Source organism: Adiantum capillus-veneris, chromosome 25 (assembly GCF_014529385.1).
Source record: "Adiantum capillus-veneris isolate H3 chromosome 25, ASM1452938v2, whole genome shotgun sequence".
Classification (NCBI taxonomy): Eukaryota; Viridiplantae; Streptophyta; class Polypodiopsida; order Polypodiales; family Pteridaceae; genus Adiantum; species Adiantum capillus-veneris.
Window position 1 is genome coordinate 4,662,668 of NC_140955.1, and position 72,089 is coordinate 4,734,756.

General features: G+C 39.2%; 1 long non-coding RNA gene across 1 annotated transcript; it reads left to right on the forward strand.

Annotated features, from left to right (window-relative positions):
• The first annotated feature begins 39,714 nt into the window (after positions 1–39,714).
• On the forward strand, positions 39,715–40,675 carry LOC147424348 (uncharacterized). Its single transcript, XR_015186459.1, has 2 exons — positions 39,715–39,804; positions 39,910–40,675. It is a non-coding gene; the product is annotated as an uncharacterized LOC147424348 (long non-coding RNA).
• Positions 40,676–72,089: the final 31,414 nt, after the last annotated feature.

Consider the following 72,089-nt stretch of genomic DNA (forward strand, 5'->3'; position numbering starts at 1 on the left):
GTCTTGCTGCAACCACAGTGGGATATAGAAGGTCATCAGCATTTCTTAATAGATGGTTCTTTTTCGAGCTTGTTTGAGATGCTTCATTCAGACACATTTATACAGGTATCTGACAATGAGAAAGGAAATGACAAAGAGATATCTGAAGATGTTTTAAGCATTGTGCATCTTGAAAGTAGTGGTGACGATATAGGACAGCTCAAAACTCATTCAATCGTCATTTGGATTCAACAAAATCCAGGGGCAAAAAAGTTAAATGATCTGTTAACATTATGTGGAGATCCTTTGCAAGTTGCTGAACTTCCACAACATTATGATGGAAATTTGTGTTTTGAGTTACCTGCGACTCAGGATAAAACAAAACGAATGACAGGGATGGAACAACGCTTTGATGGTCACTTGTGGACTCGCCCATCTGTGACAACCATGGCAATAGCATGCACAATTCGTCTAAGCCACTGTTTGGGATTCATGCAGTGTAATTATTCAACGTGTCCTCATTATATTAAGGAACAAGAATTCAATAGTAGAGATTTTCATGGATATTTGGACAGACAGGTGAAAAAGGACTACCTTGCAATGGAAGAGAATACAACAATAACTTGTCATTATTGTCAGAAGGTTGTTACTTGTGTTGCTGCTTGTCCCTGCAAAATCTATTATGTTTTGCCTAGAGATGGTACAATGTCGCGACTGGAAATACATGTTGGTAAACATTGTCATAATGTTAAGGCAGGTACCTCTAGGGCTGCTATTTCAAGAGTGCAGAAACTGGTAGGTGCAGTACTAAAAATAGAAAAGGGTGGCCCAATAAAAATTCAAATGTTGGTGGCTCAACAACTTGTTCTTCACTCCTTGATTGGTGAGGAAGCTGAAGCTACATCCGATGTACAATTCAATGATTTTTTGGAAGAAATGATGCCATTGGTTCAAACCAAAGGGTAAGAAAACTCAATTTGGTTCCTTGAATTTGTTAATTTTTTAACTATTATAAATTTAGCCTTCTTGTGATGCATCGTGTAGGTTTTCTTCAATTGTTTCAAAGGAGAGAAAGAGTCAAGGTGCTGTTATTGGGCATGGATATGATAATATTTTATTGCTTCAAAAAAAGTGCATGTTTCCTTTTTTTCATGGGAGTAGATTTCCTGGACAGGGTGAAGAGGATGACAAGTGCTTCCTATTTAAAATGTCCACTAAAGGACCAGGTTCTGGGATTGATCTAGTAAATCGGATGAAAAGAACTGAAACTGGTGACTTGAGAAATGCGTGGGTACATTTTGATTTTACCCATAGAATAGATGGATGGGCAACAATGTCATGCTCAGTTTATGATCCAAGGTAATCTTTAAGTATTTAAATATCTCGTATTTTTTTATCATTAAATAAAAGAAGATGTGTGAAAATGTTTATGTTGAATATCTTGCAGCATACGATCACTACAAATAATTGCTATATGTGAAACTAAAGAGGAGGATGCAAAGACTCAAGTTATTTTTTGGGAGAGCCTTAATTCAACAATGGAAAAGTACGGACATGGTGCAACTGACTTTGCAGGTTTTATGTCTGATGAAGCTGGTGCAAATTGGAATGCTATTCGAACAGTCTTCAATGGCGGGCCAGATAATATCATGGAGGGACGTGAACGATCATGCCTATTTCATTGGGAGCAGAGTCTCCACAAATATGCTAAAAAGTGGATACCTCAACATCTAACAAATCAACAAATTGATATGTGTGAGGACTGGAGAGCTTGTAAGACCATTGTGCTTGCATCTCAAAAGGCACTTTCAATTCAAAAGTGGTGGAGACAACATCTATCTACAGAGAGCATCACAAGAGTGAGCAGATGGTTTAAATGGTGGGAGCAACGAATTTCACACTGGGGAGGAATTGGAACAGATGTAAGTACCTTTATGACAATCTATATTTTTAGAAAAAATTCTTTTCATACATGAAATTTATAAATTTTAATTCATGTTTTTTTGCATTTCATAGGGCGGTCTAAGTCTGTGGGAGCGGGCACAAATTCCCAATGTTAATTTATCAGAAAGTGTACATGCCAGTTGGTTAGCAGGTGAAGGTGGAAAGGGAAAAATATCCTTGTATGATGCATGTGTAACAGATGTTATAAACTCATGTATTCAATGTGCAAAGCGTTTGGGATATACTACTGGGCGTTATATAGGAACGGGTCCCACAATGGAGACCTTGCTTTCTCGAGTTGAATCTCAGCAAACTCCAACTCCAACCAACGTGGCCCATCTATTACACGAGGCTGTTGCAGGGACTCCCATGTATGCGCAACCAATTTTGCATGGAGACAAAGAAACAGTACAACGCAAAAAGAGGGGCAGAACAGGAACAAGTAGCTCCCATCGGCCGGAATATGTCATGGAATCTAAGCAACGAAACCATCGCGGTCGACCAAAAAAAATCAAGTTTGATACCCAAGGACCAGGTATTTCTAACATTCCGCTGCAAATTAGTGACAGTGATGATGATATTGGATCTCAAAAAGAAACAACCACACCTTTGTCATCTAAAACAAACAATGTGTTTGAGAGTGATGTGCCACGCACTCAGTGGGCCCTCAGGAGAATGCCCATTCAAAGTCAAAGAAAATGTTTTGGAACAGTAGGGAGAAAAAATTGTGACAATATCTTGCATAGTCGCTCAATTGGTCTTGTTGCTCCATGTATATGGTCCGAAAGAATGTTCAAGGGTAAAACAATCGAGCAATGGTTATGGTTTTGTAATCATGATATTTTGCATACCCAATCAATCAAAAGACAAGTCAAAGATTTACCTCCTGCTCCAAATGTTTGGCCAGTAGAAAGAGGGACAAATATCTCCACACAGGAACTTGCCACGCTGCATCAGAGTGGATTACGGACAGAGAATTCAATGGTAAATCCACAACCTCTTGCTGGCGACTGCAAAGAAGGTGGTGGCAGCTCGAGGAAGAAAAAGTGGAGGCATGGAATCTCTAAAGAGGCCATGAAGAAATTGGAAGCATGTAATAGTATGAAAATTATATTTTTGGATGAAGTGAAAAGGTCTCAAGAGCATGTAATTTTCCGAGTTCTCACTGAAAATAGTTATGAGATTCATATAAAACAGAGTCCAGCATGCACGTGTCCGGATTTTCAAAAGCGAGAGAATACCAACAAATCCTTTTTGGCATGCAAACATATGTACTATGTGTACACAAAAGTGCTCGGACTTGAACCTAAGGAGCACATGATTATTCATCAGCCAACCCTCTCACCAATGGACATCGCTTTTATTCTTGGACAACCAAGGATGATTTCTCCCTCCATTTAATTACAACTGGTTTGGTATGCTTCTTTCACTCAACTAGAATATTGATCTATGATATGAAAGTGTTTTTCTGTATTTATTTTGGTTTATTATACTTGTGATTATTTATCTTGAAAAAACATTGTTTATGCAGCAAAGGATTTCAAATTTCAAGCAAAAGATATGAAGCATCTTGCAAGCTATTTGGGAGCAAATTACTTGCCTTTTAGAGTGACCATTACATTTATGGCGACTATCCTTTTTTGTACTCTAATTTTGATCTTATCCTGTGGTAGTTTTGCGAATGTACTTACATCCTCAAACTTATGTTGTTTCAAAAAGCAATTGCTAGGGAAAAATAGTATTGTCCCTATCTGGCATTATATTTTACTTCATCACATTTATATATGCTGTGGATTATATTTAACTCTGAAATTAGTGTTGTCTCTATTCTGCATGATTTTTTACTTTATCGCATGTTTATATGCTGTGGATTATTTGACTCTGATCACATGCGTTGCGAGCATATTTGACTCTAATGGCATGAGTTGTGAAATGGTGATTTTATTTGTTTACATTTTTTCCGTCGTTATGCCCTCTCGGTCTCTCTCTCTCTCTTTCTCTGCGTAATGATATACAACTCTATGATTTTACTTTCTCTCTCTAGAAGAGAAGTCACTCTCTCTCTCTCAAGGATTTATGATCTCTTCTTCCAATGGTAACTCGCATAAATACTATCTCTCTAGAATTTATACTTTCTCTCTCCGTCAACCACACATATATGGAGTCTTATGACGATTGAAAATTACATTAAATAGATACTTTATGCTATGACACATATTTGGTTAAAAAAACTCTAAAGATTGCTAAAATTGTCAAAAAAACTTGAAATGAAAAACTCGCAAATGTTAAATCCCCATGCGAAAACACTTACAAAATCGGCCTCAAATGATGCCCATCCACCGCTCCCCAAGTGGTGCGAGCTCCCTGCCTCTACTCGCGCTCTGGCTGCATCCTTTTGTTGCTTCCACTTGTCGGAATTCTCGCGCGTTACTTTCTTCGCATTCTTCCAATCTTCTTTGGCCAGCCAATCTGGCTTGTTCCACCCATTCTTGATTGCTTTTTGCACTTCGGAACGCTTGTGTTTGCAGTATTCGCGCATTCGAATCTTCATCAGGTCTTCATTGAAGCGCTGATCCCGTGTTGGAATGGGAAACTCATCATGAAGTATGCTGATGACTCTGTTTTTTAAATCACTTGGTACTTCACTCCATTTGTTTAGTATGTAGTGTCTAAACAGCTGAGAGCAAAGACCACGCATGCGCGAGATCACCTTCTTGCCGTCATCATCCATGATGATGCCGCCGCTGAAGTCGACGGAGTAAGGCAAGCCCTCTGGCCGGTGATGCGTGAACCTGGGTGTCCCAGCAGGGGTCTCTAGCGGCGTGTCGATGGGGGTACGGACGTCAGGTGTCTCCACCGGCGTCTGGGCCCCAAAGCGAGGAGTGTCGAGTGGGGTGGCTCCTGGCGGAGTAGGTAGAGGTGTGTAGCTGCTAGGAACAGTCAGCCGCGCAAAACCTGGCGTAGATGGCGATGCTGTGGCTGGTGTGGGGGCGGGCAAAGAAGGGGAGGGTAAAGAGCCTCGTCGAACACGAGGCGGTGTGGAGGCATCGGCGGCGGAATCCCCACAACAACCGCCACCGCCACCACTAGAGCGCCGGTGTCTAGACGAGTGTGAAGGTCGTCTCGTCGACGCCGAAGCTTCGGAGCGCGCCGAATGCTCCGAAAGAGAGGGAGATGCGGATGGAGTAGGAACGCACGATGATGCGCCAAAGCGATGACGCTCCACGTACCATTGTCTCTGCTGCGGTGACAAAGAAGAAAGAAACTCCTCATCATCCATACCTGCATTAAACACACGAATATTTAAACTTAATATTGAATGAATAGAGTAGACAATGACGCAAAGACCATTAAATACAATGACGTAATGACGCATATAAATACAATGACACAATGAATTGAGTGATAGAAGAGGCAAGTCGAAAACTTAGAATTTTCAATCAAAAGATGTGAGCGCGAGTAGAAAAGAGCGTTATACACCATGGAAGGTACTTAGAGAGCCAGAGCTTTTACCACACGGAGCAAAATTGTTCAAATACAATATTTGTGGCTTTAAGAGATCTCTCTCTCATCCTTGCATAACTCAGCATAACTTCCTATATCTATATAGAGCTCTCCGTTTAAACACATATCCTCTGTTTCATTTTGTAGCTCCTCTGCATGCACCCCATATAGAGTAGTAGCATCTTGATGCTCGTCTGGCACCACCGCAGCGGCTTCTGATTGAGCATCTTCTCTGATCTCCTCCATTGATGCCGTTGTGATTGGCACATGGTAGCCTTAATACGTCCTTGCACTACGAGGGGCTACCTCTTTGACGTACCACCAGTTTGATGTAGACTTTGTAGGATGAAATATTACTTGCCAGAGCCACATAACTTACATGAGAGCTTTCAAGCACATAACTTGTGAAAGGGGGATGTTAACTATTTACATACACTTTTTCACAATGCTCTGGTAGTACGAAAGTGTCTCTTAGGTCAGTCCATTTCTTAGTAGAATCCACCTCAAGAAAACCAGACTCTCCTCTACGCACAGTAGCGTTGCGACCCTCCATGATTATCTTGAACCATTGCACGTCGAACAAGTCGACAAAAAATCCTCTGTAATCGATCCTCAAAATCTCTTGCAGCGTGCCGAAGTAAGTGAGTTCCGCCACCACAGGATCTGCATCAGAGGAACGTCGTCGACTAGACTGTTCAAATTTTGCCATGATTCCACAATCTTGAGTAAAATGCTTATTGTTGATCCGTTCCACCCTAAAATGTCGACCTTTACACCATGCTGCTGTGTATGACTTATACTACAACGAGCAAAGATATGAGTGGCCGTTCAAACGTTTAGAAATAAAGTCACTAGCATGTCGTACATTGCAAACCTACCTTGGTCGCGCAACCCCGAGAGTACTCCCACTCTTCCTCAGTCACTTCGTCACCGCATTGTTGTGCGCTTTTCAATTGGTTGTGCAACCATCTTAAGCTCATGAAGGTTCGTAGGCTCTCCAGACCCGTCGGATAGTGCATCGGTGGTCGTCTTCCCCGTCTCCACTCGATTCGTGCCCTTTGTCGCTCTTGCTTTGCATCCTCATATTGTGAAATCCACTTTTGCATCACTGGATTGTGAAGCATGCAAAATTGGTTGATTTTAGCCTCTAGATCTTCCGTCATCTTCTTCTCAACACCGAGATTGCACATGACAATCCCAGATATGCGCTCATCATCTATGGTTCGCCATAGCGTGTCCCAGGCTTTATCAAATCCATCTAGCCACTCTCCAATGTACACTAGGGACTCTGATACCAACCAACCTTCTGCCATGCTACCCTCCGGACGTGCCTTTTGATGCACATATCCCTTAAGCGTTTTCATGAAACGTTCTAAGAAAAACATCCATCTGGAATGAACTGTGCCAGCTATTTCCACCTCATCAACTATGTGAACAAGAAGATGCACCTGAATGCTTAGCATGGTAGTAGGAAAATGTTTCTCAAACATGCACAGAAGCTCCGCAGCATTTAGTTTGGCGAATGGTATGGAGTCTACGTTGATCTCCTTTTGTGAGATCCATTGCACCAGCTTTGCAAGTTTGTAGATTGTGTTACGGATGTCGAGAGACAAACATCCCTCAATGGCAACCGGTAAAATAAACTGTAAAGTATGTGCAGCAATGATATTAAAGTCCACATTTTATGCAATGATATTAAAGTCCACTATGAACGTACCTGACACATTTTATGCCAATCGTGTGACTTCAAACCGGTAAGCTTTCCGTCTTTAGTAAAACACGTTCGGAGCGAGTGCATTACGTTAGTGGGGGTCCGCAAAGATCGAATGGTCTCTTTTACTTTGCGTTCTTGGGCTCCTGTGAAAATTCATGGTGCTTTAGGGAGTTTTATCGATCCATCAGACGCTGTTTGCGGCCAATATTGCTCCATACGATCCACATTTCTAAGGTCAACTCTGGCTCCCAAAGTATCTTTCTTGCCGGTCAGATGGTCCCATAGTAGATTACCCACATTCTTGAATATGTGCATTGGATCGAGCAAGTGATTGATCATGAGTCGGGGCCAGTATGGTAACTCGTACCATAGAGATAGTCTCTTCATCCCTGGAGGCAATCCGTCATCGCACATCTCCTTCTGCTCTAACCATGCTTGTGCATACATCCTTGGTGGCTCTCTTCCCAAAAAGTCATCGTGTAACACATGATTCTCTGGAAGATACGCTTGATGACCTTCGTAGATTTGCTTCTTCAGTGAGGGCGCCCTACGTGCATTCAGTCTAGGTCCACATGTGACACATGCTCTGTATCCGCTTGTTTGAAGCCCTGCATGTATACACATGATAGTAGATCAACTATGGGAAAAAACAAGATTTACAGTGTCTGAGTGAGGAGTGTCAATAGATCACCTGAGCATTCTATTAGCCCGGGATAGTCATGCATGGTCCACATTAGAATGCCTCTGATCAAAGCATTCCGTCGTCCTGTGTGTCGGCTCATATCCACCACCTCTATGCCAATCCACAATTGTTGTAGCTCTTCCAATAGTGGACGAAGATACACATCCATATTCTCCACTTTATATCACCCTGGCACAATCAAGCTTAGCCATAGGTGCCCCTTCTTCGTAGTCAACCACGGGGGAATGTTGTAGTTGACAATGACAACGGGCCATACACTGTAAGATGTTGATCTTTGACCAAATGGATTTATGCCATCCATAGCCAGGCCTAAGCGCAAATTTTGAGCTTCCCTGGCAAAATCCGACCATGCTCCATCTATATGTTTCCAGGCTGCGCAATCTGCAGGAATTCGTAGCACACCATCCAAAGATTTATTCTCCTCATGCCATGATGCTAGGGCGGCCATGGACTTACATTCGAAGAAATGCTTGATGCGAGGAAGCAGAGGAAAATGTCGCAAAACCTTTTGTGGAATTTTTGTCCCGTGGAGATCTACTCGATATCTTTCGGAATCACATTTCGGACACTTCTCCATGTCTATGTATTCCCCTCTGAAAAGAATGCAGTCATTAGGACAAGCGTGGATAGAATTGTAATCCATCCCCAAGTTTCGCAAAATCTTTCTTGCTTCATCTCGGGAATCTGGCATCACATTGTCAGTTGGTAGTATGTGCTCTTTAAGAAATCTACACAACATAAAAATACGATACAGTCGTGTAAAAATCTATCAGATCATTATACATTTAGAGTTTTATTAATTAAGTAAACTAATTGTAATAGATCACCTGAAAAGCGTTGTGACGCTAGTGTCACTCCATGCAAACTTTCCCTGCATGTTGAGAAGAACCAAGAGTGCTTTCAATCTAGACATACGTGCTCCATTATATAATGGCGTATCGGCTTCACTTTTCATATCATCATAGATAAGCCTTTCTGAATCCATGATCATCTCGATCATTTCATCAATCTCGGGCTCAAACATTGCCTCATTGGGAATGTGCTCTGCATGATCATCCCCCGAGCTGTCAGAGGCTACATCTTGTGGCCTCACATATGCTGCTTGACCAAAGCGCCTGCGAACACGTCTATTGGGTTGCAAGATTGCTGCTTGTTGGCCAGCGTCAGAGTCGGACGAGTTATAATTGGCAACAACTCGATCTATAATAGATGGATCGAACTCGCCAAATTCGCGAATGTGCTACAAAGAAACACGTCTTGTCCGTCGCACAGCATGCTTGCATTGATTACAAGGACATAAGACCCTCGTTGAGAGATAGGTGTTTCGGTTGGACGGTCCCACATCCTCGTCACTACTCATAATGAGGATAAAAATCTTATAACCTGGACAACAAATTTAATATTCTATTGGCATTCTTCATCTTATCTCTCTCTCTCTCTCTCTCTCTCTCTCTCTCTCTCTCTCTCTCTCTCTCTCTCTCTCTCTCTCTCTCTCTCTCTCTCTCTTTACCTCACATTCTCTAGTCATGTCCAATCCCCGCACACCTCGGTCTAGAGGTGCACGGAGATCAGAACCACCGGGTTATAATCTTGTCTTTATTGGTCAATACCTATATTTGTGGGTACAAGAAATCTACAGACCCACGTCTACATGATACTGCATGTAGTGGACAAAACCCCTTTGCCTCTTCTCTAGCTGTAGCACTTCACAGCATCTTAACATCTTTTCACAGTAGATCTTTTCACTGTTCGTCTAACCCTAAACCCTAAACCGTAAGTAATTCTTGCGTGGACTCGATCTAACGTAAATAAGCGTAAATCTAAATAAACGTAAATCTAACTAAAAATAAACCTAAATCTAATTTAACGTAAGTCTACATCTAACCTAATCTTTAACGTCTTTTGGGATAGTTTCCTACGACGTTAAAACTCTCTTCTTCTTGTGTGTGTGTGTGTGTGTGTGTGTGTGGGTAAACCTAAATAAACCTAAGTCTAATCTAATATAACATAAATCTAAATCTAACGTAAATTATGTTATATTAAAAACAAAGAACTAAACTAACAGGGATTATAAGAACCTTAAAACTGATTTAACACATAATTTTTCACATAACTCGGCAAGAGTTGGCATTCTCATCACTAAAGATGTGAGAGTTAACTTCCGGCGGTGACGCTGCCTCATCTCCATCCACATCTGACGACAGCAATTGGCCCTTTAGACCGTTCTTGCTCTTGTTACTAACTTTGAAGTTGCTGTTGAATGACTAGAGGTTGTCTAGATGGTCATTGTGTCGGGGATGTAGTGACTCTTGCCACCCTGAAGATCCACCTTCTTCCCTATCTTCTGAAGACATTTCACCAGTACTTTTGGATCGACGGAGCCCACCATGAGTGAAGGCAGCAATACCCTATATTCCATTGAGGGCTTTCTTCACCCGCTTCATGCAGGCATCGCAGTCTATGGAGACCTAAATCTAATCTAATATAACGTAAATCTAAATCTAGCGTAAATAAACGTAAATCTAATTAAAAATAAACCTAAATCTAATCTAATTTAACTTAAATAAACCTAAATCTAATTTAACGTAAGTCTACATCTAACCTAATCTTTAACGTCTTTTAGGATAGTTTCCTACGACGTTATAACTCTCTTCTTCTTGTATGTGTGCGCGTGTGTGGATGTGTGTGCCAATAAAAAGAGATAAATGGTATAACCTTTCTATCACCCATGCCAAGTATGATAGATTGGTTATGCCATTTCCCTCTTGAATAATAGGTCTTGAGTTCAACTCCTCGTCGGCTAGATCTTTAGGTTTTTTAATTTTAATTAGTTTCCTACGACGTTAAATTAGTTTCTCTCTCTTTCTCTCTCAATGTGTGTGCGTTTTTTTGGATCGTATGCATGTTTTCTCTCTCTTTTCCTCTCTCAATGTGTGCGTTTTTTGTTTATGCGTGTTCTCTCTCTCTTTTCTTCTCTCAATGCGTGCTTTTTTTGTTTATGCATGCTCTCTCTCTCTTTTCCTCTCTCAATGTGTGTGTGCATTCTTTGTTTGTGTATGTGTGTGTGCGTTTTTGTTTATGTTTGTACTCTCTCTCTCTCTCTCTCTCTCTCTCTCTCTCTCTCTCTCTCTCTCTCTCAAAAACACTATGTGTGTGTATGTGTGTGTGTAAGAGAGAGAGAGAGGGAGAGAGAAAGAGGGGAAGGGAACATGAGAGTGAGGAGAGGGAAGGAGCATACCTGGCTCTCCTTCCTCTCCTCGTGTGTGTGTGTGTTTGTGTGTGTGTGTGTGTGTGGAGAAGAAAAAGAGAGAGAGAGAGAGAGAGAGAGAGAGAGAGAGAGAGGGAGGGAGAGTGTTACCTGCTCCTTGCTTGAGGGCGCCGCAAAACTCAGATCTGAGATCTGAGTTTTTGGACGCGCTCTGTTATTTTTTTAGCCCAGTTGGCGTCGCTATGAGCGTCGCAAATTTCTTTGGAAATTTGCGACGCTCATAGCGACGCCGAGATTTTTTTTTTGAGCGTCGCTGTGTGAGCGTCGCTAATATGAATAGCCTCTTGTAGTGTGGGAGGCATCAAAGAGGGAGTAGGTAATCTTGATGTACTTGTAGGCTCCATGGTCTCTTTACCCTTCTTGAGTACATTGCTTGCTAGTGGAGTACCTTGAGAGCCACTCTCAGCTATGTCTCCTTTAAGTACTCATTACTCTCTTTTTGAAACAAACATACAACACAATATCACATAGATTAGCACTAAAGTAAGACATACAATCTCAAAAGAAAAGATCGACAAGTGTATAGGTACTTACTCTCCCGTAATTCAAACTCTTGCTTTGAAATCACACCCAGTGGATAATCCAACCACCAAGGACAAACATTGGCTTCCCATGTTGTCAAATTCCTTTCAATCAGAAAGGGAGAGAACATTGTATTCTCATCACACACATTAATCCACTGTTTAGTGAATAATGGACTTCATTCAATTCATGCGTCTCAACGCATTGTATAAACCATCTACAAAATTTTAGGGTAGCAAAAACTTTGAAAAGCACATACACACAATACTATAACAAATGACACATAATCCAAAAAAAAACACATCAGTCTCTCATTTGTATGGAGTACATTTTTTTTAAAATAAACCATAAACCCTATATTGGGCTCCCACAACGGATTTAAGTGTTTTCAACATAGGATTTTTACATGCCCGTATTGTTAAAAAAAACCATCCACCCCATATTGGGCTTCCACAGGGACTTTAAGGATTTTTTGTAAACAAAAAATGATATGTCACCAATCTCAATACGACCCACTGTCACCTAACGATGGCAAATAAATGAAATGCTCTTATTTTGCAAAGAGTGCAAGTGAAAGATGCTAACCTGTAAATCACTCTCTTAGCCGACAACACAAGCTCTGGCATCTTCTCACTAGAGTCGAAAGATTTCACCGCATCATTAGAAAAATAAAACCATGCGCACATAGTAAAAATAAAAAAAATACTCATCTTGATCTTGTGTAAATTAAAACATGTCTATATTCTAATTAAAACAACGGTGAAATATCTACCTACAAAATATGATTTTTCATGCTAATCTTGTATAATAGATCAAAAGAATTTGGAAGTGGTGGACATTCTACTTGCAGCTTCCCCATGCAAGTGAGCCCAATAAGTCTCCTTTTTCGTGTAGCTTCTAAAACCTTGTAATCACCAAAATGAAGATATTGTGGATCCTTGGACTTAGTGAGGCTAATTAGGTGCAAAATTATCTTCTTTCTATGAGCAAAAAAGACAATATATCACTCAATCATATAGCAAATCAAAATGGATCAAACACAATTACAAATGAGAAACTAATAGCTACAATACCTCTCAGAAGTGATTTTAGAGCCTGTCAACCAATAGAGCTTATCTCTAGTGATCTTTAGCATTCCAGGTTCATCCCACTTAATGCTAAAAAGAAACTTGAAGAACTTATCACCATCAATAGGATTAGCGATTGATAGTCTCTTCTTCTTCTCAACATCATTTAGTCCAAGAGCATCTAGATTCGCTCTTTCTTTGGACATAAATGCAGTCAACTCATCCTAATACAAAACAATATATTGAAACCACAATAAAATTTAGTAGTAATTACCCAACATGTTTAGTAGGTATCACCTTCCACACAAGTTGTGATATCAATCCACATGGAGTGTTGTACCATGGTGCAGCACCATGGTAATACCATGCCTCAACAGTCATCTCCACTCTAGCCGATTCTCTCATATCGGGTGTCAATTTTTGAAGGATAGACACTTTATTTGCCATGCCAAATCTTTGAAACATGTACACTTCATGAGTGATGTTTGGATGACATGTGCCCCAGAAATGCTGCAGCGAAATATAAAACAAATAGTTAAACACAAACATTGTTATAAAAAAGAGATCCAACATGCAACCAACAAACTTACGCATTGGAAGTATCAAGTGCAAGAAGAAACTCTTCTTATTTTGCTCTAGACAACTCAAGGAATTGGCAACAAACACTTATATGGTATTGACCATTGTCTGAATACTCTACCACAAAAACAATAATCACAATTTATAGAAATGAAGCTTTATAACAAAAGAGTGAAAAAAGGCAAAAGGTCTCACTTTCTTTGATTCTTTTCCACCATGTTTTAAGCTTGTGGTTTCCATCGCATACCAGAAATTTCTTTCCTTTGAGCTCTTGCCACTCTCTATCAAGTGCTCTTTCAAACTCAAAATTTCTTTCCCACCGAAGTGGTCTCCATTCCTCCATATCTGCCGCAGTCACGAGAATGGTATCTCCTCTAGAATCCCCGACAAACACAAGAAAATGCCCCATACTTTCTAAACACCCAGCAATATCAAAAGAGTAAATGAGACGTTCTACATCATCTCTAGCAAACCTAACAGCCTCATGCACCATGAGACGACAAAGTGGAACAGGAGGAGGCAATGTCTTCTTCTTGACATAAAACTGACTTAGAACATCTTTCATCAAGCCAAGCAAAATTTGCTTGTCTAGGTGTCTAGAATGCTTATTCTCATCATCCCCTTCATGATCACTATCTTCTTCATTCTCATGAGTTTCTTCAATGTGAACATTGGTCTCTACATAAATAAAACACACAAACATTTAATTGTCCAAAAACATATACAATTAGGATTATATAGTCCAAGGTATTTAATTTACAAAAAATTTTCCAGAGTTTCCTTTGCACAGAGATAACTTTTTCGAAAAAATACCACACACCCTAAATAGGGCTCTCACATGAGATTTAAGGACCTTTTCTCAAACATAAACAAAAACAATACTTAATATTTTCTCAGCAACTATCAATGGTAGGTATACAAAAAATTATACACCCTTTCTTAATCATATACATTGTTGAGCACAACTAAACTTTCTCAACAAAAATCAAACGTCCATAGAATTTAACCATCTATCATTGCAATTAAAATTATAACATACAACCATAATTTATCTGTGATCTCTACATCATCTTCGACATTGTTGGAGTCTTCATCAACCTGAGGATCATTATCAATAAAAACACACCTTTTAAGAATCCTGTTCTTTGTACTGGGGGGAGTGTCTAAATGGCGGACTCGTGATGATGCCTCCTGATCGACAGTTCCCTTTGGTATAAAACCATATCTTAGCTTTATGCTCACTTGACGGTTGCTAAAAGGCGAGATTGGAGGTTTTCTTTTCTTGCAATCCCTCTTTGGTGCCATTATTTACAAAACATATATTATGTAGTTTTTAGTTCATATAAGACCAATAATTTGAAGCTAGGTACATATCAAATAAAGTAGACTACCCACAGTAAGTAACATAGTATATCATATGATATATAATAAATAGTATATAAAACTATCTGTAAGTACACAATATATATAGTACTATAGTACATAAAACGTACCTTGTGTTATATATATCATATCTACTCTATGAAGTATTCTATCGTAGAACTATATTACATATATATACTCTATATATATTATCTACAATACACTCTATATAATATACTCTTTATAGTATATATCTACAATATACTATGTATTCTACATACTTTATATTATATGTATACTTATAATTTTATATAACCTATATTATCTAATATATACTCTGTAATTGTATTATATACTCTATATTATATACTATATACACTACAAGAAGTACTTAATATTGGCGACGCTCGCAGTGCGACACTCAAATGTGAAAACCCATGGAGTCGCTATAGGCGTGGCTAAATTATAAGTAACTTAGCGACGCTAATAGCGATGCCTATAGCGACACCGTCAAGGGTAAAAAAATAACCGAGAGCGTCCGAAAACTTAGATCTCAAATCTGAGTTTTCGACGCGCGTTCAAGCAAGCGAAGGTAACGTGCGCTCTCCCTCTTTCTCTGTTTCTTCTCCACACACACACACACACACACACACACACACACACACACACACACACACACACACACGAGGAGAGGAAGGAGAGCCAAGTATGCTCCTTCCCTCTCCTCACTCTCATATTCCCTTCCCCTCTTTCTCTCTCTCCCTCTCTCTCTCTCTCTCTCTCTCTCACACACACACACACACACACACATTGTGTTCTTGAGAGAGAGAGAGAGAGAGAGAGAGAGAGAGAGAGAGAGAGCACATGCATAAACAAAAAACACACACACACATGCATAAACAAAGAATGTACACACACATTGAGAGAGAGAGAGAGAGAGAGAGAGCATGCATAAACCAAAAACGCACACACACATGCATAAACAAAGAATGCACACACACATTGAGAGAGGAAAAGAGAGAGAGAGAGAGAGAGAGAGAGAGAGGAGAGAGAGAGAAGAGAGAGAGAGAAAGAGAAAGATATAAAACAAAGAGAGAGAGAGAGAGAGAGAGAGAGAGAGAGAGAGAGAGAGGAGGAGAAGAAGAAGAGAGTCTTAACATCGTAGAAAACTATCCCAAGAGACCTTAAAGATCTAGTCAACGAGGAGTTGAACTCAAGACCTGTTATTCATGAGGGAAATGTCATAACAAATCTATCACACTTGGGTGATAGAAAAGTTATACCATTTTTCTTCTTCTATTGGCGTGCACACACACACACACACACACACACACACACACACACACACACACACCCGAGAAGAAGAGAGTTTAATTTAACATCGTAGGAAACTAATTCAAGAGACCTTAAAGATCTAGCCGACGAGGAGTTGAACTCAAGACCTGTTATTCAAGAGGGAAATGGCATAACCAATCTACCACACTTGGGTGATAGAAAGGTTAAACCATTTTTCTCTTTTTATTGGCACACACACACACACACACACAAGGAGAAGAGAGTTTTAACATCGTAGGAAACTATCCCAAAAGACGTTAAAGATTAAGTTAGATGTAGACTTAAGTTAGATTAGATTTAGGTTTATTTTTAGTTAGATTTACGTTTGATTAGATTTAGGTTTATTTATGTTAGATTTATATTCACGTTATATTAGATTAGATTTTAGGTTTATTTACGTTATTTGCCTATTATTGAAGAGGGAAATGGCATAACCAATCTACCACACTTGGGTGATAGAAAGGTTATACCATTTTCCTCTTTTTATCGTTTAAGATAAGGTTAGATTTAGATTTACATTAGATTAGATTTTTAGATTAGATTTAGGCTTATTTTGAGTACACCGAAGGATTATATTGCTTGCGCGTTTGAGAGTGGTGTCCTGGCCACTGCATCGGAGATGCTTAGGAGTGACCCAAACACTACATCAAGGTCACCTAAAGGCCTAGATGATGAGCATTCATCGGACAGGGTTGCTATAGTTCACGGGACGGACATACCAAAGTGATACGCCTACCTCAATGGAGTGAATCACCACATGTTCAATTAGGTTAGATTTAAGATAATATTTTGGATTGAGTTTTTATACTAGAGTCTACCTTCGAGATTACGGTAAAAAAATTAGAGTTAAGACGAACAGTGAGAAGATCTACTAGGAAAAGATGTTAAGATGCGGTGAAATGCTACCGCTAGAGACGAGGTAAAGGGGTTTTGTCCACTACATGCACTATCATGTATACGTGGGTGTGTAGATTTCTTGTACCCACAAATATAGGCATTGACCAATAAAGACGAGATTATAACCCGGTGGTTCTGTCTCCGTGCACCTCTAGACCAAGGTGTGCGGGGCATTAGAAAATTCCGGAGGTCATTTGGAGGGCCTTGTAAGAAATTGTATTTCTCTCTCTAGAAACTTTTTTTAAAATGCACTTGTACCTTGTGAGTACGTCCAAAAGGACAACCAAACACTCTAAAAAGTAGATTTATATTCCCAATCGTCCTTGAAAACGGTCACTTTTTTATTTAATGCGGACGTCTTTTTCAGGAGGCAGGTGTGGCGCATTCAATCCAGCTTACGTCATCACTGAAAGTTGAAAAGTCACAAACTGTAAAATAGTGATAGATTTTGAGGATTTTGACACCACCAATGCATCCGGAACGCCAAAATACCTTAAAAACGAATGTCTACTTGTCTCATTCCGACATCCGGAGAGGCAAAAAATATCAAAAAACCCCCAAAAATGGGCTTTTTACTTAAGGCGCGCGAGGAGGCATTCTAAAATTTTAGAATGCCCCTCTGCGCGCCGTTAGTACAAAGCTCCTTTTAGTGATTTTTGGACACTTATCTTTCCAAAAAGCCCCTTTTTAGAGGTTTTGCACATTTTCCTCTCCAAAAGCTCCCTAAAAAAAAGAAAAAAAAGCCTTTTTACTAACGGCGCGCGAGGAGGCATTTCAAAATTTTGGAATGCCCCCTCGCGCGCCGTTAGTACAAAGCTCTTTTTAGTGATTTTTGGATACTTATCTTTCCAAAAAGCCCCTTTTTAGAGGTTTTTGGACATTTTCCTCTGAAAAAGCTCCCTAAAAAGAGGAAAAAAGGGCCTTTTTACTAACGGCGCGCGAGGAGGCATTCCAAAATTTTGGAATGCCCCCTCGCACGCCGTTGGTACAAAGCTCCTTTTAGTGATTTTTGGACACTTATCTTTCCAAAAAGCCCCTTCTTAGAGGTTTTTGGACATTTTCCTCTCAAAAAGCTCCCTAAAAAGAGGGAAAAAGGGCCTTTTTACTAACGGCGCGCAAGGAGGCATTCCAAAATTTTGGAATGCCCCCTCGCGCGCCGTTAGTAAAATGTTCTTTTAGGGGTGTTTGACATTTTTGGCCTCTTTGGATGTCTAAGCGAGGTAATTGGACATTCATTTCTAGGAGATATGTGTGTTCCGGACGCATTGGCAGTATCAAAAGTTTCAAAATCTTCCACCACTTGATAGTTTTGTGACTTTTTGAGTTCTAGTGATGACGTATCCCGTATCAAATGCACCGCATCTACCTTCTGAAAAAGGTGCTCGCATTAAATAAAAGAGAGTGCTCGTCTTCAAGGACCACTAGATTATTAAATGAGGAGAGGGACACCTTTTATATTTTTGTTAATATCAATCTATTTTTCTACGTAACGTAGGCTCTTCTCTCATTGGAGGAGCTTATTTTCCTCTCTCTACCAAAAGGCCCTCCAAAAGACCTCCGAAATCTCCTAATGATTGGACATGACTAAAGAATGTGAGGTAGTTTACAGTGTGAACAAAGAGAGAGAGACAGAGAGAGAGAGAGAGAGAGAGAGATAAAAGACGAAGAATGCCAATAGAAGATTAAATTTGTTGTCCAAGTTATAAGATTGTTACCCTTATTATGAGTAGTGATGAGGATGTGGGGCCATCCAACCGAAACACCTATCTCTCAACGAGGATCTTATGTCCTTGTAATCAATGCAAGCATGCTGTGCGACGGACAAGACACGTTTCTTTGCAGCACGTTCGCGAATTTGGTGAGTTCGATCCATCTATTATAGATTGAGTTGTTGCCAATTATAACTCGTCGGACTCTGACGCTGGCCAACAGGCAGCAATCTTGCAACCCAATAGACATGTTCGCAGGCACTTTGGTCAAGCAGCATATGTGAGGCCACAAGATGTAGCCTCTGACAACTTGGGGGATGATCATGCAGACCACATTCCCAACGAGGCAATGTTTGAGCTCGAGATTGATAAAATGATCGAGACGATCATGGATTCAGAAAGGCTTATCTATGATGATATGAAAAGTGAAGCCGATACACCATTGTATAATGGAGCACGTGTGTCTAGATTGAAAGCGCTCTTGGTTCTTCTCAACATGCAGGCAAAGTTTGGATGGAGTGATACTAGCATCACAACGCTTTTCAAGTGATCTATTACAATTAGTTTACTTTAATAAAACTCTAAATGTATATTGATCTAATAGATTTTTACACAATTGTACCGTATTTTTATGTTGTGTAGATTGCTCAAAGAGCACATACTACCAGCTGATAATGTGATGCCAGATTCCCGAGAGGAAGCAAGAAAGATTTTGCAAAACTTGGGGATGGATTACAATTAGATCCACGCCTGTCCTAATGACTCCATTCTATTCAGAGGGGAATACATAGACATGGAGAAGTGTCCGAAATGTGATTCCGAGAGATATCAAGTAGATCTCCACGGAACAAAAATTTCGCAAAAGGTTTTGTGAAATTTTCCTTTGCTTCCTCACATCAAGCATTTCTTCGAATGTAAGTCCATGGCGCCCTGGCATCATGGCATGAGGAGAATAAATCTTCGAATGGTGTGCTACGGATTCCTGCAGATTGCGGAACCGGGAAACATATAGATGGAACATGGTCGGATTTTGCCAGGGAAGCTCGAAATTTGCACCTAGGCCTGGCTATGGATGGCATAAATCCATTTGGTCAAAGATCGATGACTTACAGTGTATGGCTGTTGTCATCGTCAACTACAACATTCCCCCGTGGTTGACTACGAAGAAGGGGCACCTATGGCTAAGCTTGATTGTGCCGGGGCGATTTAAAGTGAAGAATATGGATGTGTATCTTTGTCCACTATTGGAAGAGCTACAACAATTGTGGATTGGCATAGAAGTGGTGGATATGAGCCGACACACAGGTCGACGGAGTGCTTTGATCAGAGGCATTCTAATGTGGACCATGCATGACTATCCCGGACTAACAGAATGCTCAGTTGATTTACACTCCTCACTCAAACACTGTAAATCTTGGTTTCTCTCAAGCTGATCTATTATCATGTGTATACATGCAGGGCTTCAAACAAGCGGATACAGAGCATGTGTCAAATGTGGACCTAGATTGAATGCACGTAGGGCACCCTCATTGAAGAAGCAAATCTACAAAGGTCATCAAGCGTATCTTCCAGAGAATCATGTGTTACGCGACGGCTTTTTGGGAAGAAAGCCACCGAGGATGTCTGCACAAGCATGGTAAGAGCAGAAGGAGATGTGTTATGACGGATTGCCCCCAAGGATGAAGAGACTATCTCTATGGTACGAGTTACCATACTGATATAGGAAGTTATGCTGAGCTATGCAAGGATGAGAGAGAGATCTCTTAAAGCCATAGCTATTGTATTTGAACAATTTTTCTCCGTTTTGTAAAAACTCAGGCTCTCTAAGTACCTTCCATGTTGTATAACGCTCTTTTGATTTTGTGCTCACATCCTGGGCAATCCATGGCCACATGAAGCTCCACCACCTAGTTTTTCGATTGCAAGATTTGATTGTGTGTGCGCTCTCTCTCTCTCTCTCTCTCTCTCCCTTTTGATTGAAAATTCTGAGTTATCGACTTGCCTCTTCCATCACTCAAGTTGAATAGAAGAAGAATGCCTTCTGTTGCTGCTAGCTTTTGAACATTCCAAAGCTTCAAGCACCGTCAAGTTCTACGTCAAAAAAGAAAGAGATAGTTGGGATTCTTGTATGATTCTACGTTTTGAACAGTTTTGCTCCGTTTTATAATATATATTGTGTTCACGTGGCTTTTTCTCCATTTCTATTTATATGCGTAATTGCGTCATTTTATTTATTGGTCTTTGCGTATCTTCCACTTTTCCATACAAACATTTTAAACTAAGAACACTTAGTACATAAAATTGAGATGCTAAATGAAATCTATGGCAATAATTGTTCAACATAATAAAATAGCTTTATGAACTCATTACTAGCAATCTTCTATTATTGCAACTTCTGAGACACGTACATTGTCTGGTAAATATCTAGACGAGCAAGGCAAAGAGGACAAAGACCCAAAGACCCCCCAGATACCCAACAAAGATAATATAGAAAATGCAACAGAAACCCCAAAGTCAAAAGAGAAAGATAGAGAGGACCTAGAAAAAATATAGTGTGCTAGATGTCTGCTACCATGTAGCGTTGGAGTGGCTAGAGTATAGACAAACACTCACAAATGGCAAACACATCATGAACACAAATATGGTGATGATTGATAAAATGATGTAGAGAATGCTTACACGAGATGACACAACAGAAGTAGGCATAAATTTGTGTTTTTATTATGATATATGAGTGCAAGCTGCTTATACAGATGCTTGCTTTAATTTTATATCAAAATTGGAGCAAGAGAGAGAAAACTTAGCTCAAAAATGTTGCATGGAAAGTCATAATTTGATGGCAAGGCTTAGAGGGTTTCTCACAGCTCTCGAGGGTTGGATTTTACAAAGCTTCAATATTTTTGATAAATTACAAACTTTAACAGAAGTTTTCTACGAGTGGCTATATGAAAGCCAAAGTGCACGAAGCATGTGAATAGCTAGAGATAGAGCAACCTCCACTTTGATATTGTTGTCGCACCGTCGCTTATGAGGTTTGATGGTAGTCCTGACTTCAGTGTTTGCCTTTGTGGTGGCACTCGAAATCTGCAAATGAAATTAAACTAAGCAGGAGAGCAACTCTTGCCATTTGGCGGTGAGCCACTCTCCCCCTCTCAGTTCAAATGCAACCTCACTACATCTCTCACACTCACTTTCCACTTGAATGCACTCTCTCTACTTCTCTCTCTTCTAGCCAATGAGTGCTTCTACCTCTCTCTATCGTCCCTTTTTTAACACCCTCAAGCAGATTCCTTCTCTTTTCTATGGGGAGCCTACATTGGAGGGCTTTAATGAATCATATTGTTGACTCTTTTATAAGCAAAAGAATCTTGTAGAGCAGATGCCTTCTCTCTCTCTCTCTCTCTCTCTCTCTCTCTCTCTCTCTCTCTCTCTCTCTCTCTCTCTCTCTTCGTTGTCAATCTGCAACAGAGGCTTTCCCTCTCTTATCTCTCTCACTTTGGTTTGGCAGGGCAGCTCCCTCTCTCCTCAATTCTTCACATAGATCCTAGAGTGAGGATCTCTCTCTTCCCTATTGGACTCGACACAGAGAGAACTTCTCTCTCTCTCTCCTTGCTTATTTCTGCTCAGGGAAAATCCCTCTCTCTCTCTTGGCTATGCAAGAAGCAGATTGTTTCCCACCCCTCCCTCAGGCTCTCAGCAGCCCATAGAGATAATCACTCTCTCTCTCTCTCTCTCTCTCTCTCTCTCTCTCTCTCTCTCTCTCTCTCTCTCTCTCTCTCTCTCTCTCTCTCTCTCTCTCTCTCTCTCTCTCTCTCTCTCTCTCTCTCTCTCTCTCTCTCTCTCTCTCTCTCTCTCTCTATTTGCAACAAACCCTACTCCAAGGCTCTCTCGCTATCTCTCTTTCTCCCCCTTTGGAACTCTCTCAAATTCTCCCTTTTGGCCTCTACAGGGAGATAACTCTCTCTCTCTCTCTCTCTTGATTCACAGCCGAGAGCAAGACTCTCTCTTTGATTTCTGTCATCAGTTAAGGGATTCTTTTTTTTCCACTTTGAATCTTGACAGGGAGATTTTTCTAAAGATCTTTTGTTATAGCGAACACACACACACTCACAAAATGTTTGCAGATGCAACAATTCTCACATCGTGCTCTCTCTCAGTAGCAGCCGACAAAGAGGCAATGGATGCATCTCCTCCTCTCCTCTTGCAAGAGTAGCCATAAATATGAACATTGAAGGTGCCGAGGGAAGCGTGTGCGAGTGCAAGTGCGAGAGAAGAGAGAGAGAGAGAGACCTACTTTGGGTGGAGCGCACATCAAAATTATCCTGTTGCAGCTCCTTATTCTATTTGTATTAAATAATAAGTGTTTATATGGTTAAGTTAGTAGATGGATTAGTAGTAAGTGGGATGTTCATCTAGTTGGCCTAAATCCCAACAAACTCCCACTTGAAGGCCAACGCAGCCCAAGTGACCTGGTATGTACAACCATGAAGCAATCTAGTGGCTTCAACCGTTACCCATCAACTCACTGCAATGTCTAAACCACTCCAAATCTAAGCCTTTTGTCAAAGAATCTATTGGGTTGTCGTCAGTGTGTACCTTGACCAAATCAATGAGCTTTTTCGCCAAGAAATCTCTCAGGAGATGATACCTGACTTCAATGTGTTTTGATTTGGAGTGAAACACGGGATTCCTTGCCAATGCAAGAGCACTCTGACTATCACAATATATCAATTGGAGTCTCATGAATGCCAAGATTTCTGACCCAGTGAGATAACCATACAACCTCTCTACTTACATCCGACAATGCAACATACTCTACTTCCGTAGTGGAAGACGACGTACAATCTTGAAGACATGGCCTCTAAGATATTGCTGCTCCAATAAATATCAATACATAGCCAGATGTTGATCTCCTATTGTCGACACAACCCACATAGTCTACATCCGCATAACCCACCTGTTGACCATACCTTTGAGGTACATAAGAATGTGCTTCACCACTTCCCAATGCTTGCTGCCAAGATTTTCCATATATTGGCTCACCACTCCCACTGCAAAAGCAATGTTTGGTCTTGTGGCCACCATAGCATACATGAGACTGCCCACTGCCAAAGATTATGGTACCTTAGCCATTTCTGCTCGCTCAACATCAGATTTGGATGCATCTTCCTTGCTGAGTTTCAAGAATACTTGCATTGCGATACTCAATGCTTCCCCCCCTGCATATTGAAACACTGCAAAAATTTCTCAATGTATGTTTCCTGAGATAACTGAAGAATACGACATCTGCGATCTCTTTTGATTCACATGCCAAGAAAGTGTGTAGCATCCCCCAAATCATTCATTGGAAAATTGTTGATAAGTGTTTCTTCAAGTTGGCAATCTCTGTAATGGATTTCCCAGCTATAAGCATGTCATCAACATACAGAACTAAAATGATCATAGAGCCATCATCTAGCTTTCTTGTGTACAAGCAGTGATCCTCTTCGCTCCTTTTATACCCTTGAGACATCATACATGCATCAAATTTATGATACCACTACCTTGAACCTCGCTTTTAGCCATAAAGTGCCTTTTTGAGCTCACATACTAGTTCCTCACGAGATGCGTTCTCCTAAACAAACCCTTCAGGCTACTGCATGTAAACATCCTCATCGAGATCCCCATGAAGAAATGTTGTCTTCATATCCATTTGGACAAGTTCCATGTCCTCAATCTCTACAAGACCAAGTACGGTTCTAAGTGTTGTCATCTTGACCATAGGTGAGAAGATTTCATCAAAATTGACTCCCTTTTGCTGTTTGAACCCTTTGGCTACAAGTCTAGCCTTGTGCTTTGGATTTGGATCACCTGAGGTAAATTTCTTCTTGTAAACCCATTTTCAAGGTAAAGCTTTCGTATCGCTTGACAGTTCTACCAAGTCGCAAGTGTCATTAGCCAGAATCAAGTTATACTCAAATTCCATAGTCTGCTCCCACTTTACCACATCATCCGTCACCATGGCTTCTTGGTGGCAGCTTGGCTTACAGCAATCGGTCAACATGATGTAACCAAGACCTAGCTCGAAACACGTAGGAGGATGAGAGACTCTAGAAGACCATCTCACTCCTTGACCATTGATATTCGCACCCTCTAGAGCATTACTAGTTGAAGGTACATCACTAGCCCATTGATTTGATTTCACTGTCCCTGAGGCAACATCCTCAAAAGTGTCTCTTTGAATCTCTATTTACTTGATAGGTTGTTTATGCATCTTCCACTCATTAAAGATCACATCTAAACTACGGATGACTCGACGAGATTCCAGGTGCCAGAGATGATATCCCATCTCTCCATCTGCACCATATCCAATGAAAATACATTTATGTGACTTTGGCTCTAACTTTTGTTGAAGTTGTTTAGGCACGTGAGCTTACGATTCACAACCAAAAAAATATAGATGGTCATAGTGGGCATTACATTTAGACCATAATTAACCTTTTGGAATCTCTTAATTCAATGGAGTATTAGTGAATGGTTTATAATGTGCATTGCGGTGAAGACGGCTTCTGCCCAAAAGCCTTGTGTGAGATTTGTCATAGAAAGCATGGTTGTGACTCTTTCCTGAATTGTATGATTCATGCACTCAGCAACTCCATTATGGGCTGGTGTGTATGGTGCAATAAACTGCCTTTTAGTCCCTCTTTTAGAACAAAAATTGTCAAACTCCTTGGAGACATACTCTCCACCGTTGTCAGTCCGCAACCTTTTGAGTTTCTTTCCAGACTGATTCTCAACGAGTGCCATGAGTTTCTGGAACATATGAAGAACTTGATCCTTATGTTTCAAAGGATATGCCCACACCTTTCGAGTAGAGTCATCTATGAATGTCACAAAATAGCTGGCCCCCCTATAGATTTGGTTGACATAGGAGCACAAACATCACTATGTACTAAATCTAGAGGTTCAACTCGCCTTTGACCCAATGGTAAGTGAACGGACCTAGTCTATTTTCCATAGATACAATGCTCACAAACAGGAAAGTCAACATAAGACAAGATAGGTAAGTAGTCAAAATGAGTCAGAGTTCTCACTCCTTTTGGCTTATATGACCAAGTCGACAATGCCACAACTCAGTATAGATGGCAGCTCGACTATAGATATGTAATCATGACCAACATCTGACACATACATGGAATACAAGGTACTACGCTTTTGACCTCTGAGTACAACAAGATTACCTTTGTGTACTATCCACAAACCATCGCCAAATGTGATGTTGTAGCCCAAATCATCAAGCTGACCAACAAAAAACAAGCTTTTAGTCAACTTGGGTACATGTTTGACATTGCATAAAGTAAAGTGCGTGCCATTTTCTAGATGCAATTTGATGTTTTCGACACCTTCAATGTCTAGTTCATATGCATCACCAAGTCTCACTTTGCCACAAGAGTGAGAATAAGTAGAGAACCACTCGCTATGTGATGTCACATGGAAACTCGCACTAGAATCTACTATCCAATTATGTGCATTACTGCGCATCTTCTATAACAAGAGCCTCGATAGGTAGATCTGTTGTGAAGACCAATACATCAGAGGTAAGTGGCATAACAACTACTAGAAGAGTCCGTACAATAGTATTATTTGAAGACTATAGCACATTGATCTCCTCTAACTTTGCTTTGCCCCTCGACAGGTAGATCTATTGCTGTGAAGACCAATACATCAGAGGGAAGTGGCATAACAACCGCTGGAAGAGTTTCTACAATAGGAGCATTTGAAGACTCTAGCACATTGATCTCCTCTAGATTTGCTTTGCCCTTGTTTGAATCATCAGACTTAGAAGTGTCATCGAATTGTTTATCCTTCTTGGTTTGCTTCCATTTCCTGCAATCCTTCTTCACATGCCCTTTTTTATGGCAGTGATAGCACTCAACATTATGCATAGAACCTCGAGACTTGCTGTGTGAGCCCCCACGTTCCTTGCTTTTGGCACGACTTTGAGTGAGACCCCTCTGTCTATCACTAGAAACATATGCATCACCATCCTTCTTGCCTTCAAGATATTTCCTGCAAATCTCCTCGGTAAACAGACTCCTAAGGACGTCATTGCACACAAGACCAGTACCAGGTACTAAGTTGCTAATTACAATACAGAACATATCCCAAGACGAGGGTAAACTGCATAGCAAGAAGATACATTTATGTTACGAGACTGGGCACCCTCCTGTTGTAGTGGTCAACTGCAATTGGGATAGATGGCATAATGGTTAATTATGTGCTATCTATTTATTTTCTAATTGAGTTGATGATGATTTTGTAGAGTGGAATGCGGGGAGTTGATGGAGAGGGGTCGACAATTACTCTTGGCCATTTTATATTTGCATAGTAGTTTAGAATATCATTTCAATAAGCCACTATGGCTCTGTAAATAGTTGTAGTGGGAACTCCCCTTATGGTTCATGCAAGAACTAATGAGCTTCACTCATTTACAAAAGTGAAGTGGTTGTAAAAAGAGGGGCCTAAATTTTTGGCACCTTAAACTCAAAATAATATATTAAATACCAACTCCACAAGAGAGGTGCCGGGGAGTTTGGGGCTAGATTTAGGCCTTTCTCTTGCATATTTCCTTCGACAATTCTCCTACAACTGCTCAACCTCATACAAGAAATAACAACAAAAACACCCAGCAACGCAGAGTGAAGTGTTTTAAGTATGGTCACTATGTTTAAAATGCTTTTAGTATGGTCACTATGCAGATAAGTGCCCAAATGGTCATCCTAAGGGCAATGGTCAATCCAATGGCCATTCCAATGGAGTCAACAGAAATTCAAATTAAAAATCCTTCAATAACAACCGCCCCATCAGAGCTACTCTTAACCTCATCGAAGATGCTACACCCGATGACAATGAAGTGGAAGCTAACTACGGTGAGGGATATGATCCTAATTATGATAACGATGACAACCCATCCTGAGGTACTCTTATTTCTCCTCACACTTTGTTTAAAGTGCAAGGCACTGTTAAGGGTGACATCCAATTGCTTTTGAAAGTCGTAAATTCAAACCGTCTAAAACAAAGTTTAGTACTTATGATAAAGAGTTGACTCTTGTGGTACATGCATTGAAAATTTGGAAACACTATGTAATGGGTACTGACTTGATCATTAAAACTGATCAACAAAGTATCAAATATTTACTTTCTCAGCCCTTAATAAATGATAGACATATTAAGTGGTCCGCTTTTATTCAAAGTTTTCAGCCCAACATTCAATACCAACCTGGTAAAGAAAACGTTGTAGCTGATGCTTTGAGTAGAAGAACCTCACTTAATCATCTTTCAACCATTACGGGAACTTCATTTGACACTATGCCTGACACTTATGCACATGATGATGACTTCAAAATGACATGGTTGCATATGCTTGATAATTCTATGCACACATTCCTCGAATACACTATTCAAGAAAACTTCCTTTATTTCAAAAAAAAATTGTGTGTGACTCAACCTTTCCGTACATTAATTATTGAAGAATTGCACAAACCACCCTATGCTGGACATAGAGGATTTGCTGCAACTTTTCAAAATTTATCTCGTGATTTCTATTGGCCTACTATGAGAATGGATGTTAAACAGTATGTTTCAACTTGTTTGATTTGTCAAAAATCAAAGCAGCTACAGGTAAGAAATTGGGACTTTTACACCCTCTCCCCATTCCTGAAAGACCTGGGAACACATTTCAATGGATTTTGTTACTTGTTTCCCACTCACAATGCACAAACATTACAGGATTTGGACTATTATTGACCGTTTCTCTAAACAAGCGTATTTCATTCCTTGTAAGAAAACACTCACAGCACATCAAGCTGCACCTTTATTTCTTAAGACTGTTTTCCCACATCATGGTTTGCCTAAAGTGATTATTTCTGATTGAGATTCAAAATTTTGTAGTGCTTTTTGGACTGCTATGTTTGAAAATCTTGGCACTACACTTGACTTCACTTCTACATTTCATCCTAAATCTAATGGTCAAATCGAAGTCACCAACCGCACTATTATTGACTTGTTAAAGGCTTATGTTTCTTCTCAACCGAAGAAATGGGATGATTACCTGCATATTCTACAATTTTCATACAACAACACCACTCAAACTGCCACGGGTAAATCTCCAAACGAAGTTGTATATGGTCACTCTCTTCCTACTCCTACATCACGTCTTTCTAATGTTGTGCCTGCCGTTGATAATTTCACTACTGACTTTCATGATATTTATGCAAGTGTGCATTCTTCCACTAAACACTCAAAAAAACTTTACACCAAGCATGCTAACAAGCACCGCAAGGCACACCAATTCAAAGAAGGTGATCATGTTCTACTTCGCATCAAAAAACGAAGGATCAAAATTGTTGATACCAATGTCTTTGTTAAGATTGCTCCTCGTTTTAATGGACCTTTTTAAATTTCATCTGTCATTAATGGTGTTTCTTTTTGTTTAGACTTACCTGCACATTGGCACATTCACAATGCCTTTCACATTAGCTTTTTATGCCCATTTAGATGACCCCTACCTACACACCACATTTATGAAGACCCACCTTCACTTGTAGACCAAGAAGAGAAACTCATCCCTTACAAAATAGTTGATCACGAGACCACCACTACACGCACTCGCATGGTTTATAACCGTTACCTTTTGAGTTTCAAGGGCCACCCTAGAGAGGATTCCAAATGGATGCCTGAAAAGTTTTTTCGCAACTTCCCCGACCTTCTCCACAGTTTCCATCACTCACGGGCCAATTGATTTCTCTATTGACCAATTGCGGACAATTTCTATCCCTGGTGGGAGGGATGTTAGGAGATTGGGCACCCTCCTGTTGTAGTGGTCAGCTGCAATTGGGATAGCTGGCATAATGGTTAATTATAGGCTGTGTATTTATTTTCTAATTGAGTTGATAATGATTTTGTAGAGTGGAATGCAGGAATTTGATGAACAGGTGCCGACAATTACTCTTGGCCATTTTATATTTGCACGATATTTTAGAATATCATTTCAATAAGACACTATGGCTCTGTAAATAATTGTAGTGGGAACTCCCCTTATGGGTCATGCAAGAACTAATGAGCATCACTCATTTACAAAAGTGAAGTGGTTGTAAAAAGAGGGGCCTCAATTTTTAGCACCTTAAACTCAAAATAATATATTAAATACCAACTCCACAAGAGAGGTTCTGGGGAGTTTGGGGCTAGATTTAGGTCTTTCTCCTGCAGATTCCCTTCTCTACTCTCTTATGCTATGGTTATTTTGTTGTGTACTCTCTAATCTAATCTCCATCTCTTACACATCTCTTACACTCTCTTACAAGCATGTCTATGTCAATTCATTGTTCTGTGTGTGTGTGTGTGTGTGTGTGTGTGTGTGTGTGTGTGTGTGTGTGTGTGTGTGTGTGTGTGTGTGTGTGTGTGTGTGTCATAGTCTAGGGGTGTGTGTGTGTGTGCGCTTGGAAATTGGAAGAAGAGGTGGGTAGGTTGATGGTGATGCTTTGGAGCATGTGTTGAATATCTTAAGCGGTCGATCTCCCCCTCTTCTCCCAACAATTTGATTTCCTCATCGAAGACCAAACCCTGAGTGGTCAACTAAGTGAAAATGATATTGAACTCATCAATATGAGTAGAAATAGTGCCCTCTTCCTTCATACAAAGGTTAAATAGTTTCTTTATCAAGAAAAACTTATTAATGGTGCTTTTGTTCTCATAACTCGAACACAACGTATCCCATACATCTCTAGCAGTCCTTTCTCCAACTATAGTAAAGTACACAAATTCGGCCAAATGCAAATGGAGGGTAGATTTGGGCTTAGCATCAAGTCTCTCCAACTCATCTGTACACTCACCCTCTGGGTGCTCCATGATAGGATCCAGCTGGCCATTTTAGTATGAGAACATATTGAATATGCTCTTTCAAACATGACCAAATTTTCGGATATTGTAAATATCATTTTCACCACTAGATGACATGGCTGCAAGCTAAAGATAATATGGAAATAAACACTGGTAATTCTGGGAAAATTTTGGAAAAGTTTCCCCAAAACAACTGACAAAATATCAATCCAAACCTGTTACAAGAGGTCAATAACGCATCAAAAGTAATGATCTCAGAGCATAAGACAGGTGCATAAAGCACTAACTATGAATAAAATGTCAAAAGCTAACCCAAGACTGCCAACACGGCGTCAAATGCACCTAGCCCTCTCTATACATGTCCTATGGCGAGGCCACAAAAAAGGGGTACTCCAGCAACCTACATCACCGAAAGGATCTCAACATTCGACAATCCCCCAGCTCAAGAAAACCTCATGCTATCGACCCTCACAAAAGGTTATGAAGACAAGAAACCAGCCCAGTCTCAAAAAGAGCCTCCGAACCGAGTCTCAAAAACGGTTGAGACTACCAGAAACAAGCCAAATCGGCTCCACAAAGGTACATATGGCAGTTTTTGCAACTCAACATAAATCCACTGTCAACAATATTGCAAGGTACAATATACGCATTCAAACAGGTGCCAAATAAAATGTGCAAGCAGTAAACAAATTCCTGCGGGGAGTAAAACCGCTCTCAAAAGAACTCAAGCAATATCAAAAGTGTCAAAACAATGCATATGTGCATCAAGTACTCCCACTGAAATCTGTGTTGATGCAGAACACTACAACCTGTAAGAAATCGGGATGTCCTGTATGTATACAAGAACCTGTGAGGAGATGGATGCCTGAAAAACTCGAGACAATGTTGATGCCAAAAAGTGCTCCTAATCAGCTCATAAACACGGTCTCAATAGCACATAATAGCCATAAAATAACTATATACAAACCCAAAATAGTCTCTGAACAACCTGCACCTGTGTCTTGTACTTGTACATGTACCTGTAGCAAACGTGGAGTTGAAAAATACAACTCCCGAAGCGTAGCTCGGATGAAGCTTTTGACTGCACAAACAGCTTCGAAAGGGGGGTAAAACTGTAGGACACATGTTGAAAACGCTCTCGGAACGCTGAATTTGCCGATGTTGAAATCGGAAACCTGTTTGCACTTTTGAAAGTGCGCGCACCCAGGGACGCAAAAATGGCAAGCACAAACCTTGCTCTGATACCAGTTGAAGGTGCCACAGGAAGTGTGTGCGAGTGTAGAGAGAGAGAGACCTGCTTTGGGTGGAGCGCACAATAGTGTTATCCTATTGCAGCTCCGTATTCTGTTTGTATTAAAGAATAAGTGTCTATATGGTTAAGTTAGTAGATGGGTTAGTAGTAAGTAAGATGTCCGGCCAGTTGGCCTGAATCCCAAAAAACATATGTTGCTCCCAAAAGAAGTAGTGCTCTCAAACCAATCAAAAGTGCTTGATACTCTGCAATATTATTACTCAAATGATCCCCCAAAAGGACTCCCAATAACTTATACCATCCTCCTCAGGTGGCTATATGACAATACCACAACTTCAAACCTTCTCTTTGCCGCGACAAGCTCCATCAAAGTAGAGAGAACAAAGAGAAGACTCACCACCATCATCTGCAACAAGGAACAAGATCACATCCAATAAGGTTTAACTTTATCAAAATTGGTTTCTGTGGAAAACCATGTCCCATCCATTTTTGCAAGTTGGGCCTTGTTCCTAGGAAATAATTTCACAATACAATCAGGACTGGACCACACATGGCTCAACTTCCCGAGGAACAACTCATGACCTGCATCATATAAGAGAATTAATTGCCCATCCTCAAAGTCGTAGGTTCTAGCCTTCTTTGATATTTGTTTTGTTTGGCGCTTCTTTCCTACCTCTTGGTGTAAATAGGCTCTCAAACTCCACTCATCTAGGTGCTCTAATGTCCCCAACCTCTCTTTCAAAATCTTCTCCAAAGGCAAGGAATGTGCCTGCATAAAATGCAAAGTGTCAAGTTCATGCTCAATTGGTAGCACACACTCTTGACCATAGAATAGAGAAAAGGAGTGAAACCTGTGGCCTCCTTAAAAGTAGTGCTATATGCCCACACATCTGCCGATAGTTTCTCATCCCAATCCCTCTTGTTCATATCCACTATTTTCTTCAAAATGGTAACTAAAGTCTTATAACTAAAGGCTTATAAGGAGTGGTTTTATCATGTCTAAATATTAAAATAATAAGTGAGATCCTCAAGGACATCATTAAGAATCTGTGTCCCCCTATCGGATACAAGTTTTGCTGGTGCCATAAAACAACAAATAACATGATCAATCAAGAATGAAGAAGTAGTGCGTGCATCATCACTCCTCACCACTCTAGCCTCATACCACTTTGACAAGTAATCAATTTCAGCAATGATGTAGGATTTCCCATGCTTAGATGTAGGAGTGATAGGCCCAACATAGTTGATGCCCCACTTCTCAAATGGTAATGTGGCCATAATAGGGTTGTTAGGTCATAAATGATTCTCTCAAGGCAGGTGGCTCTCTGGCAAACATCACACCTTTTACACTACTCAAATGAGTCCTTAAACGCACTAGGCCACCAATACTCTCCTCTCTAAATATTCCATGCAATCAACTTCCCTACAAAATGCCCCCGACATGCACTATGATCATGACACTCTTTTAGAATATGAGGGATCTCTTCATGTGAAACACAATGGTGATAAATGCCCTCAAACCCCTTTTTATATAAAAGAACCATCAATAATAGAGAACTTTTGTGCATGGGTAAATAATTGTTTCTTTGCAGCTTTACTCATGGTTGAGGAAAGTTCTAGGGTAGACAAATAATGAGCAATTTGGTCATACCACTCTCAAGAAGGCTCAATGTGAAACAAATTAGGCTCAAGTACGACAGTCTCATCAGCACAGGGAGACACATCAGCCAACAATCCACAAGCTTTTGTAATGTAGGAGGTTTGGATCTAAGTACATAATCAAAGGTTTGCAACTCAGCAAGCCAACACATAATACGTTCACGGGCTCCAACTTATTCATCATAAGACGTAATGAGTCCTTTGGTACGTATATTATGTAGTGATGCATAGATAAATATGTGTGAAACCTCCTGGCACTCTCAGCAATAGCTCAACAAGCCCGCTCTACCCAAGTATAGCGTGTATCTGTATCTTTAAGCTTGCAACTATAATATGCAATGGGATGACACTTTTTATAATAAAGTTGGGCAATGCAACTAGATAAAACAGAATGCGAGCAAGGAGAAAATAAATGAAAAGGTTTGGAAGCATCTCGTGGCTTAAGAATAAGAGCCTTAGTAGATGCACTTTTAAGGCAAGAAAAAGAGGTCTCTTGAGGTGTCCCCCACATAAAATTTTTCTCAACCCTCAAAAGTGTATTAAGTGGTGAAATAAGATGAGCCATATCTTTAATAAAATGGCTATAATGCTTAGGAGCCGTAAGAAAGCCTCTAACTTGACAAATGGCAGTAGGTGCAGGAAATGTAAGGAGGGCTTCAATCTTTGTAGGGTCCATAGCTATCCCATGTGCATTAATAAGATGTCCCAATAAAATCCAATAGAAGACTCCAAACACACACTTGCGAGAATTCAATGCAATAGACTTCTCTCGACACTTTTGAAACACATAATGGAGGTCTTGAAGAAAAATTTCTCGAGTGGTCCCCACACCTATATCATCCATAAATATTTTGAGAAAGTATATAAGGTCATCACAACAACTCTCATGCTTATACTTTTGATAAGATGCCCCAACATTGCATAAACCAAATGGCATGACATGATATACAAATGTCCCAAAGATGGTGGTAAAAGTGGTTTTAGCTTATCTTCATTAGCTACGGCCGTCTAGTTGTATCCTGAGAGCCCATTCATAAGTTCATAAATCTCCCTCCTAGCTAAAGCATCTAAAATCTGAGCATTAAAAGGCAAAGGATAGTAGTCTTTGATGGTAGCCCTATTAAGTTGTTTATAATCAAAACATATACAAAGCTACTTATTTTTCTTGGGTACAACAACAATAGTAAAACCCACTCAGTGTTATCCACGTGAAAAATTAGACCAGCCTCTAAAAGTTTTTATCTCCATATAGACCCCCTCTCTGTAATGTTGTGGCAATCTACGCTGACGTTGAAGAACGGGAACAACACCTTGCTTAAGTGGAATGCGATGCACAACTAACTCGGTTGGAAACCTTTCAATTCCGTGTAATCCCATGAAAAAATGTCCTGGTACTCTTGACATAAACAAATAACCTCCTCCCTTAATGGTGAATCTAAAGAATCTCCCAAAAGCACAAATTTGTCCTCCCCCTTTCTAGGAAACCTCAAAGTGTCTTCCTCTCTAGTCAAAGGTGGACTCTCCTCATCCTCATCAAAGGTAATCTCCATAGCATCGTGATAAATACAATAAGAACTAGGTGTACAAGAAGAAGTAGAACTATGGTCATCATCAACATCATGCTCAATTTTTGGAGTAACCCTAGGGCTCGTAATGGAATAAGCTAGAAGAGCCACCCAAGAAGATCCTCTACCCAACAACAATTGTCCTCTAGGGATATCAATAATTAGCATAGTCGGTCCGCCATATCCAAGGTCTCCCCTAAAGAGGATGGTACTACCCGCTTCCTAGACTAAGCCACAAAACATAACCGATCAATCTCCACAATTCGGCCCGCCAACAATAACGGGAAAACCTTGGATGAAACCTTCACACTCACAGAACCGTGATCACCCATGCGTAACCCAGTAACAGGAATTCCATTAAAAGATATCCCAAGCTTGGCAAAGGTGGTGTAACTCAAAACATTGACGCCTGACCCTCCATCAACTACAGTAAATGGGATCACAAGCTGGGAATAATGCACTCCACTTGGGGACACTCTCACTCAGCAAGAAGAGAATCCACCTTTTGAACAGAAAAAAGAATAGGACTCACCCCCTTGGAAGAAGGCAAAGGATAGTAGTCTTTGATGGTAGCCCTATTAAGTTGTTTATAACCAAAACATATACAAAGCTACTTATTTTTCTTGGGTACAAAAACAATAGTAAAACCCACTCAGTGTTATCCACGTGAAAAATTAGACCAGCCTCTAAAAGTTTTTATCTCCATATAGACCCCCTCTCTGTAATGTTGTGGCAATCTACGTTGACGTTGAAGAACGGGAACAACACCTGGCTTAAGTGGAATGCGATGCACAACTAACTCGGTTGGGAAACCTTTCAATTCTGTGTAATCCCATGAAAAAATTTCGTGGCACTCTTGACATAAACAAATAACCTCCTTCCTTAATGGTGAATCTAAAGAAGCTCCCAAAAGCACAAATTTGTCCTCCCCCTTTCTAGGAAACTTCAAAGTGTCTTCCTCTCTAGTCAAAGGTGGACTCTCCTCATCCTCATCAAAGGTAATCTCCATAGCATCGTGGTAAATACAATAAGAACTAGGTGTACAAGAAGAAGTAGAACTATGGTCATCATCAACATCATGCTCAATTTTTGGAGTAACCCTAGGGCTCGTAAAAAAAGAATAGGACTCACCCCCTTGGAAGACATTAGGCAAAATTTGGACTCACAAAGGGGCCCTTTAAGGAGTTTGAGTTTACCTCTCTCTGCCAAAACGGGTGCATGGATAAATTTTTGCAAACGAACTCCAAAGTTGGCGGAGGTTTGACAGTTAGAATGTCCTCTTCAAGCTCTATCTACTGATATATAGCACGCCATAAGATTCCTCATATTTTAGAAGATTCTTTTTTTTTATTCACCTATGATGTGACAACTCTGTCCGAATCTAAGTGAATAAAAAAAAGAATCTTCTAAAATATGAGGAATCTCATGGTGTGCTATATATCAATAGATAGAGCTTGAAGAGGACATTCTAACTGTCAAACCTCCGCCAACTTTGGAGTTTGTTTGCAAAAATTTATCCATGCGCCCATTTTGGTAGAGAGAGGTAAAGTCAAACTCCTTAAAGGGCCCCTTTGTGAGTCCAAATTTTGCCTAATGACCCAAATCTCTGCACTACCTCCTCAAAAGGGAACGGCTAGAAGGAGAAGTGAGAAGGTATTGTGGTAGGGACATGGTAAACTCCACTCGATTAATTAAGAGCAAAAACAAGGTCAAAAGAAGGCATATAATGGAATAACTTACTTGGGGTAGGGTGAGGACGAACATGATGAGGTTGGGGCAAAGGGTCAGGAACGGGAACAAAAACACAGGTGGGTGGGCAGGCAGCAACATCGGGTGTAGGGTCTCTCTCCTCCTCAACAAATTTCTCTTTCCCCTTTCGTGTGATGGCATGCACAAGGAATGAAATAGAATCAATCATATTAAATAACGGATTATTGGTTGTTGTGGGTGCCAAACTAGAAGAATCCATGGTTGGAGAACTAGGAGACCTCTCTGTTAAAGTGTCCAACTGGGACCTGTAGGTCTCACATTCCTGCTACATTTGTTCATGGGACCAGGTGGTGGTAATGTAGAGTTGCTATTCATCATGTGGTGCATCTTAATATAACAATTTACCCGAACATATCTCATAAGTGCAGATGACCGTGGGACAATCTTTGGAAAGATGACCGTGTACGCGACAAGCTCGACACACAATCTTAGTGGAATTAGGCTCAGGGCGACGAGCGGACAACAGATTTTTGGCAATTCAGAAAGTCCACATCTACAGTAATAGCTTTCATTTTTTCATTTAACTGGTTTATGTAATTAGTCATCGTGTCTTTCAAGTCCCCAATACTAGATGTAGTGCTCTCATAAACAACCATCCCCACCCGTGTGATTCATGGAAGGTGTAGTGGTAGAAGTAGATTGAGGATAAGTCAAAAAGGTTGCGAAGCATGAGAAACGGCACCAAGACATGTGGAAAGGTGGATAAAGAGGAAGTGTTAATAGTGGGTGTGGTTGCTGGAACAAAAGAGACAGTGGTGTAGCTTGAAGTTGGAGTGGGGTAATAGGTGGTAATTGCAAGGGTGGTGTCGATTGTAATTGGGGTACATAAGATGGGGCTGGTAAAGATAAACTAGGAGTAGACATGGGTAAAGAGTGCGGTGCTAGCAACGGTAGAACGATGGAGATGGCATCGCAACTAGACGTTGTGGTTCATAAGCAACCCTGTAGGAACTCTCCACATTAACAATAGACATGATAGCAATATTTAAATCTTGTGGAGCTTGAGCCCTCACAAAATTTTTAATACGAGGATGAAACCCCCTAAAAATGATTTCATGATGGTAAGACGATCAATGTTGAAAGTGGGAGTATAATTTTGAGCCCTCACAAAATTTTTAATACGAGGATGAAACCCCCTAAAAATGATTTCATGATGGTAAGACGATCAATGTTGAAAGTTTTTTTTTTTGCCAAACTCACATTATGTGAGTGAATGTATTAATCACCACTAGAAAAAATTACAATAACTCCCTGCACAAACCGTGCCAAGGAGCAACATCAAACCACAATACTACATAACGCTCATCAGCTGAGCCAAAATGTCCCAAGTTACAAAATGCCTCCAACCAAACCGACCCAGGCCGGAACAGGGGAGGCCAGCCCTGACACAAAACTCAGCCATACTAGGTACCATAAATCCGAGAGGAGGACCAATGTCCCCATCACCAGAAGTCAACTCTAGGGTGCCACCATGCCACTGCCCCTGCCACAGGTTGATGGCATGCCCGGGAGTAGCTTCAAACCATGCTGCACAACAACGAGAACCTTGAGTGAACCACACAGCCACCACGTGAGAAGGGCGAATATCAACCAAACCACGAATCTGCCAGGCCATCCCACCACGAAAAGATGGAGCAAAGCATAGAGTCCCCATGTCACACTCGCCGATGAAGTACCATAACACAAGCACCATAGATGTAGTATTTTTGAAACCTAGTAATTGAAAGAGTATATAGATCAACGAGGCACAGTGGACGTAACCATTCTAATTTGTTATGTGACCATCCTCTCTTTAAATAGAGTTCCCAGCTTACACTTACAAGAGACACAACCAAATGTATCCATTAGATTAAATAAGATGCCACATTGGGTATGTAAGCTCGTGTGCGTTTAAGCACCCACGAATCCACCTTAACGAGTAGGTGGATATAAAGGTATCTTTGGATTGTTCCTACTGGTATATATAGTATGGTGTGTGGTCTTGTACAGTAGATAGCGGATGTGTAGAATAGTAGTTGTTAGTTGTTATAAAAGTAGGATTATTATTACTTAACCATTTTCTAATTGTTTAATATTGTTCTATTCAATAGGATTATTGTTGTTTAGCCACATAGTTTCACTGTGCACACACGATTATATTGTACTACGAACATGCATTGTGTACACACGATAGGATTAGTGTTATCTAGCCACATAGTTCAACTATATTGCACACACGATTATATTGTAGTATGCACTATGTACACACGATTATCTTGTACTATACTTATGCACAATGCCACCTCTCTCTCTCTCTCTCTCTCTCTCTCTCTCTAGTGGGATAAATATGCGAGGTTTGTTCCTATGACTTCAAAATTGCCCATAATACTCATACCGGTAGCTTCGTTAGTATATTGCCCAGAATCGTCATTGATTCCACTGAGCCAACGGCTTGCCTTGCGATTCACCTTGCAATTCCGGCCTCAAAATTGAATGATAGTATGGCTATTTGAAGTGATACAGCCGCAAATTATATCTGCGCTAAACCACTTGGGCCAAGGCATGCTCTATGCAGACCTCGTCAATTGTTCTTCTCATTTAAAAATGTGTACGACCATGCCCTACCCCTACCCTGTCGATCTGCATCACTATTGCACGAGCGCCGTCCTCCTGCATCACTGTTGTCGTCGACTCCTCTGTGCGAGCCCCATCCTCCTATGGTGCTACCTGGTCCCGGTTGCCTGTGCCTCCCCTTTTGGCCTCGAGAGTCGGCACGCTTCTCTTTTTCTTTTCATGCAAAGGGGTATCTTCTGAACATTCTAACCGAAGAGATTTTTCAAAATGTGTACGACATACTCTTGCTCTTGAATCTTGGTCTTGTGGACACGTTTACGGAAGCAGTTAAATGAGCAAGGTGGGGACGTGCCATTTCAACCTTCGCACCGGTAAAACTATGTAGGCTCCACGTGCCACCAGACGCAGCTCGTTCGCTTGTATTATAAAAGGAGGGCTTCCTCACCTCTCCAATCGTGGAATTGCCTAAAGCTCAAGTATGTCCCTACGATTTTGGAGAAGCAAATTGAAGGAGAATCTTGGGAGATCTTCATGCTGAACTGCATGTAGAACACTCTCTCTCTCTCTCTCTCTTCGTGTTTTTTTAGGTAGGAGCCTCCTCTCTCTCTCTCTCTCTCTCTCACATGCGAGGGTTCTGTCTTTCTTCGTAGGGCTCTGCACGCTGAGGTCGTGTGTAGCGGTGGGGTGGAGATGGGCTGTGATTGGCATGGCTTGGTCAACTTCGATCTCATGGGATTGCCGTTGCATAACCAGGCTGCCGAACAGGCGCATAGGTGCAGATAGTTGGCCGTGCAGGAGCACATGAGACAAAGGGTTGGACAACACAGGGCAGATTGAGAGCAAGGGCAACACACGATAGATAGAGGGCAATAACAAGTACAGGAAAAGAACAGTTCGAGGGAGACAGAGATCAGATCAGCGCATGCCAGCGGAGCCAGCGGTAGAAGAAAAGTGATGGGAAAAGAATATTCCCAAGTATTAGATTTTTTAAAGGGTGAACCAGTATTAAGTACACTACATTCCCCATTTCAATATTATAGAGAAAGGAGCGGAGCGCCAGCACTAGCTGTAGCTGCGTAGGCTATCATCTGCGGAAAGACACGATCGTCAAGATGTCGCACGCTCTCTCTGAAGAGGCACAGGTAACGCTCTACTTTCTGAAGAGACGAGATTTGTTGCAGCTGTAAAAATGTATGTGAGATTATCTCAAGTTCGTTTCCATCCTGCGCCATGTCATTCAATGAATGAAGGCTTGGTTGATGTGTGTTTTGGTAGCAACGCATCGTGGAGGGAAGTAGATAGATAGCTGTGGAGCTGCTAAATAGATGTACAGTTTGAAACTCTAATCGTATGCATGTAGTTCATGTACCCAGCTTGCTTATCGAATAATATTTAGCACCCACTAACTTTGATGCTCATGCAGTCCAAATGCGACCTCTCTCCCTCTCTTCTCTCTCCCCTCCAAATCCGACCTCTCTCTCTCTCTCTCTCTCTCTCTCTCTCTCTCTCTAGCACTCACTAATTTTGATGGTCATGGAGTCCAGATGGGACTTCTCTCTCTCTCTCTCTCTCTAAAATCTTATGTTGTTTCTAGTTCAAAACTCTCACGGATAAAACTTTGGATAAGACTTGTTCCTATTTTGTCTTGGACTTGTCCCTATCTTGGGAGTTCCTATTGGTATTATCTAGTATGGTGTGTCTTCTGGTACACTAGTTTAACAAATGTGTAGAATACTAATTGGTGATTGTTGTGCGATATTTAGTACGTTTAACAGATGTGTAGAATACTAATTGGTGATTGTTGTTCGATATTTAGTACGATTAATGTGCACCATCTACACATGATTTTAATAGATGTGTAGAATACTAATTGGTGATTGTTGTTTGATATTTAGTACGATTAATGTGCACCATGTACACATGATTTTATTCTAATTGTTAATTGTGCACTTATGTACACACGATCATGATTGTTAATTTGCCGTTATGCACACATGATTATGATCTTGCACTATACTTAAGCACAACGCCATCTCTCATAGCATGTAATTTATCAGTATGTAGACATGATTATGATCTTGCACTATACTTAAGCACAATGCCATCTCTCATAGCATGTAATTTATCAATATGTACACATGATTATGATCTTGCACTATATTTAAGCACAATCCCATCTCTCATAGCAAGTTGTGCACAGTGCTCCACATCAAATCTAGAGGACTATTCGAGAGGACTATTTTCCTTGCTCTAGCCCTGATCCTCCTAGAAACATAGGATATGCATAATGGACTTGTGTCTCCATGACAAACAATCCAATAAGCAGATTATGATCTTGTACTAATGCACAATGCCATCTCTCGTGCATGTTGTGCACAGTGATGCACTTCAAATCGAGAGGACTCTTACTTGTTCTAGCCATGATCCTCCTAAACATAGGATATGCATAATGAACTCATCTCTCCGGATGTACTAATGCACGATGCCATCTCATGTGCATGTTGTGCACAATAATCCACATCAAATCGAGAGGACTCTTTTCCTTCTCTAGCCATTATCCTTAGGATATGCATAATGAACTCATGTCTCCATGATAGAAACAATCCAACAAGCATTCGCTGCCAAAAAAGAAACAATCCACCAAGATTTCAATGTTGTCTACATATCTTTTGTAATACCATAGCACTTTGCGTTTTTGTGATTGGCCATCCTCGGTGCATATCAATTTTGATTGAAATTTGAGCTCCAATCTCTTACATACTTGTAACATACATCATCTCATGTCTTTGCTCTTCCATCCACATAAGCTTGGACTAACTGCTGCTTTAACATCAGAGCTTGTTCACCACTCTTTCTTAAGAACTTTGTTTTGTGCTCACATCTTTGACTGCAACGCCCTTTCAACATCATAGGGGATAGAAGCTTGTTGATTTTGAACATATTCAACAAAATTACTCTTACATGCCTCGCCGTAATAGGAAATGGATGTGATACCTCCTTGTAGATAATAGAAGCCGGTTGATTTTGAACAAATTCAACAAAATTATATTCTTCCATGCCTTGTTGTAATACGAAATGGTTGTGATAGTTCCTTGTTACTTTTAGGTTGATCTTCTGCCTCTTTGCCCTTCCTTCTACTGCACTTTTGATCTTCATCAATTCTAAGACCCACTCTTATTCCGAATGTTGGATGAAGAGTTTACTTGATAATCTACATTGCCTTAGAGGCTTTTGAAGGTCATGTTATTATGATGGTGGATGTACAAGTGCAGGCAAATGATAGATTGGAGATGCTTATATTCATTCATCTTATAATGACATTTTGAGAGAGAGCCTGACTCTAATTCACATAACAAACATTTCCCTAGAGCCTTTCAAAGGACATGTTATTATTATGGATGTGCAACTAATGCATGCAAGTGATAGATTCGGGGAGTAACTTTTTCGAAAAAAGTACCTTAGGCTTGCAATTTAGACCAATGCATCCCCTTATATAACTCGCTTTTACATTCCCTTTAAGCTTTCCCTTTAAACCCACTTGCTTAGTAAATATATATAAAATGACGAATTTCGATCATGCAGTCGAATCTCTCTCTCTCTCTCTCTCTCTCTCTCTCTCTCTCTCTCTCTCTCTCTCTCTCTCTCTCTCTCTCTCTCTCTCACACACACACACACACACACACACGCACGCACGCACGCACGTGCGAGCACACAATTGTTTTGTGGAATAGTTCCTACACCTCTCTCTCTCTCTCTCTCTACAAATAAGAAAAAGTTTTGGACGATGTTAAACCTCTCTCTAAAACCTCTCTCTCTCTCTCTCTTAAATCTATTTTTGTGTAAGTTTTAATAGACTCCCACCCATATGCACAATATCTCTAACTCCCTCGAGAGACTTGTGCATGCTCTTGTACTAGTTAACACGTGTAGAATACTAATTGGTAATTGTTTTATTTAATAGGATTATTGTGATTTACCTATATAGTTTCACTGTGTACACACGATCATATCATGGCCAACATCCTTGCTCTAGGCAGAGTATTAAGACAATACAACTCCCAAAACAATGCTAGCGTTGGTCAAATTTCCAAGAAATCCAAATTTATGACAGAATCCCTTAATCTAGGAAGACTGCTCATGCCAATCACCCTTATGGGTGGGTTTCAAAGGGACTTGTAAATTGTTTTTATGTTTTCAAGAATGGTTTATGTACACTTCACTTCACTAGAATATTAAAATTTTTGACAAAATGCAAGAATTTGGAAGTTGCCACTGATGCCAAAAACAAGTCATCGATTGAGCATGGAAAATATGTGTTCATAGTTATACATCTCACACTCCAATGATGCAAGTCTTTTATTATATGAACATGGATATGGACAAGAGTCTTATGTAGACAAAAGTCTAGCACTCGAACCCTCCCATTCTTCAAGATCGCACATGTGCTTATATAATAAGAGGTTGCCCCCAAATATTAACAAAATTTAACAAAATGCAAGAATTTGGAAGTTGTCACTGATGCCAAAAACAAGCTATCTATGCAGCATGGAAAATATGTGTTGGTAGTTATACATCTCACACTCCAATGATGCAAGTCTTTTATTATATGAACATGGATATGGACAAGAGTCTTATGAAGACAAAAGTCTAGCACTCAAACCCTTCCGTTCTTCAAGATCACACATATGCTTATATAATAAGAGCTTGCCCCCCCCCCCCCCCCCGGCCGAATTATCTCATGCTCGTACCATATGTATAATGGAGGGGGGAGGGAGGAAGGGGGTGGTATAAAGGAAGGGGTGAGTATTGACGATTAGACATTTTTATTATTGACGATGTTCTAGCTATACCAATGGGAAGTATAGATGTAAGCTCACCTATTCCCATGTTTTCCGCCTTATCTACATACAATTGTGTGAACTTAAATTCTACAAAACATATATGTCTGACATGAAACTGATTTAACACTAGACTTGTAATGAGCAACAAAAGTGGCTGAAGCCACAAAAATGGCTCACATTAGGGTTCTAGTAAATGAAACATAATTTTTGTATATGACATGAAAATTTCATGAAACTTCCTAATTATGGGTTCAAGATATGAAAAAGGTTTCTAAATACATAATTTACATGAAAAGCTCATATTTAATTAAAAAAACTTTTCTAAAATTAGTTAATTTTACGTAAAACTGCACTTTAACACTTAACTTGGAGAAGTCAAAAATGTCGACAGTCTTTGTATATGGGTTAAAATAGCTTGGTACATCTATCACATACCTATTGAGGGATTTTTCAAAGAAGTTTGGGCCTGCTTAACAATGATTTGATTTACTTTTAATAGAAAATAGAAAATTTTTGTCCATCCGCACAAATTAGTTGCAGAAGATGGCAATGGAAAGACACCTTTAGACCTTCGTTTAGCTCTATACTATTTTTTATCAACTCATATTGAGTGTTGGTCATAATTCCCTAAAACCATTTTCTATTTAGATAACTAACATAGTGTTCAGATTTTTGCTACAAAAGTCTCATAAAGCCACAAAAGCGGCTGATTTTTTAGAAAACTAGTGTTAAAAGAAAAAGAAATCTCTCTCTCTCTCTCTCTCTCTCTCTCTCTCTCTCTCTCTCTCTCTCATATATATATATATATATATATATATATATATATATATATATATATATATATATACATATATATATATGAATATTTTCTCTTTGCTAAATTTTGTGTAAGCATGTTTAAATATTAATAAAAATGGGGATGCCCAATTTTTTTAATGAAAAAACCTTGAGTTAAGAGCCTAGTTAAAATGAAACATTTATTGCAATTGGGGATTTCAGTATAGTTTTAAAGTTGTCGAGCCCTTCAATGCCACATTTGACCTTTCAGAGAAATCGACAATTTTCTAGGATTTGCCTTTGAAGGGATATATCAAAAATTTTCCCTTCTTGTGGAAGAGTTAATTTAATTACAGTAAATTATTTGAATCTTGAGATTGACATTTAATTTGGATCCTCAATGACAAAGATGGGAGAACACAAGACATTGTGTTCTCCCAAGACATTAGGAGTTCATAAGACTATTTTGTTATGTTGAACAACCATTTCCATAGATTTCATTTTGCATCTCAATTCTATGTACTAATTGTTCTCAGTTTGACATGTTTGTATGGAAACTGGAAGATTGCAACAAATTTTATTTTATTCATTGTTGTCAAAATTTATTCAAACTATTAGTGTGGAGATTGATACTCACTACTCTTCGAATCAATTGTTTTGTAGTGGACTAGTTAAGTGGTGACTCTATAAGTGGTGGATTTTTTAGTTTTTTATTTTAATAGAGCTTTAATCTTCTTATTGTCATTCACTTTCAAAAAAATTTGTGATATTTTATTCAAGGAATTTTTTTAAATTATCACTTTTGTTGCCTTAAATCCTATATGGGAATCAGCCTAAAGTGACACATGTTTTGGTTTGAAATTGATCCTTATGCAAAGGGATGATACCAAAAATTTTACAAATTATCAGTATATGTAAGATAGGGAGTTAAATATTTATTGCAACAATGTTTGTATATAGAGGGGTTGGTTAGTATGGAAGGGATCGTGTATAGGGGGTTTCTCTAATTTGGGTGCACGCACGCAACATTTATCCATTACTAATAAAGAAGGCCCCGGACACTCAATATGGCATTTTAGTTTGGATTTGTAAGCACCATGTCATTCGCTATAGAAATTTAATTGACAACATTTTTTTGATGTAAAACTCTTGAGCTTATTATGTTCAAAGGTTCAAGGGGATGGCTATGGGTTGTTGTTTGTTAATGTTTCTTCAATTTTAGCATCAATGGGGATGTATGACTTGTTAGAGTGCCCTATGGATTGTGCCTATAGGAGCATAATAGGTTCCATCCTCATAATTGGCTATGCTTGTGGGGTAGGCATAAAGGGTTGATATGTTTTGGTAGCTCAAAAGGTAATATAAAGAAACGTGTGAATTTTCCAATAGGCATCATTCATTAAGTTGCTCCATTTAACATAAATAATGAGAGTTATGATTAGCTATAGACTTTGGCATTGGTAATGCTAACGGGAGAAAGGCCAAGTAACTATGTAGAACAAGAGATCACCGAACAAGCTTTTGCTCGATGGTGGGAATCGGAACTTGCTAGGCAAGTAAATATTTGAAGACATGCATGTTGCATTCATGTAAGCCATGGGTATTGACTTGCCTAATGGTGGGTGAAACAAGAAGACAAAGTGTACTGCACCTAAAAAAGGCAATGTCTATTTAAATCTTGTTGTGAAGCTATACATGTTTTTGGTAAGGAGCGACACTCCTTTCAGTGCAGTTGTTAAGTGTTTGTTCATGAGTCGAACGAAGAGGACCCCCCAACCTACACGATATATGAAGGACAAGGAAGATAAAATTCCATTGTAGTCACTAGAACTCTGACGAATGATGTTAGTGTATGTGATCTTCATGCGTTGAAAATTGTAGCACTCCGATTGCATGGAGACTGCCTGAGCTAGGATTTTGAAAACCGGGGGACCAACTTGCTTTAAAAACGCCAACTAGTTCAAACACGGTGCCTTTAAGAGGACCCAAGAATGCTTGTAAAATTGTGAAGCACTTCATCAAAGCTCTTGGTCGTGTATTGGTGCACAATGTACTAATGCACAATGCCATCTCTCGTGCATGTTGTGCACTACAATGATCCACATCAAATCGAGAGGACTCTCACTAGAAAGCCATGATCCTCCTAAACATAGGATATGCATAATGAACTCATCTCTACCATGTAGTAATGCACAATGCCATCTCTCGTGTATGTTGTTCACAATGATCCACATCAAATCGAGAGGACTCTTTTCCTTGCTCTAGCCATTGTCCTCATAGGATATGCATAATGAACTTGTGTGTCCATGATAGAAACAATCTAGCAAGCATTCACTACCAAAAAAGAAACAATCTACCAAGATTCCACTGCTGTCTACATATCTTTTGTAATACCATAGCACTTCGCGTTTTTGTGATTGGCCATCCTCGGTTCATATCAATTTTGATTGAAATTTGAGCTCCAATCTCTTACATATTGGTAGCATCCATCATCTCACGTCTTCGCTCTTCCATCCACATAAGCTTGGACTAATTGCTGCTTTAACATGAGAGCTTGTTCACCACCCTTCTTAAGAACTTTGTTTTGTGCTCACATCTTTGACTGTAACGTCCTTTCAACATCATAGGGAATAGAAGCTTGTTGACTTTGGACATATTCAACAAATTCACTCTTACATGCCTCGTCGTAATAGGAAATGGTTGTGATACCTCCTTTAAATTAGAAGCTTGTTGATTTTCAACATATTCAACAAAATTATATTCTTCCGTGCCTTGCAGTAAATGTGAAATGGATGTGATAGTTCCTTGTTACTTTTAGGTTAATCTTCCACCTCTTTGCCCTTCCTTCTAGTACACCTTTGATCTTCATGAATTTTAAGACCCGCTCTTATTCCGACTACTGCTCTTATTCCAAATGTTGGATGAAGGTTTCACTTGAAGGTCAGTTATTATGATGGATGTACTGCAAGTGCCTGCAAATGACTATATTCATTTATCTTATAATGAAATTATGAGAGAGAGCATGACCCTAGTTCAGCTGATAACCTACATTTCCCTAGAGCCTTTCAAAGGTCATGTTATTATTATGGATGTGCAACTAATGCATGCAAGTGATAGATTTGGGGAGTAACTTAAAAAGAAGCACCTTGGGTTTGCAATTTTAGACCAATGCATCCCCTTATATAACTCTCTTTTACATTCGCTTTAAACTTTCCCTTTAAACCCGCTTGCTTAGCAAATAATATATAAACTCACTAATTTTGATCATGCAATCGAAATTCTCTCTCTCTCTCTCTCTCTCTCTCTCTCTCTCTCTCTCTCTCTCTCTCTCTCTCTCTCTCTCTCTCTCTCTCTCTCTCTCTCTCTCTCTCTCTCTCACACACACACACACACACACACACACACACACACACACACACATGCGTGCGTGTGCGCACGCACACAATTGTTTTGTGGAAAAGTTCCTACACCTCTCTCTCTCTCCCTCTACAAATAAGAAAGTTTCGGACGACGTTAAACCTCTCTCTCTCTCTCTAAAATCTATTTCTGTGTAAGTTTTAATACACTATAACACCCATATGCACAATATTTGTGACTCCCTCGAGAGACTTGTGCACAAGCCCACACCTCTCTCTCTCTCTCTCTCTCTCTCTCTCTCTCTCTCTCTCTCTCTCTCTCTCTCTCTCGTGTGCATGCTCTTGTACACTAGTTAACACCTGTAGAATACTAATTGGTAATTGTTTTATTAATTAGGATTATTGTTATTTACCTATATAATTTCACGATCATATCATGGCCAACATCCTTGCTCCAAGGAAAGTATTAAGACAATACAACTCCCAAAACAATGCTAGCGTTGGCCAATTTTCCAAGAAATCCAAATTTATGATAGAATCTCTTAACCTCTAGGAAGACTACTCATGCCAATCACCCTTATGGGTGAGTTTCAAAGGGATCTGTAAGTTGTTTTTATGTTTTGGAGAATGGTTTATGTACACTTCACTACTAGAATATTTAAAAATTTTAACAAAATGCAAGAATTTGGAAGTTGCCACTGATGCCAAAAACAAGACATCTATGTAGCATGGAAAATATCTGTTGGTAGTTATACATCTCACACTCCAATGATGCAAGTCTTTTATTATATGAACATGGATATGGACAAGAGTCTTATGAAGACAAAAGTCTAGCGCTCGAACCCTCCAATTCTTCAAAATCGCGACAAAAGTCTAGCACTCAAACCCTCCCGTTCTTCAAGATCGCACATATGCTTATATAGTAAGAGGTTGCCCCCAAATATTAAAAAAATTCAACAAAATGCAAGAATTTGAAAGCTACCACTGATGCCAAAAACAAGCTATCTGTGCAGCATGGAAAATATGTGTTGGTAGTTATACATCTCACACTCCAATGATGCAAGTCTTTTATTATCTGAACATGGATATGGACAAGAGTCTTATGAAGAAAAAAGTCTAGCACTCCAACCCTCCCATTCTTCAAGATCGCGACAAAAATCTAGCACTCAAACCCTCCCGTACGATCTTCAAGTAAGAGGTTGCCCCCCTTATTATCTCATGCTCATACCATATGTATAATGGAGGGGGGAGGGAGGAAGGGGGTGGTATAAAGGGAGGGGTGAGTATTGTCGATTAGACATTTTTATTATTGGCGATGTTCTAGCTATACCAATGGGAAGTATAGATGTAATCTCACCTATTCCCATGTTTTTTGCCTTATCTACATGCAGTTGTGTGAACCTAAATTCTACAAAAGATTTATGTGTGGCATGAAACTGATTTAAAAGAAAAAGAAATCTCTCTCTCTCTCTCTCTCTCTCTCTCTCTCTCTCTCTCTCTCTCTCTCTCTCTCTCTCTCTCTCTCTCTCTCTCTCATTATATATATATATATATATATATATATATATATACACACACACACACACACACACACATATATATATACACATATATATACATACATACATATATATATGTATATTTTCTCTTTGCTAAATTTTGTGTAAGCATGTTTAAATATTAATAAAAATGGGATGCCCAATTGTTTAAATGAAAAAACCTTGAGAATTTTTAGTACTTTCGTGTTGAGAGCCTAGTTAAAATGAAACATTTATTGCAATTGGGGATTACAGTATATTTTTAAAGTTGTAGAGCCCTTCAATGCCACATTTGACCTTTCAGAGAAATTGACAATTTTCTAGGATTTGCCTTTGAACAGATATATCAAAAAAATTCCCTTCTTGTGGAAGAGTTAATTTAATTACAATAAATTATTTTAATCTTAAAATTACATTTAATTTGGATCCTCAATGACAAAGATGGGAGAACACAAGACATTGTGTTCTCCCAAGACATTGTGTGGATCTAGATGTGTGTGTCTCAAAAGTTGCAATAATGGCAGATTGATAGTAAGGAGTTCATAAGACTATTTTGTTATGTTGAACAACCATTGCCATAGATTTCATTTTGCATCTCAATTCTATGTACTAAGTGCTCTTAGTTTGACATGTTTTTATGGAAAATGGAAGATTGCAACAACTTTTATTTTATTCCTTTTTGTCAAAATTTATTCAAACTATTAGTGTGGAGATTGAGACTCACTACTCTTTGAATCAATTGTTTTGTAGTTGAGTAGTTAAGTGGTGACTCTATAAGTGGTGGACTTTTTTTGTTTTTTATTTTAATAGAGATTTAATCTTCTTATTTTCATTCATTTTCAATAGTTTTTGTGATATTTTATTCAAGGAAATTTTTTAAATTCTCACTTTTGTTGCCTTAAATCCTATATGGGGATGCACCTAAAGTGGCAAATGTTTTGGTTTAAAATTCATACTTATGCAAAGGGATGCTATCAAAAGTTTTACAAATTATCAGTATATGTAAGATAGGGAGTTAAGTATTTATTGCAACAATGTTTGTATATAGAGGGGTTGGTTAGTATGGAAGGGATCGGTCTAGAAGCACATGTCTCTATTCTAACTCTTGTTCCTATTTATTCTCCCACATTAAATGATACGTTTAATATGAGAAAATCATTTGGGTGATCTACAAGATTAGCATGAAAAATCATATTTTCTAGGTAGATATTTCACCGTTGTTTTTAATATAATATAGACATGTTTTCATTTACACAAGATCAAGATGAGTATTTTTTTTATTTTTACTATCATGTGTGCATGCTTTTATTTTTCTAATGGATGCGGTGAAATATTTCGACTCTAGTGAGAAGATGCCGGAGCTTGTGTTGTCGACTAAGAGAGTGATTTACAGATTAGCATCTTTCACTTGCACTCTTTGCAAAATAAGATCATTTCATTTGTTTGCCATCGTTAGGTGACAGTGGGTCGTATTGAGATTGGTGACATATCATTTTCTGTTTACAAAAAATCCTTAAACTCCTTGTGGAATCCCAATATGGGGTGGATGGTTTTTTTTTTGCATTACGGGTGTGTAAAAATCCTATGTTGAAAACACTTAAATCCCTTGTGGGAGCCCAAGACAGGGTTTATGGTTTATTTTGAAAAAGTGTACTCCATACAAATGAGAGACTGGTGTTTTTTTTTTTGGGATTATGTGTCATTTGTTATAGTATTGTGTGTATGTGCTTTTCAAAGTTTTTGATGCCCTAAAATTTTGTAGATGGTTTATACAATGCGTTGAGACACATGAATTGAATGAAGCCCATTATTCACTAGAGAGTGGATTCATGTGTGTGATGAGAATACAATGTTCTCTCCCTTTCTGATTGAAAGGAATTTGACAACATGGGAAGCCAATGTTTGTCCTTGGTGGTTGGATTATCCACTCGGTGTGATTCCAAAGCAAGAGTTTGAATTACGGGAGAGTAAGTACCTATATACTTGTCGCTCTTTTCTTTTGAGATTGTATGTCTTACTTTAGTGCTAATCTATGTGATATTGTGTTGTATGCTTGTTGAATAAAGGGTTTCGAAAAGAGAGTGATGAGTACTTAAAGGAGACACAAGAAGAGTATTCTCTCCCTCCCGTTTCACTTGGAGCTACTCAAAACACCATTGAGAGTGGATCTCAAGGTACTCCACTAGCAAGCAATGTACTCAAGAAGGGTAAAGAGACCATGGAGCCTCCAAGTACATCAAGATTACCTACTCCCTCTTTGATGCCACCCATTGTGCCATCTAATGAGCTCGGCATATCCTCTTTGACAACCACAATACCCTATATGGCACACACAACTTCATTTGTTGCAGAGTCCTCACTTGGGCGGGAGGCTTGGGAGAGAAGGCCGATCACACGATCGGTTGGTAAGTATAATAAAATTGTTAGCAAATCTGTCTTTCATAGTCCCTAATTAAAATCTAATTTGATTAATGCTTGTAGGGTTCCACTACCAAACCGTTGTGGATGTTCTGCTTGTGGATATATCACAATTGATAAGTTTGCTCTTGATAAGTGTATTTCCAAAATGCTTACTTCTTTGTATTATCTTCTTGTATTGTTCTATGATTTTGAACATGATTAATGATTGGTTTTCCTGTAGCATCAACAAGTTTTTTGCGCCACAAATTACCAATTTATATAGCAGACATAGTGTGCCTTGCTGTGAGGTGGCTAGGCTTATCTTTGCGGATTTTACTACAAGTTTGCTTGTGGATGGTCTAGGAACTATTCCATTAGGTAAGTAACTTTTCTTTGGGGTAATACCTACAGCTAACTATGGTTGTATGCTTACATAACAACATTCAATTTTGTAGAGGGCATGTGTGTTCCCAAGTGGAACACATTTTCTAGGGTCTAGTGACAGGGTGCACGGATGTGGCTCGTGAGTTTTTGGCAGATGAGGGGTTTTTAGTCACCATGTGCAGAGCCGAACATATTGGACATTTTATTGTAGATGCTACTAGGGTAGGACTTGTGCTGCTACATACATGGACCCTCATGTGTAACAAGAAGGCATATCGACATCCACTAACTAGAGAGGTGGTGACATAACAAACTTAGTTTCATAGTTTTATGTCCTAACTAAAAACTTTATAACTATGAAATTATTTGACTTATTTTTAATGCAGGTACTTGATCTTACCATGTGTCTTTGGTATCGTATTGGCCATCCTGTGCCACAAAGAGGTAGGGGAGAAAATTGTCGAGAGATTGTTTCCAGTAGATTGTAGCTACATGATAGATGATGTGGTCTTCCCCATTGAGATTGATGGTGTCATTCTTAGAGGTGGGGCAGAGCGGTCTTCTTTGTTCTTTTGGTAAGATTAGCCTAAACTATTATACTTGTGAATGTTATGGTATATATGTGTTTGCATTATGTTTCTAATTTACTTTTTATATTGTTAGGTGGTTGCTGGCAACATTTACTGATCCTTAGGACTATGTTTTGGACTTGTTTGCGGGGTGTGGTGGTTTGGGCCGAGCTTCTGTAGAAGATATGAGGCATTGCATGTGTCTAGAGCTAGATGATGTGCTCTATGAAAGATGTTTGATAGACATTGCATGTGGACGTGTGCAAATGTTGATTGCGGATGCACACTTGATTGGGGAAACACTGTTCTAACAGTACACAGCTTGATTTTTTATTTATATTTTGATGTACATGGTTTCCATATGACATTGACATGGCATTTTGGTGTGCTCCATAGATTTCATTTGGATGTTTCTTTTGTGTTTTTTTGGTACATGATGGCCACATAATGTGGAGATGACTTTGATTCTGCTTTCCTATGTAGTTGTATTATGCTGACACCATTGGCTTGTGTGTTGATTTATGTGAGATATCAAAATCATTTTAGTGGACATAAGAGTTTATGTAAAGGATATCCCATGTGGGAGCCCAAGAAAGGCTGTATAGTTTTTTTTGGAAGAGGTATCCATACAAAGGAGACTTTGGCAAAACAATTCGAATCAAGTTTTATGTGCAAGCTCGTAAACACACACAAATGGTGCTTTTTGTAAAATTTCATTTTGCATAAGCATTGTTGTGCTTCCATATTTCTAGAAAGTGTTTGGTAGTTGAATGCTTTTATTGTGAGGTTTTGAGTTTTTTTTCTAGACAATGATACTTAAGGATATAATTTGTGTAAAATCAAGGTTCAAAAGCTCAAAAAAACAGTTCCAATTGTAAAAGCTCGGAATTGAGAACTCGTAAAAAAATAAATCCCCCAAGAAGAGCATGATGATCCCAGAGATAGATACAATGGGTATGCTAACAATGATGACGATGATGAATGCAGAGACCCAAGCAAGAGCAATCACATAATAGAAACCCTAGCTCTTAAAAACGAGATCAACCACAAACACTTGAGATATTTAATTTTTTCAATTGATGCCAAAAGGAAGCAAGCAGTGGTTATAATGATGGTAGACCTGATAGTAGAAGTAATCGTGGAAGTCGGCACGTATGTAAAAGTCAAAGAAGAGACGATGATGGAGATCATCAGGATAAACATGAGAAAAGGTACAAAAGACAAGGTGAGCATGACTAAGAGGATGAATATATAAGGGTTCATAGACACAAGGATACAATGATGAGAGGACTCATAGATCCCGATGCTTGTAGGGATATATACAATGAATATACTAGCAATGACGATGATAATGATAATAGAGAGTAAAGCAGCAGGAGTCAAGGTATAATAAACCCTAGCTCTTCAAAAGGGTATTGAACAGATGAACCTGATCTATTTAATATTTATGGAGGTAGGATTTTACATGTCATGGAATAAGTGCTTTGTGTAGCTTAAGGGCTTTAGTGATCAAAAGGAAGGGATTGTGCATGTGTGAGAAATTGCCATAGGTATGATTTCTAACAAATATTAAAGATGTTTTAAAGATGGATCAAGAGGTATGGGTTAATATTATGGTGTTGAGATTCTTGAGTACTTCATCAAAAGTTTTATCACCAAAGTTTGATCAACAATATTTCAGGCTCTTGCTTTGGCTAAAGGCAAGACCGTATATAGGTAGAAACACGTGCTTTCTATCCCAATGACACTAGTTTTATAAAATGACATCAACCACAAAAATCAAAGTTGGTTCAAGGTTTACTAATGTTGTAAAGAATTTTCTATTTGAAATGTGGTCTCTCAGAGCATGTTGAGTACATAATCTACCTAATATTACACTAACAAGGACCTGAATATGAAAGAATAATAGATAAATTGACATGGACTTGGCACAAACGTGATTATATAATTACCAAAGAGAATTTTAGGTTTGTTATTTTGTTCTTGAATACCATGACTATATAGTAGAAAATGGACTATGGGGCAGAGCACGGCTTTCGTTTCTTATAAATTTTGGAGAGACACAGTTCCGACTCTCCACCATACTTGTCTATGGCAGTCACGTAGGACAGTGCACTATCTGCTTTTTTTATGTTTTAAAATTTCCATGGTACAAAAAGTTTATTTATTGTTTGTTGTTCATCGAAGGCAAGATGTTTGAAGTGCATACTTGTTCAAGTGAAACACTACAAAGAAGGTGAGTGCTCTATTTTGATATATACATTGCAGGCATGCTTTACACACAAAAAATAGTATTTGATTGTAATGTAGCAATCAAAATCTTATTTTCACATAAAAATATGTTTTGTAAGATCTTTTATGTTCATATATTAATTTATTTGAAAAAATCTCTAATAGTATTTTACTATGTCTTGAGAAAATAAAACCACAAGAAGGACAACCAAAAGCAAGACTAGCTTTGTGTTACAGTAGAGTAAGAAAATGAAAATGCATTTTAAATGACCAATATTTCTGTCTTATAGGACTCATTATCTTTCTTTTATTGTGCATAAAATTCAAGGAGTATGCATGCTTAGGATCGTATTTGTGGTGACGACGTCTCCCGAACACCAAGGAGAACTTGTCACTCTACTTTGGAAGTATGATATGGACTAAAGAGCCAACATGCTTGCAATAGATAAGTCTCCCAAGCACCAAATAGATTATTCATCCATCTTGGAATGATGTCGTAGGGTAAAATGTGATCCTCTACCCACTAAGAAACATGGACTAATGACTAGGCTTTATCTTCTCTACCTCATAGTTGATGATGACTATGACTTCAAGAGAGAGGTAATGTCATAAAATCTAATATCTAGCTAACCCTAGAATAGATCAAAAGAATTTGGAAGTGGTGGACCTTCTACTTGCAGCCTTTCAATCATAAGTATAGCAAGTGAGCCCAATAAGTCTACTTTTTCATGTAGCTTCTCAAACCTTGTAATCACCAAAATGAAGATATTGTGAATCCTTAGACTTAATGAGGCTCATTAGGTGCAAAATTCTTTCTATGAGCAGAAAAGAAAACATATCACTCAATCATATAGCAAATCAAAATGGATCAAACACAATCAAAAATGAGAAACTAATAGCTACAATACCTTTCAGAAGTGATTTTAGAGCCTGTCAAACAATAGAGCTTATCCCTAGTGATCTTTGTCATTCTAGGTTCATCCCACTTAATGCTAAAAAGAAACTTGAAGAACTTATCACCATTAAGAGGATTAGAAATTGATAGGTACTTGTAGCCCCTATCTTTGAACCATTCCTCTTCTACCTTTGTGGCCTTGTCAAGTCTCTTCTTCTTCTAAACATCATTTAGTCCATGAGCATCTAGATTTGATCTTTCTTTGGATATAAATGCAGTCAACTCATCCTAATACAAAATAATGTATTGAAACCACAATAAAATTTAGCAGTAATTACCCAACATGTAGAGTAGGTATCACCTTTCACACAAGTTGAGATATCAATCCACATGGAGTATTGTACCATGGTGCAACACCATGGTAATATCATGCCTCAATAGTCATCTCCACTCTAGCCCATTCTCTCATATCGGGTGTCAATTTTTGAAGGATAGACTCTTTATTTGCCATGCCAAATCTTTGAAACATGTACGCTTCATGAGTGATGTTTGGCATGACATGTGCCCTAGAAATGTTGCAGCAAAATATAAAACAAATAGTTAAACACAAACATTGTTATCAAGAAAAGAGAGCCAACATGCAACAAACAAACTTACGCATTCGAAGTATCATGTGCAAGAATCAACTCTGCTTCTTTTGCTCTAGACAACTCAAGGAATTGGCAACGAACACTTATATGGTAATGACCATTTTCTGAATACTCTACCACAAAAACAATAATCACAATTTATAAAAATGAAGCTTTATAACAAAAGAGTGAAAAAAGGAAAAAGGTCTCACTTTCTTTGATTCTTTTCCACCATGTTTTAAGCTTGCGGTTGCCATCCCATACTAGAAACTTCTTTCCTTTGAGCTCTTGCCACTCTCTACCAATTTCTCTCTCAAACTCAGCATTTCTTTCCCGTGGAAGTGGTCTCCATTCCTTCATATCCGCCACGGTCACGGGAATGGTATCTCGTCTAGAATCTCGACGGACACAAGAAAATGCCCCATAGTTTCTAAATACCCAGCAGTATCCAAAGAGGAAATGAGCCATTCTACATCATGTCTAGAAAACCTAACAGCCTCATCCACCATGAGATGACAAAGTGGAACAGGAGGAGGCAATGTCTTCGTCTTGACGTAAAACTGACTTAGAACATCTTTCATCAAGCCAAGAAAAATTTGCCTGCCTAGGTGTCTAGAATGCTTATTCTCATCATCCCCTTCATGATCACTATCTTCTTCATTGTCATGAAGTTCTTCAATGTGAACATTGGTCTCTACATAAATAAAACACACAAACATTTAATTGTCCAAAAATATATACAATTAGGATTACATAGTCCATGGTATTTAAATTACAAAAATTTTGCCAGAGTTTCCTTTGCATAGAGATAAATTTTTCAAAAAAAATATCACACACCCTAAATAGGGCTCTCACATGAGATTTAAGGACCTTTTCTCAAACATAAACAAAAACAGTACTTAATATTTTCTCAGCAACTATCAATGGTATGTATACAAAAAATTATATGTCACCCTTTCTTAATCATATACATTGTTGAGCACAACCAAACTTTCTCAACAAAAATCAAACGTCCATATAATTTAACCATCTATCATTGCAATTAAAATTTTAACGTACAGCAATAATTTATCTGTGATCTCTACATCATCTTCGACATTGTTGGAGTCTTCATCAACTTGAGCCTCATCATCAATAAAAACACACCTTTTAAGAATCCTGTCCTTTTTACTCGGGGGAGTGTCTAAATGGTGGACTCGTGATGATGCCTCTTGATCGACAGTTCCCTTTGGTATACAACCATATCTTAGCTTCATGCTCACTTGAGGGTTGCTAAAAGGCGAGATTGGAGGTTTTCTTTTCTTGCAATCCCTCTTTGGTGCCATTATCTACAAAACATATATTATCTAGTTTTTAGTTCATATAAGACCAATAATTTGAATTTAGGTACATATCAAATAAAGTAGACTACCCACAACTTGAAAAATATACTTTAGGATGTAGATTATAGTAAGTAACATAGTATACCATATGATATATAATAAATAGTATATAAAACTATCTGTAAGTGCACAATATACATAGGGTACTATAGTACATAAAACGTACCTTGTCTCATATATATCATATCTACTCTATAAAGTATTTTATCGTAGAACTATATTAGATATATATACTCTATATATATTATCTACAATACACTCTATATAATATACTCTTTATAGTATATATCTACAATATACTATGTATTCTACATACTTTATATTATATGTCCACTTGCAATGTCTATCAAACATCTTTCATAGAGCATTATATATTATGTACGTACTCTATTCTATATTCTATATATACCATATATAAGTATAATTATGTAATTATAATTATATTACCTAATTATAATACTAAGTATATATTATATGATTACAGTTTAAATATAAACTAAACGTATAGTATGTATAGTATATAATATACCAATATAATGTATACTACAATTAGACTATATTGTTTTAGTATAGTTCTATATACTATATACTTAAATCTAATTTTTATTAGTTTATTGATATAATATGCATTTAAATCTATATTATATACCTAAATACCATATATTCTATATATACTATGTCCATTTTGATTTTGAAGTGCTTAATTGGGGATGTATAAAACTATACTCTACACAATATATATACTCTATATTCTACTCTATATATAATTTCTGAAACATCGTATATTTTATATATTAGATTATATTTTTTAAATGAAAAGATTTTGAAAACTCTAAAGGTTAATAGACGAATTTGACGAAATACAGATTTAAATGAATCTTAATGGCTATGATTGTTCAAATCTTAAAGACTGGACATTCCAAATCTACTTAGAACAGTTTTCAATGAACACATTAACTTCTTGCAGATGCATGCTTGTACTGTTTCTTTGTACCTTATACATATTTTCTTTCTTCTCTTTTCGTCATTCTATTTACCTCAAGTATTATTCTTCCATGTCTGTCTCTAACATGGCAGCTACTACTACAGCTATGCTTTCATGGATGATTAATGGTGCTCAAATGGATTACAAAGTCTCATTACAAAATGGAGAGCTTCTACTTAGTGAATATTTTCTTCAAAGTTTGTTGCCTCCTTCTATTAAGTTTGAAAGCTTGGTGGCAATAGTTTAGACAGGGAGCTTAGAGTCTAAGGTCAATGTTTTGCCAAGATGGGATCATGAAGATCAAAAAAATTACCTTCTTAACCATATTCTATCCTTCACTTACCACATTATTCATTTGGATGACTTTGTTTATGTAGCTAACAGTTTGGAAACAATTGAAGAAGTTGGTGATTCTTCTGTGCTAGCTACACCATGTAACAAAAGATCGACCAAATCACATTTAAATGTTGATATTGATGAGGATACATACGTAGTTGTTTTAGAGAATGTGGAACTAACCAGGTCAACGGAGGCCTTTCAAGACACACAAGATGGGGTGGAGCATACAAGGCAGGATACATCTATCATTTCATGGATGAATGACAGAGGTAAAGCGTGCAGGCTGTCTAAACTTTTAGAGATTTTTGGACCTCCCAAAAAGGTTTATGAGCTCCCAAATATTTATAATGGCAATGTCTGCTTCGATCTTTCTCCAGTTCAAAACAATAAAAGGATGCTCGGTATGGAGCAAAAGTATGACGGTCACCTTTGGTCTTGCCCAACATCGACAAACATGGCCATAGATTGCATTGTGCATTTGAGTTATTGTCTTGGAAGCCTTCAATGTTGCAGAGTGACATGCCCTTGTTACCTTTGTGAAAGGAGATGCAATGATGCCTTCTTTCATGGACATTTGGACAGACAAATTAGCATGGCATATCCTGCTAGCGAAGGTAAATCTAGAATAACCTGCCACTATTGTGACAGAATGGTCACCTGTTTAAATGTCTGCAAGTGTATGGTCTATTATGTGATGCCAAAGGAAACAAGAATAACACATTTGGGAGTGCATGACCACAATGGATAGCCAGGAACTAGAAGGGTAGCTCCTGAAAAGGTACGGAATCTTGTTAAGGTAGTTTTAAAGATTGAGAAGGGGGGTCGTATAAAAATACAAGTGTTAGTTGCTCGTCAGATGCTATTCCAATCTTTGACTAGAGAAGATGATGTAGAAGCCACTGATGTAGAGCTTAACCATTTCCTTGAGGAAATGATTCCCCTTGTTCAGAATAGGGGCTTCAAAAGTATTGTGTCAAATGAGAAAGCTAAACAGGGTCCAGTTGTCGGTGATGCATACGACAATATACTATTGCTACAGAAACGACGTGTTTTTCCATTCTTTCATGGAAGTTGTTTTCCAGGCCAAGGTGGGCCTGGCGATAATTGATACGTATCCAAAATGTCCACAAAAGGACCAGCTTCTGGAGTTGAGCTAGTCAATAGAATGAGGCGAGGAGGGACAAGAGATTTGAGTAGTGCTTGGATGCACTTTGATCATACTCATTGGATTGAAGGATGGGCAACTATATCCTGCTCCGTTTATGATCCTAGGTAAGTGAATTTATAAAAATATGATAGATAGAGTGTTTTGTTATAAGTTAACTTTTTTAACTTATTTGTCCTATGTGTACAGCATGAGAGCATTGGAGGTGATAGCAATATGTGAATGTAAAGAAGAAGATGAAGATAAACAAATTTTGTTTTGGAGAAATTTAAACTCAGTTATGGAGAGGTGTGGGCATGAACCAGCAGATTTTGTTGGGTTTATGTCTGATGAAGCCGGGGCTAATTGGTTGGCAATACGAGTTGTATACAATGGAGGACGGCATAATGTAATGGAGGGGAGGAAGCACTCGTGTCTGTTCCATTGGGAACAGAGTCTACACAAAGACACAAAAAAAACATGTCGCTATAGATAGACAAATGCATTACATTGAAACATGTGAAGCATGGTGCTTAGCAAAGACTACAAATGAAGCCTCCCATATAGCTTCCACAATACGAGAATGGTGGGTGAAAAATGTGACAGGGGATAATAAAAAGGCTTTAAAGAGATGGTTTAATTGGTGGGAGCAACGGATTGCCCATTGGGGAAGCTCTGAGACAATGGTATATCAACGTGCTTTTTTATTCTTATTAAATACATGAAAACAGAGATTAACATGTTTATGGTTTTACTTGTTTTGTATTTATAGGTCGGAAAGAGTCCATGGGAGAAAGCTCAAATACCAATCATAAACTTGTCAGAGAGCATCCATGCTAGTTGGCTGGCAGGTGAAGGTGGTAAATGTAAAATATTATTATATGATGAATGTGTCAGTGATGTTTTGAATGCATATATTCAATGTGCAAAAAGATTTGGATACACCACAGCAGATACATCAAAATGGGTCCTTCCATAAAAGCAATGATGGCCATCTCCAAACGCAGAGAGTCTCCAAATCCAACTCAATTTGCGAGTACCTTAAAAGGCTTGGTTGCTGGGGTAGTCCATTGCATGAGGAGCCTTTGATGGAAAGTGACAAAGAGACAGTACAACTGAGGAAGAAAAATAGAGAAATTGATACAAGCTCACATAAACTTGGATATGTAATGGAAGCAAGACAGCGCAAAACCAGAGGGAGACCACAGAGTATACATTTTAATAGAGAGGATAATGAAGAAGTATATGTTGTCACTGACAGTGAAGCAGGAGAGAGCATTCTAGTGCAGTCTGGGGAGAATTCAACAAGTTGTATTCAAGAGGTCTTTACGAAGGATGCCAGCCAATGCATGAGGAAATGTTTCGGAATGGTAGAGAAGAAAACTTGTGGTAACAAATTACAGAGCCGTCAAGTGGGAATGGTTGCTCCCTGTTTTTTTTCTGAGAGAAATTTTAAAGAGAAGACAGTCACCAAGTGGATATGGTTCTGCAATTTTGAAGCTGGCCACACACAAAAAGTATAGAGGCAAGTAAAATTCTCGCCAGACGTTCCTACTTTCTGGCAAGTGGATATTGGAACAAACTTATCAAAGGAAGAAAAGGACAGTTTGGTACAAAGTGGATTTCAAGTTTTAGATTTTGCAACACCACTGCGACGCATAAACAACACAAATGCTGCTCTTACACAAGGAGGCTCCAGTAGCAGGAAGTGCAAGTGGAGACATGGTATTTCCAAAGAATCACAAAAGAGATTGGAGTCAGCTACAAGTATGGTTGCAATGTTCTTGGACGAGAAACTAAAAAATGACCAGCACATAGTTTTTCAGATATTGACAGAGAGTTGTTATGATGTACACATTAAGGTAGAGCCTAGTTGCACCTGTCCTGATTTTTAGAAGAGAGAATCTTCACAAAAGGCATTTTTGGCATGTAAGGACATGTACTATGTGTATGTGCATATTCTAGGGCTTCAACCAAAAGAGCACATGGTCATTCATTAGCCTACACTAACTCCCATAGACCTAGCATTTGTATTGGGGTAAACCCGCAAGATAAAGCCTGTGGTGTAGTAAACCTAAATCTTGAAGAATTTCATACAGAGGTATGCAGTCAGGGAGATTTCTCTTTTGTATTAGATGTGGAGTAGCCCTCTATATACAAACATACTAACCAACCCCTCTATATACAAACATCATTGCAATAAATTAACTCCATATCTTACATATACCAATAATTTGTAAAATTTTTGGTAGCATCCCTTTGCATAAGGATTATTTTCAAACCAAAACATGTGGCACTTTGGTCAGATTCGCATATAGGGTTTTAGGCAACAAAAAATGAATGATTATAAGAAGATTAAACTCAAGTACATCAACTATAGAATAATCGATTCAAGGAGTAGTGAGTATCAATCTACACATTAGTTATTTTAATAAAGTTTGACAACAATGAATAAAAAAACAATGGTCAAAATTTTCCACTTTTCCATACAAACACTTTAAACTAAGAACACATAGTACATAGAATTGAGATGCTAAATGAAATCTATGGCAATAAATGTTCAACATAATAAAATAGCTTTATGAACTCATTACTAGCAATCTTCTATTATTGCAACTTCTGAGACACACACATTGTCTGGTAAATATCTAGATGAGCAAGGCAAAGAGGACAAAGACCCAAAGACCCCCTAGATACCCAACAAAGATAATATAGAAAATGCAGCAAAAACCCCAAAGCCCAAAGAGAAAGATAGTGAGGACCTAGAAAAAATATAGTGTGCTAGATGTCTGCTACCAAGTAGCGTTGGAGTGGCTAGAGTATAAACAAACACTCGCAAATGGCAAACACAGCACGAGCACAAATATGGTGATGATTGATAAAATGATGTAGAGAATTCTTACACGAGTTGACACAACAGCAATAGGCATAAATTGGTGTTTGTATTATGATATATGAGTGCAAGCTCCTTATACAGATGTTTGCTTTGTTTTTATATCAAAATTGGAGCAAGAGAGAGAAAACTTAGCTCAAAAATGTTGCATGGAAAGTCAAAATTTGATGGCAAGGCTTAGAGGGATTCTCACAACCCTTGAGGCTTGAATTTTACAAAGCTGCAATATTTTTGATAAATTACAAACTTTATTAAAAGTTTGCTACGAGTGGCCATAAGAAAGAGAAAGTGCATGAAGCATGCGAATAGCTAGAGATAGAGCAACCTCCACTTTGGTATTGTCGTCGCGCTGTCATTTATGAGGTTTGACGGTAGTCCTGACTTCAGTGTTTGTCTTTGTGGTGGCACTTGAAATCTGCAAATGAAATTAAACTAAGCAGGAGAGAACCTCTTGCCATTTGATGGTGAGCCACTCTCCCCCTCTCAGTTCAAATGCAACCTCACTACATCTCTCACACTCACTTTCCACTTGAATGCACTCTCTCTACTTCTCTCTTCCAGCCAATGAGTGCTTCTACCTCTCTCTCTCTCGTCCCTTTTTTAACACCCTTGAGAAGATTCCTTCTCTTTCCTATGGGGAGCCTCCATTGGAGGGATTTAATGAATCATGTTATTGAAACTTTTATAAGAAAAAGGATCTTGTAGAGCAGATGCCTTTTCTCTCTCTCTCTCTCTCTCTCTCTCTCTCTCTCTCTCTCTCTCTCTCTCTCTCTCTCTCTCTCTCTCTCTCTCTCTCTCTCTCTCTCTCTCTCTCTCTCTCTCTCTCTCTCTCTCTCTCTCTCTCTCTCTCTCTCTCTGTGTGTGTGTGTGTGTGTGTGTGTGTGTGTGTGTGTGTGTGTGTGTGTGTGTGTGTGTGTGTGTGTGTGTGTGTGTTGTCGATCTGCAACAGACGCTTTCCCTCTCTTATCTCTCTCGCTTTGGTTCAGCAGGGCAGCTCCCTCTCTCCTCAATTCTCCACGTAGAGCCTAGAGTGAGGCTCTCTCTCCCCCCTATTGGACTCGGCATAGAGAGAACTTCTCTCTCTCTCTGCTTGCTTGTTTCTGCTCAGGTAAAATCCCTCTCTCTCTTGGCTATGCAAGAAGCAAATGGTCTCCCCCCCCCTCTCTCAGGCTCTCAGTAGCCCACAGAGATAATCACTCTCTCTCTCTCATCGCTCTTTGCAAAAAACCCTACCCCAAGGCTCTCTCGCTATCTCTCTTTCTCCCCCTTTGGCACTCTCTCAAATTCTCCCTTTCGGCCTTTGCAGGGAGATAACTCTCTCTCTCTCTCTCTCTCTCTCTCTCTCTCTCTCTCTCTCTCTCTCTCTCTCTCTCTCTCTCTCTCTCTCTCTCTCTCTCTCTCTCTCTCTCTCTCTCTCTCTCTCTCTCTCTCTCTCTCTCTCTCTCTCTCTCTCTCTCTCTCTCTCTCTCTCTCTCTCTCTTTTGATTCAAAGCCGAGAGCAGGACTCTCTCTTTGATTTCTACCATCAGTTGAAGGGATTCTTTTTTTTTTTAGTTTGAATCTTGACACAGAGATTTTTCTAAAGATCTTTTGTTATAGCGAACACACACACACACACTCACAAAATGTTTGTAGATGTAACAATTCTCACATTGTGCTCTCTCTCAACAGCCGACAAAGAGGCAATGGATGCATCTCCTCCTCTTCTCTTGCACGAGCAGCCATCTCTCCAATGCACCGTTTCATTTTTCTAGTTTAACCTTCTTTGTCTTTAAAAAATTTGAACCATAGACCTTTGGACCTTAGCAACTACCAAAAGGTTATCATAAATATAAATTGCAAGGATGTTTTTCTGCAAAAATGCTCGGCACCGGTTGGATAATTGTTTCGTTCGTGTTCATGTTCGACATCATCATCGACTTCAAATTTGTCTGGCGCTTCAAGAACTACAGAATAACCCAAGCTTTCTTGACCAAGGGTTAAGAGTATCTATTTTTATGTGCAGACAATCAAATGGATGTAAATGAGTGCAATACGACAAAAATGCAATACATGTGCAAATAAAACTGCATGCAGGAAGAAAAATGCATGGTGCAATGATGCGGGTATATAAACATAGCAGTCGCTCCTAAAAAAATGCGACAGTGGCATCCTACGGGGAAAACTAGCCTGCTAGTGTGAACCCAAAATATCCGGTTAGACTGGTGGCTTATCCATTGGGCTACAGATTCATAAGCAAATGGCAAGGGTCAATAGTGAGGAAAGTGTTATCAAAAAGGTGTATAAGTCTATGAATCATGGATAAGATGATGGAATCAAAAGTGGTAGGGTGGATGGTTTGCGAACTCCTAAGATGATTACATAATCCCTCTAGTCCCAAACATTTGAAATTTTGAAACATATCCCAAGGGTCATCATGGGTGGAGGAGGCTCTCACCAAGGAGCTATCAAAATTTTGGGTAAAACATCTAGATAGGGCCATCAAAGCAAGGGAATTTGCAACACGATTCTCTTGATGAGGCAAAAAGATAAGGGTGGAAGAGGTAGAATGGGTGAAGAGGTCACGGGATAAAAGGATATAGTAGTGCATCAAAGGGTGAAGGGTGCGGGCGTGGCCGTGAAACTAGTGTACCACAAGCTATGAATCTTCATAAATATGAACATTGAAGGTATCGAGGGAAGTGTGTGCGAGAGTAGAGAGAGAGAGACCTGCTTTGGGTGGAGCGCACATCAACGTTATCCTGTTGCAGCTTCTTATTCTGTTTGTATTAAATAATAAGTGTCTATATGGTTAAGTTAGTAGATGGATTAGTAGTAAGTGGGATGTCCGTCCAGTTGGCCTACATCCCAACAGACTCACACTTGAAGGCCAATGCAGCCCAAGTGACCTGGTATGTACAACCATGAAGCAATCTAGTGGCTTCAACCTATACCTATCAACTCACTGCAATGTGTAAACCACTCCAAAGCTAAGACTTTTGTCAAAGCATCTACTGGGTTGTCGTCAATGTGTACCTTGACCAAATCAATGAGCTTTTTCGCCAAGAAATCTCTCAGGAGATGATACCTAACTTCAATATGTTTCGATTTGCAGTGAAACACGGGATTCCTTGCCAATGTAAGAGAACTCTCACTATCACAATATATCAACTGGAGTCTCATGAATGCCAAGATTTTTGACCAAGCAAGATAACCATACAACCTCTCTACTTACATCCGACAATGCAATGTACTCTGCTTCCGTAGTGGAAGACGACGTACAATCTTGAAGACATGACCTCCAAGATATTGCTGCTCCAACAAATATGAATACATAGCCAGATGTTGATCTCCTATTGTCGACACAACCCACATAGTCTACATCCGCATAACCCACAATGGATGCATCACTATTCCCAAAGTGTAAACACCTGTCGATCGTACCTTTGAGGTACATAAGAATGTGCTTCACTGCTTCCCAATGCTTGCTGCCAAGATTTTCCATATATTGGCTCACCACTCCCACTGCAAAAGAAATGTTTGGTCTTGTGGCCACCATAGCACACATGAGACTGCCCACTGCCAAAGAATATGGTACCTTAGCCATTTCTGCTCGCTCAACATCAGATTTGGGCGCATCTTCCTTGCTAAGTTTCAAGAACCCTTGCATTGGGGTACTCAATGCTTCCCCCCTGCATATTGAAACGCTACAAAACTTTCTCAATGTATGTTTCCTGAGATATCTGAAGAATACAACGTTTGCGATCTCTTTTGATTCACATGCCAAGAAAGTGTGTAGCATACCCCAAATCTTTCATTGCAAAATTGTTGCTAAGTGTTTCTTCAAGTTGGCAATCTCCGTAATGGATTTCCCAGCTATAAGCTTGTCATCAACATACAGAACTAAAATGATCATATAGCCATCATCTAGCTTTCTTGTGTACAAGCAGTGATCCTCTTCGCTCCTTTTATACCCTTGAGACCTCATACATGCATCAAATTTATGATACCACTACCTTGAACCCCGCTTTAAGCCATAAAGTGCCTTTTTGAACTTACATACTAGTTCCTCACGAGATGCGTTCTCCTAAACAAACCCTTCAGGCTGCTGCATGTAAACATCCTCATCAAGATCCTCGTGAAGAAATGTTGTCTTCATATCCATTTGGACAAGTTCCATGTCTTCAATCTCTACAAGACCAAGTACGGTTCTAAGCGTTGTCATCTTGACCATAGGTGAGAAGATTTCATCAAAATCGACTCCCTTTTGCTGTTTGAACCCTTTGGCTACAAGTCTAGCCTTGTGCTTTGGATTTGGATCACCTGAGGTAAATTTCTTCTTGTAAACCCATTTGCAAGTTAAAGCTTTTGCATCATTTGGTAGTTCTACCAAGTCTCAAGTGTCATTAGCCAGAATCAAGTTATACTTAGACTCCATAGCGTGCTCTCACTTTACCAAATCATCCGTCACCATGGCTTCTTGGTGGCAGCTTGGCTCACCACAATTGGTCAACATGATGTAATCAAGACCTAGCTCGAAACACGTAGGTGGATGAGAGACTCTAGTAGACCATCTCACTCCTTGACCATTGATATTCGCTCCCTCTAGAGCATTACTAGTTGAAGGTACATCACTAGCCCGCTGATTTGATTTCACTGTCTCTGAGGCAACATCCTCAAAAGTGTCTCTTTGAATCTCTATTTACTTGATAGGTTGTTTATGCATCTTCCACTCATTGAAGATCACATCTAAACTACGCATGACTTGACGAGATTCCAGGTGCCAGAGACGATATCCCATCTCTCCACCTGCACAATATCCAATGAAAATACATTTCTGTGACTTTGGCTCAAAGTTGTTTAGGCACGTGAGCTTACGATTCACAACCAAAAAAATATAGATGGGCATAGTGGGCCTTACGCTTAGACTTTTGGAATCTCATAATCCAATGGAGTACTAGGCGAATGATTTATAATGTGCACTGTGGTCAAGACGGCTTTTGCCCAAAAGCCTTGTGTGAGATTTGTCATAGAAAGCATGGTTGTGACTCTTTCCTGAATTGTACGATTCATGCGCTCAGCAAATCCATTCTGAGCTGGTGTGTATGGTGCAATAAACTGCCTTTTAATCCCTCTTTTAGCACAAAAATTGTCAAACTCCTTGGAGACATACTCTCCACCGTTATCAGCCCGCAACCTTTTGAGTTTCTTGCCAGACTGATTCTCAACGAGTTACATGAGTTTCTCGAACATATGAAGAACTTGATCCTTATGTTTCGAAGGATATGCCCACACCTTTCGAGTAGAGTCATCTATGAATGTCACAAAATAGCTGGCCCCCCCCAGAGATTTGGTTGACATAGGACCACAAACATCACTGTGTACTAAATGTAGAGGTTCAGCTCGCTTTTGATCCAATGGTAAGTGAACGGATGTGCGATGTCACATCAAAACTCGCACTAGAATCTACTATCCAATTATGTGTATACTGCGCATCTTCTATAACAAGAGCCTCGACAGGTAGATCTGCTGTGAAGACCAATACATCAGAGGTAAGTGGCATAACAACTGCTGGAAGAGTCTCTACAATAGGATCATTTGAAGACTGTAGCACATTGATCTCCTCTAATTTTGCTTTTCCCCTCGACAGGTAGATCTATTGCTGTGAAGACCAATACATCAGAGGTAAGTGGCATAACAACCGCTGGAAGAGTTTCTACAATAGGAGCATTTGAAGACTCTAGCACATTGATCTCTTCTAGCTTTTCTTTGCCCTTGTTTGAATCATCAGACTTAGAAATGTCATCGGATTGTTTATCCTTCTTGCTTTGCTGCCATTTCCTACAATCCTTCTTCACACGCCCTTTTTTATGGCAATAATAGCACTCGACATTACGCATAGAACCCCAAGACTTACTGTGTGATCCCCCACGTTACTTGCTTTTGGCACGACTTTGAGTGTGACCCCTCTGCCTATCACTAGAAACATACACATCACCATCCTTCTTGCCTTCAAGAGATCTGCAAATCTCCTCGGTAAACAGACTCCTAAGGACGTCATTGTACACAAGACCAGTACCAGGTGCTAAGTTGCTAATTACATTACAGAACATATCCCAAGATGAGGGTAAAATGCATAGCAAGAAGATACATTTGTGTTAAGAGACTGGGCACCCTCCTGTTGTAGTGGTCCGCTGCAATTGGAATAGCTGGCATAATGGTTAATTATGTGCTGTCTATTTATTTTCTAATTGAGTTGATGATGATTTTGTAGAGTGGAATGCGGGGAGTTGATGAAGAGGCGCCGGCAATTACTCTTGGCCATTTTATATTTGCACAGTAATTTAGAATATCATTTCAATAAGCCACTATGGCTCTGTAAATAGTTGTAGTGGGAACTCCCGTTATGGGTCATGCAAGAACTAATGAGCTTCACTCATTTACAAAACTGAAGTGGTTGTAAAAAGAGGGGCCTCAATTTTTGGCACCTTAAAGTCAAAATAATATATTAAATACCAACTCCACAAGAGAGGTGCCGGGGAGTTTGGGGCTAGATTTAGGCCTTTCTCTTGCAGATTCCCTTCGACAATCTCTTATGCTATGGTTATTTTGTTGTGTACTCTCTAATCTAGTCTCCATCTCTTACACATCTCTTACACTCTCTTACAAGCATGTCTATGTCAATTCTTTGTTCTCTGTGTGTGTGTGTGTGTATGTGTGTGTGTGTGTGTGTGTGTGTGTGTGTGGTGTGTGTGTGTGTGTGTGTGTGTGTGTGTGTGTGTGTGTGTGTGTGTGTGTGTGTGTGTGTTCTTGGAAATTGGAAGAAGAGGTGGACAGGTTGATGGTGATGCTTTGGAGCATGTGTTGAATATCTTAAGCGGTCGATCTCCCCCTCTTCTCCCAACAATTTTATTTCCTCGTCAAAGACCAAACCCTGAGTGGTCAACTGAGTGAAAATGATATTGAACTCATTAATATGAGTAGAAATAGTTCCCTCTTCCTTCATACAAAGGTCAAACAGTTTCTTTATCAAGAAAAACTTATTAATGGTGCTTTTGTTCTCATAACTCGAACACAACTTATCCCATACATCTCTAGCAGTCCTTTCTCCAACTATAGTAAAGTACACAGATTCGGTCAAATGCAAATGGAGGGTAGATTTGGCCTTAGCATCAAGTCTCTCCCACTCAACATCTATATACTCACCCTCTGGGAGCTCCATGATAGGATCCAGCTGGCCTTTTTGTATGAGAACATCTTGAATATGCTCTTTCCAGATGGCAAAATTCGTCCCATCAAATTTTTGGATATTGTAAATATAATTTTCACCACTAGATGACATGGCTGCAAGCTAAAGATAATATGACAATAAACACTGGTAATTCTGGGAAAAATTTTGGCAGAGTTTCCCTAGAAAAACTGACAAAAACTCAATCCAAAACTGTTACAAGAGATCAGTAACGCATCAAAAGTAATGCTCTCAGAGCATAAGACAGGCGCATCAACCACCATTAGGAAAAGTTTGGACTCAAAAAAGGACTTTTTGGCATTAGAGAGAGAATGTTGTTCGACCAATAGAATTTGAGTCACCACAACGGTAGCTCCAATTTATTAGATTTTTATCTCAAATTTTTGCGTTTTCAAAAAAGAGTTTTTTCTGTTAAAAAGATCTGAATAAGAAGATACGACGCGATTTGTGCAAATTATTCCCCTGCCATGGGCGACGAACGTTGAATGTGCCATAACTCACATTCAATGACTAGGCACACCTTTTGATGAACACTTTTCAAGCTACTACTTCTTGTGTAAACTAGTGAGCCTCTTTTCTTTTATCGTTTTTGTGTAGTGTCACTTCGCAGCTAATAGAAGCAGAGATGGGAGGAAGACGACCACGACGACCATCCGCCTCTGTTAAATCTGTGGAACTATTCAACAGCTTTGACTTAGACCATGGTCGTTGGATGTGTACCACAGTCACCATTGGTAGTTGGGTTCTGTTTCAAACAAGAAGAAGAAAACGGATGTCAAATGAATTCATCAACAGCTACAAAGGACGTGTGAAAGATTTTCGCTTGTATCAAACGGGAAAGAGAGTGAAAGAGGTGCTCATTGAGCATGCATATATGCACTCCGAACTACGACTACAACAGTCACCTTTGGGGTTTCCTGCTCATAGACCAAACTGTGTGACTACTATATTGCTAAAAAGTCTTTAAAGATCCTTCAAGTTATTTTGTTGACTATTTCTTGTGACCATTCTCTTATCTTTTGTTTTTGCAAATATTTATCCTTCTAACAATGAAGACTAGCAACCAGTTGAGTGCATAATTGGTATTTTTGATGCTTTTCATGCTTCGGTGGGAGAACTTATGTACAGAACTAGTGTGAGAAGAGCTCTCGTAGAGAGAGGAGTTTTCTTTTACGACTACTTTTACAATGCCCCTTGCTCTGCCCATGGATTTGGCACTTTGAAACCTTTCCCTCTTC